This window comes from Anser anser, assembly GCF_964211835.1.
Source record: "Anser anser genome assembly, chromosome: 16".
NCBI lineage: Eukaryota > Metazoa > Chordata > Aves > Anseriformes > Anatidae > Anser > Anser anser.
This window is the reverse complement of record NC_139737.1, coordinates 13,222,882-13,294,970: the sequence shown is the minus strand read 5'-3', so window position 1 is coordinate 13,294,970 and position 72,089 is coordinate 13,222,882. Positions and strand designations below refer to the sequence as shown.

Here is a 72,089-nt window from a genome sequence, read left to right as displayed (position 1 = left end):
GAGATCTGCAGGGGGCCTTGTTGCAAAGCATTGCTGGAGTGCCTGGGGGCACGATCAGTGCAGGGAACATTGCTTTAGCCAACTGAGGCAGAAAGGAGTCAAAGAGAAACATTTGCTGCCTGAGAGTCCTTCCCTTCATCCCTCCTTTTCACAAACAGCAAAATCAAATTATAGAGCAATATAAGGCACAGTGGAGACACTTGGAGGTGTTTGCTCAGGAGAATGGCAGAGAATATCCCTAAATGAGCCCCAAACCCAGCTCTTAGGAAGAACCTGAGGAAGATGCCCTTGCCACAGCCCCGTGGTGCGGCTGCACGCCGTGCATCACTGGATCCTGCGCCTGAGCATGCTCATCCAGCCTTTGGGACAGCATCGCCCTGGGGAGCAAAGGTGGCTGAAACCAATCTCTGTGCTCTGTACAAAGTCACTCGGGGTCTCCCATAAAGCAGACTTATTGCCCCTGTGAAGGAAACAACAGGCCTAATAAAATACGTATATCCAGGCCAACACCTCTGCCCAGCTCAGCCAGCCCCGAGGGGCAGCGAGGGGGCCGGGCAGGACTCACACTGCGTCCCCCCAACCCTGCAGCCCCACGGGGCAGGATCCGACCCACAGCACATGCAACCACTGTCCCTGGAGGCCATCACGAGGGGACGATCCTCACAGCACACGGTGAGGAGGCTGGCACTGCTGGGGCTGCCACGATTTGGGACAAGCCAGCCTGCCTTGTCCTGCCCCAAGCACACCACTGCCCCCGGTCAGCAGCATGTGAACCCCTGCTCTGTGGCTTTATGATGAGGCCGTGTCCTTGAAACATAAGTACAGCTATTTCCCTCCTGAAGTTCCCCAAACCAAGTAACTAAGACAATAGTTTTCTAAATTAAAAAAAAAATAATAAAAAATCCTAAGGCATTGAGTGAAATAATTTCTCAGATGCTCAATCTAGTCTTTGAAAACAACTCGGAAATGACATTCTCATTAATTACACACCATGTGTCTGGAAAATGACAGCACTACTGAGCTGACAGCAACAAGAAAACAGAAAACAGCTTGTGCAGGTGGATACGAAGCACAGCCATGGACAAATGCTCACCTTCACGTGGGCAGGGATGGCCGGAGCCCAGTGAAGAGCAGCAGCAGCACTGATGCTAACAGACCTTTTCTGCAGCAGAGCCACAGCGAGCAGTGGGTAAAGGCACCCTCCTGGCACACACAGAGGGAGCTCTGAGCAGTGTTTCCCCTTTTAAAGCCAAGACAAGCTCAGTCTGGACAAGTCATTTATCTTTGCTCACTCCTTGAGCAGCTATCAATGCAGCGTGATTGATTGCTGGAGCTGGGGGCTTCCCAATCGTGTTACGGACCAAGAGGAAAGTCAGAGGTCTTCCCCTTGCTGACACCTGTGCAAGTCAATGGGAAGTAAATGTAAACCATAAACACCGAAATAAGCGGAAAAAATCTTTGGCTTTCACAGCAACAGAAGTCTTTGCAAATTCATAAAATGGAGAACATGAAGAGCAGCAAATCCTCTTTAAGCCAGGAAGCAAAACAGCTAGGGTGAGTGGGAAAAACAGCCCCGTAGTTAACATGCTAATGTGGGACCGGGGAAACCTGAGTTTGCAGGTCTGCAACAGACCCATAAACTTCCCCGCACTATCGGTGAAACCGGAGAACAGCACCTACCCCAGAGCTCAGGAACCACTTACAAGAACTCTAGGAGTCGGGTTAAATCTCACCACAACTGCAACCACGCTCGCTTCCTGGAAGCCAACTGCGAACAGCAGAAAAGCACACCGGCACCTGAAACCATGGCACGTGAGCCCGCATGGGACCCAAGCTGCTCGGGACAGCCTGGCCAGGCATTGCTGGAGCACGGGCACTGTCTGCTCGAGAACAGCAGCCAGCGAGGGGCTCCAAGTCCACGGCTCGTGCCTTGCAGGCTGCCGGCTGGGATAGTCGGTGCCAAGCAAGCCACCAATCTCCTGCTGCCGGATTGGTGTACTAGAAAGCAAGACCCTCACCTTTAGTAACAGCTGAAGTTGCATTAAGGAACAAAAGGGACTTGAGATCCATTCCTTCTGCTCCCTGCAATAGTTCACAAACAACTTTTTGTGCCCACACAGAGGGTGCAGGCGGGCACCCAGGCTGGCAGCAGGAGCCAAACCACGCAGCCAGCTGCACCCGCACACTGCTGGTTGTTCTTGGCAGGGACGTGTCGACTTCCACCGTGTACGGGGAGTGACCTGGTTTCGTTCAGGAGCTGTTTGGTTTAGGAACGTGCACCTCTGCAGGTTGGATGTGGGCAGACAGACGGCTTTCATGAGAGAGCATGAAAACTGAGCAAAGTTTCAGAAAGAAAGTTTATTTTAAAGTATTTCCTACAGTCTGGACAGAGTATACTTTTAAAAGTTCAATTATCTTCTGATAAACTCACCGGCCAAATTAGGAAACTAAATACAATTATTAAAGCATAAGAGAACAATTTCAAATTTGCTTCAAGTGCCAATCTAAATTTTACAAGCCCACAGATCCCAGTGAGTAACTCCAGAAAGATCACTCAGCTTCATTTCCAACTAGAAGACCAGATGAATGCCTGGGATATGATTTACATTTATTCTCATGTTTTTAATCAAAACTTACACAGTCCTTTTAGCTGGCCAAACCCAGAACCAGGATTTTGTAAAAACGGATTCAATTTCTCCGTGGAATTGGGGGATTTGGGCAGCTCTGTGCTGAGCTATTGAAACACTGCACAAAAGTTACCTCCAGCATACAACGCAAAGTCTGAAAACTTGGAAAAAAAATTCCATGTACTGCAGCATTTTGCAGAGCAATCTTTTATCCAGATGCTACCCCAGCAGCTAGACTGATCTGCCCAAGAGCTTTAGTACCAAAACATTTTTTTCTAAAGAAACTTTCCCCTAAACTCACTTCATGTCAGCCAAGAGTGTGGAATCCCCATTTACAGAACAGCCTTGCCCTGAGGAGCCAAACCCGCCACGTGCCCTATAGCCACGCTCCCAAATGGCCACCCTCGTGGCTGATTTCCCACAGCACACACATCTTCATCACAAGGTACTCACTCACGTCTGAAGTTATCAAGAGTGGCAACATCAGCATGCCATGATGCTGCTGGTGCAACTGTGTGAGACGTGCTTCCCCTTACTGCTCTTTGCACGTTCTCTTTGTAGGCGCCTGGGGCTCCTCGATGTTGCACACCGATGGCATTACTGAGGAGCAGTGCCATTGCTGACCACCAGTCAAGAGACACTAATACCTAACGCAGGGGGCTAGCTCACAAACCCAGCTTACGGATTCTTGATGCCACCACGTTTAAATGGCAAAGCTCCCAAAAGCATGAGCGTAGCCTTTGACAGTGCTAACTGATACACCCAAAACATACACATTTAGATACACGTTTTTAAGCTGCCAGCATTTATAAATTATTGAGTCCCATATTCCAAGGAAAGGGAAAACCTTCAAAGCTGACAACTCATTCCCAGCGAGTTACAGAAAAGACGTATTTAGAGGAGAACACGAACTCCAATTCCTGACGGAAAAACACTCCTCTCGCAGCGATTTCTGTTGTTGTATTTTTGTATGGGGGTTCAAAAAGGTTTGATTTTGCAGTTTAGCATGTTGAGGCCTCTCAGTGCTCGCTGTCGGAGGGTGCCGATTACCCAGCTTCATTCATCAAAGTGTCACTTTTCTGACAGCCATTAATAAATATACTGCCAGAGCCCCTCACACCTGGCAGCCATGGCACACTGCAACACGCCGCTAACCTAATTTGCTAATTGCTGCTTTCCCCATTAATTTTAGTCCTGTCTTGTTTGGTGTTGACATGGAGGGAAAAAGAAATAAGAGTGGGGAAAAAAGCAGGCAAGAAAGCCTTGAATGATTTCTGGCTATTTATTCATTTATTATTCCCCCTCTATCACCATTTACTTGGGGATATCAGCTTCCTCTTTACATTTACCCTTTCCGAGAGGACACGGAGCAATCCCAGTTTTGGCACTGCTGTGTGACGGGTTAATAATCTGCACCCCCTGCTTTTATCCAAATACAAGCCCAGATTATGGCACCCCCTGTTCTGCCAGCTGCCCTCAGGCCAGTGGCTGCACCCCACTGAGGCTCAGGGTGCTCTGTCTCCCCAGACGTCAGTCTCGGCTTTGCCAGCACTTCACACCTGCCAAAATCCCTGCTCTGTTAATTCAGTTCCTGGCCACTCTCAAGCGGACATCGCTCGGTTCCATTAATCATGTGATTTCCTGATAAATATCCTCTTTAAGGCCCAAGTACAGCCCAAGTCCTTTGTGACTAAGCTGGACTGAAACGCAGGTCTCCAGCCGAGGTCAATTAAGACGAGGAGCACCAGACCCATCAAACCTTCAGGCAGTGATGAATTGTTGTTGCAGCGCTAGTAAAAGTCTCCCTGCAGGACACTCACCAAGCTGTTGTACTTGGACCACACATTGGGGTCCATATGCTCCAAAGCTTTTCCTTGCCTGATTAGGTCTAGCAACGACTTCCTGCACCCACTGCTCCTGCTGTGGTGGGAGGCTCTGCCTCCTCCTCTCAGAACAGGGCACAAACGCCCAGGAGCACAGAGGATCCGAGCTGTACACAGTCATCGCTTGGCCACGAACTCTTGGCTAAGGAAGCAGCAACACCTGGGTTCCGCAGAGGTTTCCAGATCAATCATCCTTTTCTGTAATTAATGCAAGAAAAGAGCACACCTACCCCACAAGTAAGATCTGCGGGCACTCTCCTGTCCCCTCAGCTGGCCAGCTTGGGTCCATCTTTTCTCTGGGTGAGCAGAGCCTCCCATTACTGAGGCTCTCAGACCTCAACCACACAACGCATGGGATCTGAGAAATGGTCCTCTCGGTCCAGGACAGCTTCCACTGCCAGCCTGTGCCAAATATGAGATTTTCTGATATTTCCTTAAAACCTGGAGGAGAAGAATGTGGATGCTAAAGGCAGCCAAATTCTACCTTTAACAGGGACTTGCAGTCTGCCATGCTCCCACTCAATATCCCAGTCTCAGACACAGTTCAATCACGGCACATGTTTTTAAAGCGTTTACAGTGAGATGCTACTAGATATAAGCAAGAAAGGTTTTGCTTCTTCTGAAGGGACTTCAGTGCAAAACACATTTTTCCCTGAAAGAAAGAGGGTGTAAACAGATTTAAATTAGATCTTACTAGTGGAAACATCAAAACCAATAGTTCAGGTTGTTCCAAAGTATAGGAAAACTCTTCTTCGAATCAGCATTATTATGATGATGCTAGGGCACCAGCTCAGGTCTGGAAGCAGGATTCAACCAAACACGCTAATTCAGGACTTTGCACTTTGTTTTTTCTGCCTTTCAACCCTTTAGCTATACTGGCACTCAGAACTGTACCAGTGTTTAATTCTGCAATGGCACAGCACCCTCCCAGCAGCAGTTTATCCCACGACTCTCCTTGGGGGAGATCCAGGTGGGATCTCTTTGTGCTTCCCCTTTGCCCAGAAGATCTGGGCTGGCTCCCATGACACAGACTGCTGCTCCACTGGGCTCAGCTGCCAGGAGCCTGCCCTGCAGGCAGAGCCTTCAACTTCCAGGGGCCTTCGAGCTAAAATATACTGTCCTGTTCCAAGTGAAGTTAAAAGGGCCCAGTAAAGAGTAACAGTACTTCAACTTTTAGCCAAAAGCTTCAATTCATGGTCCTTTAAAGTTAAATTTACTGCCTCCATTTAGCCATGTCCCTGTAAAAATCCCTTCTGGCACAGAAAAACCCGTGTGCAGTTCAGCTGTGCTATGGCAAACAAAACATTTCATCTTAGGGATCTAGCTACGCTTCTATCTGCCTTTATTTAGGTCTTTGTGTCTTTTTATTCCCTTTGGTGCTCAACAGCTTCAAGCAAAAAGGTAGCACAGGTTATCGTGCTCCCCACTCCTCAGCTCAGCACCTCCTGCTATTGCTGCAGAACTGAGGACAACGAGGAAAGCCACTGACGTGTCACTTACTGCTGGGATGGAGAAGGATACAGCTTTATACAGCTCCATGGGCTGCTTCTCCCACTGCAGACAGATCAAGAAAAACTAGACAAGGCAGAAAATACGTAAAATGATCAATGCCCTACCCAGTAGCATGATAACTCCTATTTTTCAGGAGTCAAGGTTAGCTCAGGCTTTAACTGCTCCAGAAGATCATCCCTGCCCTTTGAAAATCCCATTCATTTTCTTGCACAAGCCTTGGCATGTCCTGACCCATCACCACTGCACACGCTGTATCTGTTTTCTGCACACAGGGGCAGCCTTCATGCTGAAGCTGAGAAGCTTTTCCCAGGGAAAGTTTTAGCAGAGTAGGTACATTTGCTGTTTAAAAAAAAAAAAATAAAATATTTTAGTTTAGAGCATTTCCTAACAAAAGAGAAAATAAAGGAAAACATTCTGATGAAAAATACCAGGTCACTTGGAGAGGGAGCCCTTTCATCTTCCATGCTCTGGGTTGGTTTTATTACACTGTGAAGCCATTTTACTGAATTAGTATCGTAATCATGGCAGTATAATGGGGGTATCGAGCACTGCAGCACAAGCCAGATCCCTCAGCTGGTACAAACCAGCATGGCTCCATTAACTTCAGTGGAGCCAATTTATATCAGCTGAGGATCTGCCCTTTAGTTTTTACTACGGGAAAACCAGACTACAAACGGGAGAAACCTATATTAAAAACAAATATCTTCAATCACAGCAGCAGGAATGCAGAAAAATATTGGCCGAGTCAACTTTTATAGCAATGTTTTCTTTCTCTCCCGAGTGCTCAATTTTGAACACTCTCCTAATAAAATTTTCCAAGCCTGGAGCAACTTTCCTCCTTTCTCTGGTTAAAACCCACCTCACCTGATGGAGGCAACAAGGCTCAGGAGATGCTTGAGCCCTTTCCAGAGCAAAGGAGGTCTTGGGGAGCTGGCAGCATCCCTGCACTGAGCCAGCTCAGACCTGCAGCCAGCCAATGGGACAGTTGTGAAAATGGAGATCAGGCCACAAACATCTGCTCTTCCCAGGAAGCATGACCCTTCCCACAAGGAGAAGATTGCTCCACCAGCCCCCCCTTCGGAAGGCTACCGTGTCCCTCAAATGGAAGCACACTGAAGAGCTCAGGTTCCCCCAGCAGCCTTGCAGTAAGCACCTTTTTTTTCAAAGCCCAGAGCTGTTAATTAAAGACTGGTGATTAATGATTAAACTCCACGTGGTTCCTATCTCAGGCTTAAAAAGTCCTCAGGATGCTGACTTTGCTGAAGGCTTCAGCAAGAGGTTCTGGGACGTGAGTAGCTATTTATAGAGAAGTCTATCAGAGCACTGAAAGGAAATGTTCCTTCCACGTAATTAAGAGGAAAAAATACCATTTCCAAAAAGTATAAAGGTCAAATATTCAGATTAAGTAAACAAGCTACCTGCCTGTATGAGCTGCAGCCAGAAGTGAGAGGCTGTTTTTATATGTGCTTTCCCCAAGCATATGTGCTTTTCCCCCATCTTCAGCTCCTGGACTCAGGTTTCTATAGGAAATACTCTCTCCTGGAGAGCTCAGAATTCAACGCCCATAAGGATCACAGATCCTCATGCCATACTGCATTCAAGAATAATGAACACAAAGGATTTCTACATGCAGGTTCTGACACACTGATCAGGGCAGTGTTTACTCAGTGCCAGGGGCTGCTTTTAACAGGCTTTCCAGCTGCATTTGCTGGGCAGTACATATGTGGGGACATGTTACCAGCTCAAAAAAGCTGCCCCACCTGTAGATGCAGTCTGAGAATAACACAGAAGAACAAATCATTTGATAGTACAAGTTTGGTTTAACCTGCTCCTACTCTACAAGTTTCTTGAAAAAGTTTAAAACAAAACAAAAGCAGTCCAGGCGTATTGGAGAATTGGTCCACTTGGAGCCAGCTGCACACATCGGTGCTTCCTGAAATAAAACCTGAAATCCTCAGTGTAGGACCTGGGCCTCCTAGCATCAACCCCTTACACTGGAGAAGTGATGTATGGCTTCATCCGTTTGCTGGGAACATCGCACGTCAGGGCCGCACACAGCGCGCTCGGAGCAGGCCCAGCCTCCCGGCCTGAAGAAAGGAGGGCTCCGAACTCAGCCTGCCCAAGCGGCACAGGCCAGGGAAATTAAAATCAGGGATCTTTGAGATCTACGTTGCTGTGGATGAATGCTGTTGGAAATTCTGAAACCTGACTTAAGTTTTAATTATTTTAAGACATTGGTAATATAAATAATTTAGGTCCCCATGTTTTGGACATTGCTGACCCATTATAGGCCAGGTTTCTTTCCTGATTATAAACTCCCTAACCACACTCAGTTAAGAAGGTTAATTGTTCCTCTGAATGTTGGGAGAAAACCTCTGTTCTTATAAAAATGTATATACAAGGTCTTTCCCAAAAGCTAATAGCTCCTCATGGCACTGAACATCTGAGCACTGTAGCATAGAATATCCTGAGTTGGAAAGGACCCACAAGGATCATCAAGCCCACCTCCTGGTTCCACACAGGACCACCCAAAAATCAAGCCATACAAATGTTTTCACTACTCCTCATTTGCTTCAGTCCAGCATATGATTTACTGCAATCCACAAAATCATAGAAATGATGGTTGGAAGAGCCCTCTGGAGGTCTCTGATCCTACCTCCTGCTATTGCCAGCACTAGGCCAGGTCAGCCATGGCTTTGGTTCCACAGACATGTTGGGCCACTTCGTCCTGTGCTCAACCCATACAAGCAGTTATTTCTTAATCAAAGGCAGTCGTGCTGCTCAAACATGATTTGCCCTTCATAAATCCATGCTGATTTTTCTGATTGTCACCTTCTCCTTTCAAACCCACACTGGAAAAAGTGTTGCAAGAAGATATGTTCCTTGGCACATAGGCTGACTGGCTTGTCTAGGGTCCTGCTCCTTGCCTTTCTACCAGACTGGAGTACCATCAGCCTTTCTGCAGTCATCAGGGACCTCCCCCAGATCACAATGATGTGTCATAAATGATAGACAGCAGCCTCACTATCACATTGGCTGACATTTTCAGCACCTTTGGGTGAATTCCATTTGACCCCATAAATTAAAATATATCCAACTTCTCTGAGAGGTCCCTAAATAGTTGTTCCTCTGCTGCTGGCTGCCCCTTTCCTTCCCGTGACAATTGTGACAAGAACATCACGTACCTTTTCCTTGGTTTCACAACACTGCTGTAACATATGCTCCCACTGAAATGATCTATTCTCAAAATTAGATTAAAACAAATGAACATCGCCTTAGATAAACACTGTAAAGCCGGAGTCCCACTGCCACTGTTTTACATTTTCAGGTCTCCCTGTGGAACAAAAAGTTTTTATTGGGGTTTTGGGGGGTTATGCCTCCCTGGTCTTCAATCATACTTATGGGATGCAAGTTAGACATATTTATGTCGAAAACTTTGATAGAAGTTCTCATAGCTTAATTATTCCCTATCACAGCATCATAAATCCTATATAGCTTGCATAGATTTCAAAAGATTGTAGATTATTATCCCCTTTTGACCTCGGTAGTTAGCCAAAAATTTGGGTACTTGCATGTTTTTTTCTAGCATAAAGGGGAAAGAACTGAAGATGGAGTCAACAAGCAGATCCTGTTTGTTTACAAAGGACGTAAAAAGCCCCTTGCTCCCTTCCATGGCATAAATTGTGAGAAAAGATTGCTCTGCAGAACTGCTCACACCATGGCCTTTCTGACCAGCACTCAAGCCAAAATCCTCTCTCTAGGTTTTCTTGATGAAATCATTTTCACAGTGTATTTTGTACTGCTCTCTCACATTTCATGGTCTTTCTACAAATATGGTTTACAAAACAATCCACAGCTTTTACATTCCACATGTGCCTGTTTCATACACAGACACATGTTTGGGTTTTGGCTGGTGGCTGCTATCACTTAAGCTATGTGGTTTCAGAAACGTCTTCTTACAACTATCCTAGTAAAGGAGTGGCACTTCTACTTAGCCCATAATGTTACATGACTGGAATTCATTATATGGTTTTCTCTGCTTTGTTTTAGCCTGTGAAAGAATGCATTTGCAACACAGTGCCCCAGGCAGTTCATCAGAACCAGGGCTCAAGCCCAGCATGACAGACATTACAGAGTCATGGAATATTCAGAGATTATATTAAGGTTACAAATGCTATGTGTATATCCTTATCCATCCTAGTGATAGTTCTCCTGGCTCCATGAGTAAGATATAAAGTGCTTCCTGGAAAAAAAAAAAAAAAAGAAAGAATAGAAAAAAAAAAAGCCATTAGTGGGTAATTAATGCAAGCCTTGAATGCTAAAATGGTATGAGTAATGTGTCTTTTGAAGTTTGGCCCCATGGAGGGGGGAATCTTGCATATCAATTTGACCTGACTCAAAGCTTTAACCAACAAGAGACCTAAAAAAGACATTAAATAAAAGTCCTAGCCCAGAAAAAAAATGGTCATTTGTGTTTAATCTTAGATCTCATAGGCACAGAACTAGGCAGGGGAGAACTCCCTCTCTCTTCCAAGTCCACCAGGACATATGCAGATCCAAAGGTCCTCGCTGTATGGTAGAAAACAGAAGAATGAAAAAGGAATTAAGCTGCCTCTTTTTAAAGATACGTGTGCCTTGAAGCACTTTTGTTCCCAACAAATAGCTCTCCATTGTCCAACTACAGGGCGATCCATGTTGACCCCTTCAATGGACCCTGTAAAACTAAAACATCAACCTTTGGTCTATGAAAGGACAGCAAGATTCAGGAGCTTGAGGACGAAGTCCTGACTCTAAACTTCGGTTTCACCTAGAGATTTTGTCTTTGAGCAGGGTCACAAAGTGTCGAAAGAACAGTGAGGTTGGTCTGGTGACCCACAAGACCACAGCATTTGGACGAGCAAGTCCCTAACACTCTGAGAGAGGAAACTATCTGCCACTACTAGTACAAAGATTCAGAGCTCTGCATGCTCCACAGAGCCAGAGAAAGCAAGCATGGGTTACACCACAGCTTTCAAACAATGTAAAAAAGGATAAAACTTCAACTCAGATATAATCCTATGGTCTGCTAAAGTAAACCCAGCAACTCTTTGGAAATCAGTGGGTTACTCCTTTTTTAACTGAAAGAGTTCTGCCTGATGCTCTTAACAGTTGCAGCAGAACAGAAACATCTGGGTCCAATTCCCTACTGATCTGAGCCCTTAGTTACCACAACTGTAAAATACCTATTTCACAAGAAAGTTAGAAAACCAGCATGAAATGCCTTTTTTTGCTGACAAATGCCATTACAATGAAGTATCACCTAAATTCAAGACTAGCCAATTCCCTTTGTTTCCAATTTTCACACACACCAAAGACTTATCCTCACTTAAGCAAAACAAGTCAGTAGTGTGACAATGGAAGATAAATGTATAATGCATGAACACCAGAGGAAAAGAGTTAGAAAGCGGTTGCAAGTACAACAAATAGGTCCATTCCAGAGTGGGAATAATTAGCCCTTTAATTAAACTTATCTTGCTGCTAGACAAGAGCAATGCTCAGCAACACCTGGCCTGGAACGTTCCCGTCTCTGCAGGCAGCAGATGGAGCGCACAGACACCATCCACATCCCTCCTACCAGGTCCACAGTTGCCTGTGCCAGCAATTAAGGTCTGGGACAATGTCTGACTTATTGTGAACATTGCCGGATATTTCCTTATCAGATTCGTTCTCGGCAGGTAAAGCAGGAATTCTCTTTTTGCTGATTTTCCCCTCTTCCTTCCCTTCCTTTCTGTCATTCTAATGGCACACTCCTCATTTCATCCTTGCCCAGGGTAAGGCAGAAACAAACCCAGATTTTGCAGCATCTTGCATGCAAGTATTTCTGAGAGATTTCAGCAGGGCTTTGCTGCAAACAAATTCATCCAAGTGGCAGCCTTCAGGCCTGAAGGTGTTAGCCTCCAAGTTAACTGCTTCTTTGACCCCATTTTGGTACCCTGATGGGGAAATCATTGAGATGTCAGGCCTTTGGGGTCCTTTTTATACCCCTCCCGAAATCATTACAGCCTTATGAGAGAACCAGGGCAAGGTAAAAGTCTGGCTGCTCCTGTAACCCTCCTCCAACAGCAGCAATTCTGGGAAAAGCAAAATTTCGGAGACAGTCAAGTAGCCTTAGCAGTGCAAGATATATAACAATATATTTAATATCCTAATCCATGGGAAAAATGTAATCACTAGTATCTGAATCCAACTCTCACATCTCATTGTTGCACAGCAAGCAGCTCCATAGTGTACCCAGGTGTCATATGAAAAAAGTATCATTTTTTGTTTATATTCAACCTGCAACCTGACAAATGATTATGATATTCTTTATTTTCTCTTGTGAGAAACACAGTGATCAATTGCTCCCTACATGCTTTCTCCTGGTAGCTCAGGCTGTTATTCACCTCTATCACAGCAGGGATTCCTTTTCCAAGCTGAAGAATCCAAAGTTAACATCTCCATACAGAGTGACTAATTATTTCATATGTTTAATCACCTTTTTTGTCCTTTGCTGTGCCTGTTCTATTCCCGCTATGCACTCGAGATAAGAGAACAAAAATGTCACAGACTTTTCAAACTGTGGGCACACCATAGATTTCTACATTGAGTCGATAGGAGAGAGTTCTATGAAATGCCTCCCAGATCTCTTTCCAGAGTACTAATACCTTGTTCAAAGCCCATGACTGAGCATACAAACTTACGACTGATTTTCCCCATTTCCTTTCCTTTGCGTTTCGTAACTTGAAATTTTAACCACCTCTTTATCATCCACTCAATATCATGAAGTTTCCTAATTCTTTGTCCAACGTAATGCAATAGTTAATCTCAGCTCTTTCCATCTCAGTCCTCTCACTGGGAGCTGGCAGGACTAACCGCTGACAAAACAGCTTTCACAAAACAAAACCCTCACCTAGTCAAAAACAGAAGGTCACACTTTAACTTAAAACTTCTTAACGATTTTAACTTAATTGGCCTGGAGTTCATCGTGGGAGAAGCTCAGCAAGCTGTAGAGCATACTGAAGTGTGATAGTGTGTGAATTTTAACCTAAAATCACTTGAATTCTAGGCCATGGCTTACCTTGTAGCAGGCAAAACCAATGCATTTTTCTCCCCCTAACACATGGAACTCGTGAAGGCTTCCGAGTTGGTCTGCAGTGAAAGTTTGCATGAATTATCCATCCAGTGGTTTCCATTTTGATAAGTCATGTTTTTGTCTGAACATCTAGGCACAAACACAATCAGGAGCCGGATAAAAGAGAGATGTCCAATACTCTTGGTATAGTAGTTTTGCCTATCCCACATGTCCAAAGCATCTATCAGAGTGGGACTTAGCAAGTTTAAATGGCACAAGGAAAGCAGTATCTGTGATTTCCATCGTACCATCAGCACAGAGGGCACTCTTAAAATCTCAAAAAGCCAAAACCTACTGTCCTTAAAATTTGGACTGCAAAGCCAATGACAAGAAAAAATTAAAAATAAAAATAAAAATCCTATAAGGACACAGAAGCTGGGAAATACAAGGCTTATACCAAGGCATTAGAATTGGTTGAATAATAATAAAACTAGACTCATTAATATGTTCACAAATAAGCATGCCAGATTTCTGGGGTGACATTAATCATGGCTTGCAATTATTCACTTGAAAAATCAGCATGAGAAAATGAAGCATGATGTTTCATCCATTTTAGTACACATTCTTTTTGTGAAAATTCATACCAGAATTTGGTGATTATTATTCTCTTGTTAGGAAAGGTTCTCTCATTCTGTGGAGCAACATAGATTTGGAGTTTATTGGAACTAACCCAAAGAGAAAAATAATTTTCTCAGGTGAGCTGGCCCGATTCCCAGAAAAATAAAAAAGACAAAAAATAAGGGCATTTTAATAAATTAGAATATTTTTGACTAAGCAGGAAAAAAGAGACTGTGTGTGTAAGTGATTCTTTACAAGGAGCATTTAATTTTGTCTCACACATGAAAAATATATACGAGTCTACCATCAACTATAACAAAAGCATAATGGTTAGTGAAGTAAATTATAAGTTAAATGTCTGTCCGTTTGTTGTAATATTCTGCTGTGTTTTCTCCATCATTTAAGAGAAGGAAAAGACAGATAAGGTATAAGTACAGAACGGTTCTGTTGAGATTATCACATTTATTTTTCAGCAGACGTGAGAAGTGAGGCCTTACTGTATATTGCATCTAGGCAAGACTTTCAGATATAAGGGAGTAAAAGGACACTGTGAAGCAAGAAGTTAAGGTAAGCATTACCTAGCACTAAATTAGGCCCCAGTTTCTAACATGGGGTGCAAGAGCAGTAGCACAGGAGGAATCTAAAAGAACTGTAAGCAGAAGTAGCATCTAGAGGATCAGTGGATGTGTTTGGATGGGAGGGAGAGAGAGAGAGAGAGAGCTTGTGTCCCTGCATAGAAATGCTAAAAAAAAATGGATTATATATATATATATATAAAGGATGAGAATGGCATTCAGCCCAATAAAAGGTACAGGGTAGAGTTAGGTGATATTCTCTTCTACTTTGCAGCTCAGCTCCTTTTGGGTTTGCACGGGACAAGCTGATCTGTAGGCCGCCCAAAGATGGCTGATGTACACAAACCGGGCAGCCAGAGGGGTAACAGGCCTCACTTGCATACACAAAGCGATCTGAGTTGATCCTTGCTAAAATCTGACTTGTACAACTAAATGCAATTATAATTTTCAGCAGTCACCCTTACCAGAATCCTTGTAGAGGTACCTGTCCAGGAGAACAGAAGCAGATGGGGGTGTGCTCTGTGTGTCCCCCACCGGTATGGTAATAGCACTGGAGTGTCCCCCACTGGGTTACAAAAGGCTGGGACTATTTGTAGCATCCCATCTCCTTAGCTGCAGATGTTTTTTACAATAAGCTAAATTCACAGATTTGCTACTGGGATAGGGACATTTGCAGTTTAGTTAATATTTGTGCATCACTAACTGATAGCATTTGTACCCCAAAGCCAGTGAACCCCAACATTTTCAGTTCTCCAGCACTGACATCTGCAAATGCAGTGCAGCTGGGGGTCAGAAGATGTTGGGCTTTAAGAGAGAAATATATGTTTTAAGGAATTAGCCAAATGAAACTTTATTTACAAATAAGGAGTAAAAACTTAAACCCTAAATCTTTCTTCTAAATATTTCTGACAATTTGCTTGAACCATGATCCCTGGCAGTGCTGCATGACCGATGTTCCCCAGGACACAAAGGGAGAGCTGGGTCCACACTCTAGGAGTATTATGTCCAAATACCAGTTCTGGGTCTGAGAAGCCAAGGGAAAAAGGCTAAGACTGAACACCAAGAAATAAGGGGTGAAGGTGAGAAGATGGTTGTGTGAGAGCAGAGCGCAGCTCCCACAAAAGTCTCTTGGATTTTGGATCCTTTCCCAGTTCAGACTCAGCCTCCAGCCTCAGTCTCCTTGCAGTGATCCAGACCTGCCATGAGAACAGCCATGCCTAAAGCACAGCAGAGAAAGAGTGTACCTAAAGCATACGGGACCAGACGTGGAGCTGATGTGAATACGAGCACAAGATCTCTGGCTTCAGCGAAAGTCAGTTTGACAGCACCAATGGGTTTGCCCCTCTCCCTTGGGTGAAACAGGGCTTGTCCCCTCTCCGTGCCACATCTCCCTACCTTGGCTTTTGCTGCAAGAACTCTTTGTTTCCTGCAGCTTTCAGCAGAACTCAGCAGCCCAAGGAGACACTCTGCCCATAGCATCCACAATCTGGGCACAATTAGAAACACAAATTGACCATTACGTCCTTTATTAATCTACTCTAATTTTTATGCTGTGAGAACACCTAATTCCACTGCTTTGGCTACTGGCCCCTAACATAACAAGTTACATGGGACTTGTCTCATCAAAATATCATCATGTCTAAATAGAGGATCTGTCTGAACCACAGTGAAAATGAGTAATGATCACAATTATGGGCCGTATAACAGTCCAATAAAATCTAATTAAAATGATCCACATCCCATCTGCCAACAGCACATAAGCAACACCAGCCATGGGGGGGCAGTGGGGGAAGTAAATAACACTGTCTTAATTTTTAAAATACCAAATATTTCACAGTGGAAAAGCTATGTATATTTTATAACTAGCTCCAAACTGTGCTGCCCACGAACTTCTGTGATGACTGGTGATTCTTCACCCTTAACTGAGATATTTTAGGGGCTGCTCCTTGAGAGAACATCCCAGGAAGAAGTTCTCTCAAAACAAACTTTTCTAAAAAGTCTGCACGGTTGGGGTTCCTGGGCCTATTTTCAAAAGGATTTAAGCACTGAGAAGCCTGGGTTTCTGTGATTTTTAATGACGTAAGCACATCAGTAAAAAAAAAATGAGTTTTAGGCATCATTCCATTGGTTGTTCCTCCCACAGGACAGCAGCCAAATCAAAATAGCATCATGTCTTACTTTCCATACTTAGTGCATCTCCAAACCTGGACCCTTCTGGGCTTTCTACAGCTAGCAACAAATACAGTTCAAGGGACTTCTATCTCCTGTTCTCAGTGACCTGTTCACATTTTTGAGCCTGTGAAGCTAATACTCTGCTTTCTAATTATATTACTGTGAGATTACCAACAAGAAAAGTTGCCAACAGGCAGAACATTGCCACCTCACTCACCTGAGCACAGAAAACATTGGCACGAACACCACGCACCCCTCATCTTGCTGAATGTTTAAGGAAACCAAAAATCAAAGGACAAGGTACAAAAGGTTAGGAAATAAGGTGCTGAAGTCTGGTTTGTGATGGGAACTAGAATGTTTTCTCACCTGAAGGTACTATGGAGTTCATTACAAAGCCATGACTGGAGAGAAACTAAGATGAGAGTTAGGAGAAGCAAGCTGGAGACCAGGAAGAGTAGGTACGTCAGCGTGCTTGAGATGGCCTTATGGATGTTGAAGATGATCCTCAAGGCAACACCCAGGGTTTTAATAGTTCTATGCATGTTGAATAGAAGGGAAGTGAAACTAGAGACAGTCCATCCTAAACTGCAGGCAGCAAAAGCTCATATTAGGTTTCAGCCTGCTTGTCTGGCTGTAGCTTGAGCTCTGTTATGAAAAACCAACCGTGATTTCAGAGGGAGAGTTCAGCTTTGGATCCAATGTCTGTCTGGAAGCCACCCAGCAACAAACCTAGGAAACAGCAGCAAATGTGCGCTGCTTTAGCTGAGCTATTCACTGATGCAAAAAGCTAGGATCACTCTCTTAATACTTGACTTAATTGTCTGCGTGTTCTATAACTGATAGGTTGGCTAAAGGATGAACTTCTCCATTTCTCCATAATGTGGCTATTTTTTACAGTTGGATTAAGCCTCGCAGGAGAGATGGTTCCTGGTGGTTTGAACTGCATCCTTGCCCTGTTTCTGGTACCAGCTTTCAACCAAGCATGGATAACAGTCTGCGGCACTGGTTGCTTGAATTTAAACCAGTCCGAACAGTTCTTCCTGCACTTACAAAAACAGACGTAAAGGAATGGATGTGATCCTCCCTCCCAGTCTAGAAGCTGTGGGACTATTTCTTACTGAATGGGAACTCAGCTTTCACCCCATCTCTGGTGCATCCATTCAGAAGGAAAATTGGTCCACATTACCCATAAAATCTTCCTAAACATACCTTGTAACCTCAGCCTGTTATCCCCTGATTTGAGAGCTACACCCCTGGCAAGCTCCGTGACTGCACACCTCCCAGGCAGTCCCTCTCCCAAGGGACACACATGTTGGTCCCGATCCGCCGTTCTTCCTTCACGTCAACCACAACCGCATGCTAGCTGCCAAGTCGAAAATACTGATTTTTAATTGAAGAATGTTACCTCTTGAAATCTTATTCAGTGATCAATTTTTCTATAAATTCTTGTGAACATTTCAAAGCCAAGGTACCAAACCCATCCAAAATTTTACATTTCCTGAACAGGAAGGGACCCTAAATGGAAACTAATTTTCTTCTAGCAGAATACACCTGAGATAGAGTCTATTTTGGCATGTTCTGCAATTAGTCTCCATCCGTCTACAAAATGATTGTCATAGTTTTATTGTCAGCTGCCCCAGTACTGCAGACTTTTAATACCATACTGCTTATTTATGATACGGGTATGGCCCATTTTCATACTGTTGGACCGAGCTAAAGCAGTGCATTTTTTAAAGGATGCAGAAGGCTTCACAGCTTTGCTTTGACTGTGGTTGCTCAAATCTCTCTAACCTTTGACTGATGAAGAAGTTGAGGAATACAGAGACACAACAATAGTCTCCAGCATAAGTGTTATGATAAAATGAAAGAGGGAAAATACATATTATACACATCACCTCTGGGAAACAGTAATCACAAAAGTTATTAAACATTCTGTCAAAGGCTCTGCAGACTCCTTTTCTCTCCTGCCCAGTTTTGTTAGCAATAAAGGCAGGTTGCTAATATTTGTCACTTTCAAATTCATAATTTACTACTCAAAAGGCAGCAAAGATAAATTATATTTTCATAAAAGACTATGAAGTTGTCCAATTTTCCAGAGCTGCAGGAGGACTGAAACCCTGTGCTATGGCATAGGTCCTTTCATGCATTATGGATATGGTGATTTTACAATTCAAAGCAACAGTTCTCACCTTTCCCACTGCCTGGCATCGTTGGATTATGCTTTAGGAGATGCTGCATCTTTCAGGATTGCCAAACACACACCCCTTATGAAGGCAAAGAGACCAATGAGAGACTGGTCGAGGCACCCCAAATGCTATTGCTATATTTGGGGAAGGGATTTGGTCTTCTTGTTCAAGAATCACTTCTAGTATTTCAACAGTCTGAAAAAAATATGTTGGAAATCACCGGGATCCAGTTTTCCACTGCAAAATCTGAGTCGGTAGCCTACTAGAGATGCAGGTAAATTTTAGAAACCCTGTTGGTATAAATTGACAGTGAGGACAGGACTTCGGCTACCCCGACTCCCATAGCCACAGCATCCTGTCTTCAAAACAAGTTGTTCCACAAAGTACCATACCTCACATCTTTGGATCTCCCCCACTATAACAGTCTCTGATTGGCTTCTGGTAGGAATTGGCTTGGTCTCATGGAGTCTCTGGAGTCAAATAAGGTGTTGCATTTATAATACAGCTTCTTTCTGCAGCTAGGCACCTTTTCTATCACTAGGCACCCTATTTTATTGAAACTTGTAGAAACTTACTATCTTTCCGACCCACACAGAGTATATGCTAAAAACAAGCTAAAACGGATTGCCAGTTTGCCTACCGTCTGTAATCAAGCTTCAGTATATTCCAGTTCTCAAAACAAAACCTTGCCTCTGCACATTCACTGAAGCCAGCTTTGCCTGACACATTAGAGCAGAGAGCAGAATTTCATTTTTTCCAAGTTCAATATAGACATAGAGCACAGTTTCTTACTATACAGTTAACTCCGATTGGCTTGAGAAAGGTTTATTTAAATTCTTCTAGGGAAATTAGAGCCCAAAGACACCAAGCTTGCATATCCATATACATGCCAAGAGACATGACAAGCCTCATCACATCCAGCAAAAGAACTCCCATTTGAAAATTAAAGACAGGTTCCAAAAGCTCTTTCTTCCTGAAGCATAGATTTTGCTATGTAGTTAATTCTGCAGGATTTGAAATTTTATTCTTTTCTCTAATAGCCTCCATTTTCTAATGTATTGAAAATGTCCATTGACAACAATTAGTGATGCTCCTTTTCACTTGAAATTAAATCTTATTCCCCATTCTCTTTCCTCCCTCAAAATTTTCAGCTTATCTCCAAAACTATACTTCATAAAATAAAAAAATGAAATAATTCCAGACCTTAAATCTGCTTAAAATACTTCTTGATGACAAAATTCACTGGAAATAGGTCCAACTGTAGAGAATAACAGCAAGCAAACAACATACCTATAGAATGGGCCATATAACATACATGCATAAGGGGAGGGGAAGAAGAAGGGGTTATTTTTGCAAAACAAAAATCTGCATTTCCAGTGGAGCATGAAGGTCTCCACATCGCCTTATAAAGAGGGCAGTGCATTATGTGTCCCTCTATGGCCAACACTATGGGGGAGCTACCACCGCCTGAAAAGGACTGGGAAGACTGAGCAGGCAAGGGAGAAGAGAGGTTTATTAAATCAAATGAGATTCAATACTAACACAGCTCACTGCTATAGATCCTGAATCCAATATCCTACATGAGACGGATAATGATATAGTCAGTGGGAGGTCCTTCCAAGGGGGAAAAAATACAGCTCTATTTTTATACCTTTTTTTTTTCATCCCTTTCTATCTTGAGCCTTTGCAGAAGGGAGGGGTTGTTTGTCTCGTCTCTACTTTCATCATGCACACATACAAGAGACCAAAGCCAGAAATCCACATGAAAGCAGTATCTATCAGGAAATTTGACCAGGAAGAGGAGGAGATGAAGTGTCCTGTGCCGTAGAGCCTTCCGAATTAACTCACTGAAACCCAGTATTCAGGTGAAAAGGGCCAAGTTCCCAGCTTGTGCCAATGAAACTAAAATAACTGAAGCCAAATTAATTCCACTGATCCTAAATCCCCTGGCTTATTGCTGACCCGTTCACAACCAGCATTGCTGCCTTTGCTCTGAGCGTGCACCTTGACATATGAATAACAAATTCCCATTTTTAAGAATCCTGATAGCACAGAGAAGATATCCTCGGGTCCTAAAAAGCAGTGTTAAGATTACATGGGTGATTTTTGATAGCATTAAAACAAGTCCAACCAGTACCATGCTCACTCACTATGCACAGAGCAAAGGAAAGTAAGGTGGCATTGCGCTGCTCAGCACTGCAAGCTCAACCACAGAAAGACTCAGTCACCTTCTAGCACAGATCCAGTAGTACAGTAAGTAATAACATGTGGTATAAATAATATAGCCATTTCCTTGATTTATCCAAGCAGGCTAATATTATGGACTGGTACAAGAACAAAGAAGATATTTAAGTCCTAAAGCTAACAATCCCAGGTGTGTTATACAAAAATACTACAACAAATATAGAATAACTGACAGAAGCCTGCAGAAATCTTCTGAACACCCAAAATCCAGTAAATAAGTGTATCTAGCAGGTCATCAAAGAAACCAACCAGAACGCAAGGCTTGTATACAAGTTACTCCTTGAGAATCTGAATGTGGGAAGGGGCCCATTAACTCCAGAAAAGTGACCCTTTCAGAGGTGTTTCCAGGTGCAGACAGTAAGATTTCTGTAAACTATACTGAACGTTTTTCCCTTCCTCGCAAACAAGGGGTAAACACCCTGGAAGTATTTTCAGTGCTGGATTTTTAGCTTTAGACCTCAGACAGACACAAGCTGTCTGGCCCCCCACAAGCAGGAATTGCTCTTAAGCATTTTAAAAGGGGACGAGCACAGGCCAGAAGAGCCAGGCTACCATTGCTGCCTGTTACAGGGGAGCTGGGGCTTTTTGGCCTGCCCCCTTCCTCTCCTCCCCACCCCACACAGGTTCTGGCACCGCTGGTGCAGGAGCCCTGGGGCTGAACGCGCAGCTTGTGGTTTAAGCCCAGGGACGGACCTGCAGAGCTGCTGAAACGGGCAGAGGAGGAACGAGCAGCCTAGCTTCACTGGGGTGATGGTGTGAGCCTCCCAACCATTTGCCTTATTTAATGGGTCATTTCTGTATACAGCCATCTTTGTAAATTAACTAAAACAGTGATTTAACATGTAGTTTGCAGGACGTGTGAATATATATGTATGTATGAGGAGATAACTTATCTCTGTTCTTTTCACTACATAAAAATAACCAGCTCTAATAGCTAAGTCTCGTAAGACAACAGAGAAATTAATCATTTTTAAAAACCCCATAAGATAAACTATGTCATAGTAAAGAATGTGCATATTAACTGACCTGTAGCCAAATGCAAGTTGAAACCCCTCCTATTGCATCAGAGCAGGCTTGTTTTTAATATAACATCCTCACTGTTTCTAATAATGTCTGTTTACATTTGGTATTCCCAAAAAGCTGTATTGGGATTGCTATTGCAGTAGGTTATATCAGCACAAACATGTCTGTCCAATGTCACATCAATACTAATAGGACTTTTAATGCTGGCTGCTGCTTTATGGGAATCTGCAGACACTATTGTGTATAGAGTATAAATATTTATATGTGACGTGTTTGTGAATACATGTACGTACACAGGACCAGCCAGACCTAGTTAATCAGCCAGTTTGAAAACTTCATTGCTTTCAGATGAAAAAGAAAATTATATTAACATATCAATAGCATATACATGCTGAGAGAGTGATTACCCCTTACATCTTCAGGATATCCAAGCACCCAGACGGGCCCAGCTCCATTAACGCCCTATCTTAAATATTCTGTCTTGGCATCTCTCATTTCTCTCCCACTTTCTTCAGACTTTCTTCTCTCTTATCTGCCGTTCCTCTTTACCCTTTTCCATCCGTCTCATTTCTCTCCTTCCATTTCCCTTGTCCATCCATCTTTCCATTTCCCTTCCGCCATTCATCACTCCCTTGTCCTTTTTTTTTTTCCCTTCCCCCTTTCCCTTTTCCCCTCTTCCCCTCCTGTTCTCCCTCTCCCACCCCTGTTTCTCGCAGCCTGTTTTGCTTGAAGTTTCCACCTTGTGGTTGCGTACTGCTGACTTCACATTTGCTGTGGTGTGAACTTCACATCTGTGAGTGGATGACAGGAAAGATTAATAACCCCGCGTTCCCCTTCTCCTTGACTGTGGGCCCATCTAATGAATAAATATATAAATAAATAACAGAGCTTAAAATCACCTAAATAGAGACCCAGAGCCTGGGAGAAAACATTTTGCTGAATCTAGTCTTTAAAAAAAAATAAAAACAGCAACAAAAAACCCTGCAACCTCTAATGATCTCTAGTTTACATACTCGGCAATTTTTTTTCCCTAAATACTTTATGGGGAAAAAAGAAAAGTTAGAGGCAAAGGAATGAGTCCTTTCTCCTGAGCCAATTAAAGGAAGAATGGCTTAAAAGCAGTAATAGGGAAGATGTAGGAAACATGCGGTAAAAAAGTTCAGATGCCCTGCAAAAACCAAGCTGTCAGATGTGGCATCAGCACGGGACCCCGTCAGTAACAGTGCACGGTGCTCAGCCGTGGTGGGAAATGAGGCGGGCATCTCCGCCGAATCCCAGCTTCACCATGCAAGATAAAATCTCTGGCTTTGCCTCCAGACCAGGTTACATCACAGATAGCAAGTTCTCCAAATAGCTGTTTCCCATCCCAGTTTAGGTTCAACTGCATTTTGGCCAGTTCTTCATTTGTAAGTCAGTCACTCGACTTTGTTAAGGCTTAAGTGAAACCAGAGGTGAACAGGGCAGGGAGCTCTCCCTACGGCACTTCTGCAGAAGTGCTGAAGGAAACAGAGGGGAGCTCTGCACCTAACTCCTTCCTACTTCAAGCTCTCACCCCTCTTTCAGTGTGCAGAAGGTCTTAACAGGATCTCTTACTGCTGCAGGAAGAGGCAACCCATCAGTGGCTAGTTTGGGGGGAGATGTTTCACCTGGTGCACGCAGCCCGCCTGCCCAATCTGGGGCTGCTCCCACCTGACAGAGGCCATAACAGAAACATTTCTTGCGATTGCAAGCCATTAGCCCCAGGAAACTGCATGCAAAATGCCAGTACAAATATTGTGATTTGATCCAAAGGCATGCAGGGGAAAAAAAAAAAAAAAGAAAAAAAAAAAGAAAAAAAAAAAAGTGATGCACAAAACCAGAAGCAACCAGGGGAAGAGGGGAGAAATAACCAAGCCAGGAACACTGCTCCACTTTCTGCCCTTAGGCAAAAGTCTCACCAACTTTGCTGAGTCCTTTGCAGGAGCAAGAAGGAGCCCCCTGTGTGCTCACCAACACCCACTTCCACATCTCCTGCAGCTGTGGCGAGAACAGGTCGGATCCTATCCACGGAAGCAAGGGCAGGGTTTGCACTGGGTTGGAGGTGGGCTAGGGCGGCCAGCCGACGGCTTGGGAGCAAACTGAGCTGCTTTCCCTTCATCAGCATCCCCACCCCAACCACCACCCTCCAGGGAGCCCCCACAGATGTTTGCACTGATGAGGCTGGGCTTTGACGTGCCCTCAGACAGGCAGAAGCAACTTTCTCCATCCCAACGTACTCATTACAACTCAAATTCCTCTCTCGACAGCTTTCGTTCTAAACATACACAACCTGTCTTCTCTAAGTGAAAAAAGATCCCTTCGCCCATAGTCAAGTATAAGCCACTGTTAAATCTTGTTTCTCATTAACAATAAAGAAGAATCAAGGAAGTCATTCTGGTCAAATGCTAGACAAGCTCTCTGAGAAAAAATTGCCCAACTCCCATCAGCTGCTGCCCTGAACCCCAAGCGCAGGCTGCGGGTATCCCCTCATGAACACCCCTTGACCGTGTTTGGTTTTTTTTTGAGATTGTTTTTTTCACAAGTGCAGGGGAAGGAGACCAAAGATAAGAATCACTATGTCTACATATGGCCTCAACACTGGGACAAAACCTGCTTGCTCTTTCTGAGGTCATCTAAGCATCTAACTCGCTTATTGCAATAAAGGGCTTTTAAATCTTCCTTAAAAAATAACTTTTTTAAAAAAATAAAAAAATAAAATCAATGTGGCAAACATAAGCCACCCTAAATCATTTTGCTGCGTAAAGGAGGTCTGCAGCTGCGCCTAACATTTGGCCTTTAAAAAAGCAAAGCAGAGAAAAACGGACACAAAGCACATCCCTGCTGCCACTTGTACCCGTGAGGGCTTTTACTCATGTGACTTTACCTGATAAGGCCCATAAAGTCTTGTGGGAAAACTCAGAAAGAAGATAGCTATCCTGTCATTATTTCATAAATATGTATGGATCATACGTACATGTAGCTTAAATGGTAGATTTGAAATTATTGTTGTTAATGAGGAAAAATACTAAGACCTAACCCCGCAGCTTTTATTTAGTAAAACAGCTACCACAGTGTGCTGCAGGATCAGGCCTGATGCAGTTCATTTTACAATTCTTTTCTTGCCTTCTAATTTTAAAATAAAGCAATTTTTCTCCCTGGAAATTCTGCAATATCCATGAATAATAAACTGCTCTAAAATGATATTGACCTTCAGGTTTTAAATTTGAAAAGAATTCTAGATGGAAGAAATAAATGCAGTGTAAATAACCAGTGGGTAATTAAATTTATTTTTAAACAGCATCAAAGTTCTGAAGAAAGAGAATAACAAAGAATATCTCATAGAGACATGCACAAAGGCTGTGTCTGTATAATTAGTTATCTAGCAGTAACCAAAGTCTTTTTTATACGGATTGATTATTTTTGAGATTGCATCTTGCGAATCTGAACTAGAAATGCTTTTTGTGCAGCGTTCAAACATGAAGATGCCTTTGGTAACACTACAGGCTGAGGATCCCAAATAGATATTTAATTTAGATTGAACAGGACACTTATGCCACGGTAAATAAATCAGTTTATTAATGAAAGTCTTTTCACTGATGTTTAATGGCTGTGATATCTATGGAATTGCTGTTAATCCAAAATAAATGTGTTTAATAATCAATTGATATTTGTTTATCATGCAATAATTGTCTTATTAAATCAGAATTAAATGCCTATTAGGAAATGTTAACTTAAAGCCTCAGTTAGACTTCTGAATAAGGGTATAATTAATAATTCTCTTAATTCTTGAAAAGGAGTAACAAATTAATTGTCAAAATATTGTAATCTATGTTGTGAAACCCCATAAATGAGAAGTTTGAATTGTTAAGTACAAAGAAGAGATAAATGTTCCTAAGAGCAGATACAAAATTCAACATTATAATTATTACATTTAGTAGGTTTTCTTTTACTGTATTTTAATAATTCTAAACTTTTTTTTTTTTAATCAAATTGTTTGAAGATTATGAGAAGAAAAGGAGGGAGGAATATCTTAATTTTCTTAGAGTTACTTGCAAAATAGCTATTCTCCGTTTGTCAGAATTTTTTTCCTTCCAAAAGCAATTCAGTGCTATTGAAAATTCCAAAGATTTTTTTTTTTGATTCCTTTTAAACTCATGTTTTCTTTTAAAAGAGAGAAAAAATGATACAGTTAACTCATTGGCTTTAATTGCAAACATATCCCTTCCCATAAGCATGGCACTTGATCAAAACGCCAGAAATAAATATATTAAGATGTCCATCAGTTTCATGTCCCCACTGTCTCTCTTTTTTTTTGTTTTAACAGAAGTTACAAAAAGCCTGTTGTCACCATCCTAAGGGCTGAGTCGTGCCGGGGTTTCTGCCGCTTTGTGAGGGCCATGGGGTTATTTTTTTGGGGGGAGCAGAGTGCGGGGGCAGCTGTGCACAAGCAGGAGCAGCAGCTGCAGGAGCACCACAAGATCGCCCAGCAGCAGCTGCCCGCCGCTGGCAGCAGCAGCCGGGGAGCAAGGCGCTGGGGACAGGTTCCTGAGGCACTGCAGGGACCGAGAAGAGAGCAAAAGTCTCCTTTCCTTGCAGTAACAGGCGAGCAAAAGATGCCTGTAAATCATTACTTTGAGGACAATCGGATGGTCCTAAAGTGATGTTGTTTAAGAGAAGAACTCGTGTACCACCAATGATGCTCTGGGCAATAATTCCTGAACTGCCCCTGCTGCACTCGGTGCATGTGGCCACAGTGCTGCTCTTTATAGATAGCTTCCAGGGGAAAGAGAGGAGGCTGTCAGAGCCATTCATTTCTACTTAAAAAGCAGTTGTGCTTTATACAGGAACTGGAAAGGCTACAGCAAGTGACACCTCGTTTTTCTTGAGTCACTGCTCACGAAGCTATAGCTTTGGCCACTTGTGACGATTATCTCTGTTAGCTACCCCAAGCAGTCAGACCCTGAAACTGTTCTTTTCCTTAACAGAAAAAGAAAAAGAAAAAGAAAAAGAAAAAGAAAAAGAAAAAGAAAAAGAAAAAGAAAAAGAAAAAGAAAAAGAAAAAGAAAAAGAAAAAGAAAAAGAAAAAGAAAAAGAAAAAGAAAAAGAAAAAGAAAAAGAAAAAGAAAAAGAAAAAGAAAAAGAAAAAGAAAAAGAAAAAGAAAAAGAAAAAGAAAAAGAAAAAGAAAAAGAAAGAAAAAAGAAAAAAGAATCTGATATGTGTTTCTAAATCCTTTTGGACAGCTATTGGAGTTATGAGAAATAATGCCTACCACTAAGTGCCCATTAAAAATAAAAAAAAAATCAAATATTTCCTTGAATTAGAAAACCAAAATGAAACAAGCAGTGTTCTTGCTCTTTGCTATTGCTGTTTGTGACAACTTTTAGCATAGGAGTCTCCTGGCACAAACGTTTATAGGAATCCCCAGCTCGGGGAATCCTGAGCTTACAATACAACTCCAAGTTGGGACAGAAAACAACACTGGGTGGCCTCTCCCCCGCTTAGACTAGAGGAACAGGTCTAAATTTCACCTTCCACTCGAGCAAATGCAACTCCCCATAAAGTTCATAGTATTTTTAGCAGCAGGTTTACTGCAGCACTCATCAGCGCGCTCCGTAGCTGTTAGACCAGGGACTGACTTCTCCGGAAGCCTCTGTCGAGTGGTTCAAATTTCTAATAAAAATGTTAACTTCCATAAATGAGGAACATACATTTTCGGTAACCGATATTGCACACCCTGTCCTAGAAGTGTTTCCTAAAGCTTTTATAAAATGTTTGCTTGTGTTAGTTAAGTAATTAGCAAGTAATATTCCAGGAGACCATCAGCTACCAGAATCTCATTGTCTTCTCTGTGTGCAGGCTGGAGTGTATAAATAGGAAAAAAATATAAAAATAAAAATGCTTGTCACTCGAAGCTACATGTGTGCACAGCTATTACAACCGAACTCCAGCGAGTCAGACGCATCGCCTCATCTATGCGATACAATCGTAATTAAACACTCACGCCCTGTTATAACAGCAGTCAGAGCTGAACAGCTCTGACACGCTTAGCACCAGTTCACGGGGAAAAGCAGCACGTAGCAGGAGAGAGCTCACCCCCTCTGAAGAGGGAAAGAAATAGAAAGAAGGACGGAGAGAAAAAGAAGGACAGAATGAAGGAGGAAAAGCTCTTATTTTCCACAGCAGAATATTAAATTTCTCGTTTCATTATAGACATACAATTTGGGATTTTAAATACTTTTATTCTAATTGAAGAATCCACTTTTTCAAATGCACCGCACTGGTTTAAATTTTACCAGCTGAGTGTTCACTGAGAACCAGGAACAAGGAGCACTCCAAAACATCATTTATTCTCTCACACGTGCAGCAAGGCCGGTGCTTAATATTTGCATATAGAGGCCTGAGAGCTTCCCCAACATAGTCAGGGTGTCATTTGGAAGAATTATATGGTCTAACGCTGTCTCTGGGATGCCAGCCTCTCAGGAGATTGAAAAATGTTACCCCGTTACAGTCGTAAAAATAAAAATAAAAGTTCCAATCTTAAGAAAGCAAAAGTAAATACCTTCAGCTAGCAACCACAAATTACATTTCACAATTATAATGTCTAGAACATTTACCATTTTAAAATGAATGTAAAAATTAAACTGAGTGAAAAATTAATAAAAACCGTAATTTCAAGGTCTCCAAACAGCTTTTTACGCGTGAATCCCGGCAGGCCCCGACAGAAGCCCCAGAGCTCCATCGTGTGGCCCTTCTGCTTTGAAGCAGGCAAAGGAATTAGAAATAAAAGTCATTTTTTCATTAAATCACTCCAAAATGCAATCCTTTTGCTGGCATCACACACAGAAGCAAGGCAGAAAATGGCCAACAAACTATTCTTTGCTCTGTTTTTTTCTGTGCAATGTCATCTCCTTTTTGCTTAAGGAAAAATTCTCTACTTTTTCCTAACCCACAGCCCATTGCAAAACCATTGCCAATGGTAGGACCTAAATTAAATAAAGCTGTGGTCTGGAAGAGAAAGCTGCTGGACCGGAGGAGGGCATATCGCAGAGCAAGGAGGCCACGGTTCCCCGTGGAAGCCAATTTGGGGTTGTTCAATGTGATTGCTTCGCAAGCAGCACCAAGCACCCTCCTTAATTCCGAAAGGAAAGGGCGATCCGGGCCAGCCCCAGGCTCTGATTACTTCTGCTGCTTGCTATTTTATGACCTTCGCAGCACGCTGACTGAGAGTCTCCGAACCCGATGTTCTGGCCACGTACAGCAGCCCTGGGGACGGCCCCAGCCCTACTCTTGTCCTCCAACCTGTCATTTCTGCAGCGCGGGTGGCCATGCTCTGCCGCCAACGGGAAGCACAAGGATTCGAGTGAGATGCTATGGGGAGAAGAGAGAGAAAACCCCAAAATTAAGAAGGCACAGCTCGTCCATCTGACAGAGAAAAGCTTCAGCCACATTTTATGACAGTTTCAATATTGTGACAGAGTTTTGCTGCCTTTGGAGATCCTGCTTTGAATTCACCCAAACATGGGTAATGCAGACAAGTCTACTCCTGTACACTTCTGTAATGTGATTTTTTGTTTCTGTTATCCTGAATCAGTAACAGATAAATGCCAGCTTAATTGTTGTTTTCCCACTCCGAAACAAGATCCTCCTTATGAGGCTATCGATCTGTTTCTGACAGGAAGCCATGCTGAAAATTCAGATCTCCACTCTGCCTTCAGTGCAATCAAGGGGCACCCCTGAAGAAACAGTTTTTGGAGGCTGATAAATCTTTGAGCCTGATTAATTTAAAATCAAGCCAAGAGCAAAAAAAACCCCATAATTCTTTCAGAAACATCTCCATTACACAGCCGAAGGTGTAGTACCAGGCCTATCTTATCAAAACACCCCCCACAGAGAAACAAATGGATCTATGAATTTGCAATGAAGCAAAGTGTCTTTGGGCTCCAGGTGATGAGTTTGGCCCGGTGGCTACCAGGCATGGCTAAGTCAGGCTCCAGGATGCAGCCCTCCCGTGCAACTCCATCACATTCATCCCAACCATCACCCGGCCCCGAGAGCCACCAGCCCTGGTCCCGAGGAGGGCCGAGCAGGAACAGGCAGACACCTCCGCTGTCCTTGGGAGGGCTGAAGGTTGTCCCAGGAACAGCTGGCTCACCCACAGCTAGAAGTAATTGGCGTCTTTCTACATGTGATAAGAATCTTAGGAAACACATTGCCAAGTTCACGGAAGGGCTAATGGCCATTTCCCCAAAAACATTGATCTTCTGGCACGAGGGCATGCAAACTTTACTCATCCTGGGAGAGGAACTTGCTTCTTCACGGCTTCCACTGGAAAAAAAATATATACATGTTATAGATATACACATAATATATATGCGTTGTATATATATGTGAATATTATATATATATGTGAATATATATCTATAATATATGTATTATAGATATATATATATATGAAAAGGAGCAGGGAGGAGCAGAAGCATGGGAGCAGCTCCAGAGATGTAGAGGACATCTGCAGAATAGCCCAGGCCATATTGCCAGCAACTTGAAGTCCTCAGCTGAGGAGGATAAAAGAACAGACAAGGAAAGGGAGAGTGCAGTATAGGTCTAAGGGAAAAAGACAGTAGCTCTCAAAGAGGTGGGTGTTTAGAGGAAACATTTCAGAGCTAAGAAGAGGAGCCGAGGCAAGGGGCAGGCAGGCAGCCAGGTGGCACTGGGATGATGTGTCAAGGTCTGGCAGGGTCTGGCAGGGTTACAGGGGGGGACGGGAAGCCCACCAAGGGACTCGAGATCAGAGCAGCAGTAGAGGCTATTTCCTAACCAAATCTTAACTTTTCAGCTATTGTTGTGGAGTACTAAACGAAAATAAAAAATCATATGCTGGGCAGATGCAAATTTAGGGTAAATATGCAAGCAGGATAGCTGGACCATGAATGCATTTGTATCTCTCTCTTTCCTGGATCCATTTGTACAAAGGACTGCATTTATATTTCAAAATACTTTCCATCAAAACAAACAAATAAACAACAACAAAAACACCAGGAGGATACAGGAGTTGACTGACATCTTATTTCTCTGTGTTTGCATTTTTTTGCCGTGCAGGGCATAATCTGGTTCTTAGGGAGTTAATGCACCTGCCATTCCGGTGCTGACAAGCAGTTTTTCAGAGGGACATGGAATTTTTTTATTTATTTATTTATCTAAGGAGCCCTGAAGATTGTACTCAGGAGGCTTCTTGAGTCCTGCCAATAACGCGCAGGTACCAACACATGTACATTTTTTGACTGCACTATGATTGATGGTGCTTATTTGCGGCTTGCAGCCTAACCCTTTCCTTTTCCTTTGCTTTGTGTCTGTCTGCCTCGCTAGGGCTTCTCTTGTGTGTGTTGTTTCGTGTTTTATTTTGTTTTTTAATAATAAAGACACTTCAGCCATTTGGGCTGGGGGGAGAAGCAGGGGAGGAATGATTAATCTCGTGCCTCTGTTGTCTTTGAACCGCTCGACTCCATGGGGAGTGATTTCAGAGCAGTGGGCGGTCAGCGGGGAGAACAGGCGGCCTGGCAGTGAGGGCTTTGGGACGACGACCCGGAGCTGAGGGCAGGACCAACAAAACCCACACTCGGAACTGGCCCCACACAGACCTGAGGGACACAGAGCACCTTGCTGATTCCCCCCACTACTTCCCTCTCCAATGAGACCTGAGCAAAATCCAGCCTGTGTTTCCTCAGTCCTGCTTCCCTGCCTTCACCTTCTCAAAGCGATGAGTCTGGGGATGAGAAGCCCATGCAGAAGGCAAGCCTCCAGAAAACAGCAAAAGCCCATAAAATCCACCTATTACGGACATTTGGTCATCTGTCTATCTCTTGCAAGCCTCCATCCAGCCACTGAGCCATTCTCAATATTTCAAAGGCTTACAGTGAGCACAGCCGGACCCCTGAGCTGCTTTCACCATGCTCCCCAAGCCCCTCCACGCCTGCACAGCACCATGGGGAGAGGCAGGTAAGCGCTTTCCACTGCCCCACACACAAGTTAACAAGACTCTTTTCTTTCAAAGGGAGAAAATTGATCTGATGAAAGCTTGAAGTGCTTGGCAATGAGACGGAGATAGTGATGGATACACCAGGAGAACGCCTTGACTCTGTGCGCTGTCGTATGGGACCTGTTGGTGCTCTGACAGCACCGCAAATGAGCCCCAGCCAAAGGAGATGTGGCACAGTGCTGAGCTGCAAACAGGGGCCCGAGCCTCATGACGAGGAGTTCAAAGCTACTGACACCTCATCCACATGGCAAGCCTGTAAGAGAATCAAAAGCCAAATGAGTTTCAGCCAGATACAGGGGCGCCTACTTCTGGTGCTTTTTACACAGACATCTCAGCACAAACGTGCACATGCAGGACACGTGTCTCACACATCATGCTGCCAACACTTGCTGCAGCAGGGCTTGAACACAGGGCAAAACAGCTGTACTTGGTGCCGCACTGCTGTTTGCATCTGGTTTCGTTTCGCCCGCAGCAGCAAATGGAGGTGGGGGCTCTCCAGCACTGCAGGGATCAGCTGCACAGCAGGACCAGAAAAGACAAACCCCTTCTTGTCTACACTGCAGCTGAACCCAGCCTTAGGGAGCTGCCCTCTCCGTGGGGGCTGGAGTAACACCATGGGCAGGTCCAAACAGAAAAGGTGGAGGGGAGCTGATTTCCCACTTTGTAGGCTTTAAGGGGACACTGGGTCTTCAGGACTGAAGTGCAGGTGCATGCAGAGGAAAGGGAGGACACAACCGAGCATCCTCCTGCAAGGGGCTGAGCACCTGTAACTGCAGAGCATCATTCCCAAAGTAGAGGAAAACTGCAAAGGGTGGAGCAGAACCACTGGCACGGATATACAAGTATTTAAGGTCAGGAAAGATGAAAGGTTCTTCCCATCCCTTTGCAAGTCAGGAGCAACTCCTGGGCTAGCACAGTACCTATAAAGCTTGCTGGTGGACAAGCAAAACACCACGTTACCTATCACACAAACCTAACCAGAAGCATGCAATGTGTGTATACAAGGTGCCCGTCGCCCTCTCTCAGCCTCCTGCTCTGTGCACCAGCTCCCCAGAAGAAATCAGTCAACAGCCAGAGTCCCCAGAGCCCTACCCTGCTCTTCTCCAGCTCAGCAGCCCAGAAGGAGCTGATTAAATCACACAAACTCTGGCAATCCGCCCTTGAAAAGATGTCGAATTCCCAAGGGGAAAAGTTATTGCCCGTTGCTCCAAGCTGCCTACATTACGGATTAAAGCTGCTGCTCTGATACACGCACAAACCCCTCCTGCCCCGCAGGCTGGCACTGTCTCAGGAGAGCTGTGGGTGACCCACATGGGTGCACCGGGTGTCCCAGGGACAGGGCACGCCTTTGGTCCTTGCACCCCTGGGGAGCAGCGGATAGAGCCCAGCTCCGTGCCTGCAGCTGCGCCCAGGTGCGCTGGTAAAGCTCACCCGAAAAGCTGCAGCTCCTTGCCTTAGAGGGCTGCAAAGCGGTCGAACAGTACCACCTGCAGGGCAGAGGGAGAGCTGCACTGCGTGCCTGGTGGCCGGGGGAGCTGTGACCAGCCGCAGTGAGCTCCGGTGGGCTTCAGCTCCCGCAGCCGAATCACCAGCTGGCTTGACAACACGTTAATGAGAAAGGCTTTTGTTCTTCTTCTTAATACAAATGGCAAAACAAACTTTAAAACGTGCAAACGCATCCTGAGTATAGGAAATGCAGGTGCGCATGGGCAAGAAGTGCTGCAAGCCTCTCCCAGCTCACGCAGAGGACCCAGCACCCTCGTGGGAGACGAGGTTTCGCACGGGTGAGAGCAAAGCTGTGCAGGCTCTTAGCAAAGGAAGCTCAGAGCCAGAAGGACTGACCGTGAGCACAGGATCAAGTGTCTGCTTCCCCAGCTGACTGCCAGAAAAGGAAGTTTTCAGAAGCACTCAGACGTCTGCTGTAACCCGTTCACCTGGGCTGCAACTGGTGGCAAAGGACTCCTAGACGTGTTTACATTCACATGCTTCTTAGTAAATCTCCTGGATTTACAGAATCTCTCTGTAATATGGAAACAGGCATAGCCAACTAGTCCATTGCAAAGTACGAGACTTATTCCATTAATTAAACACTTTCAAAACCCTGAATGTAAGATATCTGTAAACTGCACACCTTAAGACATCACTCTATCATCAACCTGGTGTGCAGCAGGGTGCTCGCAGGTCCCCCAGAAGATGAATCACTTGCTCATCTGATTTATTTTCTCCCATGAAGTAGCAGAAAGTGAGCACAGCCAGACCTGTTGTCAGCCAGGTCAGCTCACCAGGAGTCCTAACGGGACAGGATGAGACCCACCCACAGCTGTTGGTAACCTCCGGAGACCCAGCTCTGAAGCCCCACTGATGGGGTGTACACAGCCAGGGACCAGCAGCACAGGCAGGGTGACAGCCTTTGTAAGCCCACAGCCACTTTGCTCCATGCGACACATACAGGTGAGCTGGAAAAGTTAATTCCAGGAGAAGGAAAGCTGTGCTTCATCAGCATTTTGATATTTTAGCAAAACAGACCATCTTTAATTAATATTTGAATAGCGGGGACATTTACTGAACTGACAGGCATCCAGGGAGCCCAGGTTGTTTATCCTGAATCCTACTTGGGGTACAGTGGTGTCTGGCACACTAAGAAACATCTCCAAGAGTGATGGGGAAACAGCCCTGCAACGGCTCCATATGCCAAGTCCTGTAGTCTTTGTGCATCTCAGTCCCTGATCTGAAAAACAAAATAAACACGTTTTGGGTTGTCCTGCTGATTTAAACCATGCAGTTTGCCGAGCTGGGACATGCTCTCTTGCTGTGCTGGATAACCCTGCGTCCTGACCTCACGTGGGGTCTGCGGTCCAGGCTGGGTGCAGTTTAAGAGCAACCAGAGCCTGTGATCCTAACCTCAAGAATGGGTGTATTTTCACTGTCCTTTGTGCTAGAAAGTATTAGCATGCTAATGGGAAAGTCAGAGCAAACACTGATCCTCTTCCTGGTAAATCTGCAAAAGTGGGAAAGGACACATGCTTCATTTCAAAAGGTGAGAAGAAATAGGCACAGATACAGTGGTGATAACTTGCAGCCAGTGAAGTGTTGTTTAAGGATCAGGCAATTCAAGAAAAAGGGACATGTTTCTTTAGCTGTTAATTTGTGGTGCTTCCCCTAAAACCACCACCACAGTAATCCTAAATAGCTGCAGCCACAGCATTTACTGCGCATTATGGCATCTGAAAAAGTGCTGACAGGGACAGCTGACAACCGCTCTGCGATGTAATTCACACCATAACATCATCTCCCAGGCTCTTGGATTTTTCATTGAAAAATTATGTGATGCATTTCTGCAAATCCAGTGCCAGTTTATTGATACAGAGGCTGCACCAACTAATGAGGCCTCCAACAAATTAGCTTAAATTTTAAAAAAAAAAAAGTCTGTCTCAACTCCTTCAGTCACCGTGTTAAATGTCAGTTAACTCTTCAGCTATAAGAAATGTGTTTATTTCAATATTTGCCTCTATCTACCCATGTGAGTAACTCTCTCTCTGTAACAATCCCATGACCCCCGCTTGCTCAAATTCTGATTACTGCCCTGAACATTTTTCTTTGCTAAACACCGCCCTGAGCCATAGCAAAGACAGATTCTAACTCCCAACAAACTCTTTTTCGTTTCTTTCACAATGAAAAATGCATCTACAGGTCAGAGCCTAGCAGAGATTCACCTCTTTACTTAACAGATAAACCTGAGATATTCTTTACATCTAATCTACAGTCTCTTTGAGTCAGGGACCATTCAATTGTAAAACGCAGCCTTTATTCCTGACCTAAGATCCTAAGCACCGCTAATTTCTCAATATCAAGCCCCATACGGGATTTGCCACATCAAATCAGACTTTTGTGTCATTTGGTTTTAAGTCCTATACAGGTGATATGATGTTGCAGACAAAAAAATTCCACAATATGAGACCTTCAAGGAGGATTCATAGGCTCTGCCAGCAGCTAGCCAAGGCTGCATTAATCCCAGCTGCAGCTGGCACCTTCCGTCAAGGAGGCAGAGTGAAGCCCAGGTGCTATAAAGCCACCAGACAGTACAGAAAGCCAGGAACGAGGGCCCTCCTTGTCCAGCAGGAAATCTAGTGCTGGGATCAATCCTACTCCAGTGCATCAAACTATAAACATGATGGTTATGAAGTTATTGAAGTCACTCCATTAAAAAACAAAACAAAACAAACAAACAAAAAGCTTACGTTCGTACCACAGGCACATTTCTCTATGTTGCTTAAATTCTGTGGCACAGGAAAACAAAGCACAGGGTCACATATTTTGCCTCTGCCACTGCTCATACGCAGAGCAGTACGAAAGAGGCACTGTGATGCTTGTGCTTTGCTAACTTACCTGTCCTGTGTGTTGGGTTTCTGCATGCAGTAAGCCACCAGAAACCTTGGGAATGATTTAGCCTTTGGCTTGCTGCTCTGCTCCTGCTGGGCTCCCCTCTCCAAGGCTGTTCCTTAGGTCTGTAAACTGGAAGGGACAACACAGAGACCATGCACTCGGGGCTTGCTGGGAAGAGCAGGAGTGAGGACGTGTTGGGGATGGTTCAAAATCCGTCCATTGGGCCAGAAGCTCAGGCTTACTAAATGTGGGTATGGAGATGGGCTGTAAGGGGAAGAGAAAAGAAGGTTAATCCTGGGATTCAGAAAAACCTGCTCAAATAGTGACCCAGCTTTTCTATTTCCTCTTTGTGCCTACAAACTGACTGGGAACTTGAACAGCAGGGCCCCTGTTAGACCCAAACCAGCTGACATTTCCCTTTAACGAACCTCATGGAACAGCAAAGAGCTTCCCTCAAAGAGTGCCTTGCCAGAGCTCACAGGAGCCCTCCCCATTTACTTGTCACAGGAGCCATCTCCTCGGGCCCACTGGGAAATCATGCAGCCAGGGTCAGGACACAAATTAAAACAAACGTTTAGTTCATCCACAAATGAAAACCTCTCCTTCCACAGCTTTGTACCAAAATCTACTTCAGTGCCAAACTGGTAGAGTTTTCATGTAGTTAATCTCAGCCATTCCTGTTAAAGGTACATTTTTAATAATGGTAAGAAAGGAGTTTTCTTAAAACGGTATCAGATACAATGCACTCAGCTGCAACTTCAAGTTCTGTCCATAAAAGTAAAGCTTTACAAAAGCAGATGGAAGCTTATTTTAAAGCTGGAAATCAAACCTGAATGTATTTTGTAGAAGCACCTTCAAAACCCTGGGACTTACCGCGATCAGCTGAAGTGAACCAGCTGAACAAGGCAGCCCCATGCTCCTGGCCCTGCGCATCGCTCACCTCCAGTAGTGGCGTGGCAGTGAGCCCCAGCAGCTCAGTGCTGGCGGCAAAGCCTCAAGCGGCTTTCGTTGTTTGTTTGTTTGTTTCTAACTTCGTCGGGTCTCTTTCCAGCATCGCCCAAGTCCCGGTGCAGCTGCTCGCGCTGGTGGGAGGCTGCAGCCAGCAGGTAGCACCCCTTAGCCTGTGTCTGCACCCTGTTGTGGAACTGCATTTTTTGGAGGTTTTAAAGTCCGTGGCAAATTGCAAAGCAGGTGAAAATGATGATGCAAAATGGACAAAGAACGTTTAATGCCTTAAACAAGAAAACCGAGGCATGGGCATTTCTCTACGAAAGCTGGAGCAGAATCGGCGCCTAGGAAGGAGCATCTGCTCCACGCTGACTTTTGTGGGTTTTCTCCAATCAATTTGTACTATTTTGACACAGTTTCTTTTTGCTGCTGAACACGATCGCTCCATATATTGACACTGTATAGTGTATTTATTCTAGTTTAGCACAATTGCTGGACCACAGCATTTAAAGCTACAGCCCATGTTCAGCCTGTATCGGTTTAACATGCCAGCACCATATGGCATCCTATAATCAGCTGCAGCATTGTACTTCAAACCCACTGCTGCATTTATAATATTATTGTATGCTGCACAAACACCAATATTTAAAAAGAAAAATGTCCTTTTTATTGGACTCCTGCTGATATCCCAGCTGTTAGCCAATGCACGCAAAGAGTTTCTCTTTTTTGCATTCAAGAAAGAGCCCGAAGCATTTTTAAAAAATCTTACATCTGAAAGGTACATTTTGTCCTGCCCCAGTAGGTCTATGTGACTGAGTTAAAATGTGTTTTTTTATTAGATGAATTGCATCATTAAATTACATTATAAAAACTAAAAATGCACCATTAATTTTCAAAAACAATAGTAAATACATCTCATTTCTGATACATGATTCTGCATTTAATTTTTGCCCTGGGCCACATTTTTCTAACAGGCTCACTGTCTTCCATTATGCAGACTATACAAATGGAGCTAAATTGACGAAGTTGGGGGGGATCTGTTTGTTGGGGGAGGGAGGTATTGGCCAAACGTCTAATGTGAAAATAAATGAATTTCTAATCGGCTGTTGCAAAAAGAAAAATTACTTTTTGATCTCGGCTCAGCCAAGCAAGAATCTACCTAGCTCGGGTAATAAGATACAACGGCATTGTATAGGATGCAGGGAGAGACAAAAGGCTAGACAGAGAGACAGACAGACATGCCAGTAAATTAGGTTCGTGTATTCAGTTCTGTTTGAGTAGCATTTCTTAATTAAATGGACAGAAGTTGCACTGAGCTCGAGCCTCATTGCTGCAGGGTCTTCCCCGCTAATGTGGCTCGGGCTCTGAGCATCCATAGATCACTCTCGTTTGGAAGGGAAAGTGAGAATTAGAGGCAGTGCCTCCGCCCGCCCGCCTGCCAGCAGCCGAGCAAGGGGACAGAAGCAGAAGAGAAACAACAGTCTCAAAACTTTTAGATGTGCCAACAAACAGGTAAGCCAAGCCTTGCAAAAAGTCTCAAAAGCCTGACAAAGGCCAAGGACTTGCCGACGCGTTCAGTTGCTGTATTCTGCTGTAATGCCGTGCATGTGGCTGTTTGCTGAGACACTGCTTGCCAAATACTGCTTCTGCTTTCCAACCCAGCCCACAGCAGAAAGCTATAAAAGTCCTCTGGTTAAAACCATCCTTCCAAATGGAGGCTTGTGCCTTAAAATGCACCAAGTCAGGGCATAAGCAACTCCCAAAGTCAAGGCTTGGAACTGCTTGTATAACTGAGGGCATTCTTTTTTTCTTCCCCCTTTAAAAAAAAATAGGGCAAGCCAAACTGCAGTGTTTTCTCTGCCTCCTTGTCTTGTCACCATCCCATTGCCTTGCTTCCACTGCCTTTACCTCCCTGCAGCTGCCTTCCCAACACCCCCCTGTACCCCACCGGTCCCACCGCTGGTGCCCTGCAGCCCCTCACAGCACCATGGCCTTACAGCAGTGGCTCTCCTGCTGGGACAGGCTCTGATCCACGGCCCAGCAGCAGGGATAAGTCCGTGCTTTGCTGCACATTACCTCTGAGGCTGGTGGTCCCCATGGGTGAGTTTGAACCGCACCAAGCAGGGCCTGGCTGGCCCCATCACACCCCCCAGCTGGGTCCAACTCAGCAGGCAATGTCCCTCATCCCACAGGGACACGTCTGTACAGCCAGGGAAGGCAGACCAAGAGAAGAGGAGCTGCAGAGGCAAAATCCTGAGGACTCACATCGACACTAGCCACAGTTCAGAGGGGTTTTTGCTCCAGACTAGTCCCAGCTTGGTTCCAGACTAAATGCCCCTTGGTGGCTGCAGTCATCAGCCATGTTCTTGAAGAGCATTTCCCATTTCAGCTGTTTTTAAAGGAACTTCAGTCAAGCACCTTGAGATGAGAAAGCCTCCAGTAAGTGAAGACAACCAAGAGGTGCGTTTCACAAGTGCCTTCCTGATCCAAATTGTACCCCAGCTAGAGGTGCACTTGGAAAGCCCCAGACTGCCAGCATCCCTGAGTTCCTAAACACAAAGGAGAAATCACTGAGAGTCCTGAGGGATGACAACTTAGCATCCTGCAGGGGACAAACAGGGAAGACTCAGGCCCCAGGCTTAGAAAGCCAAGTCTATCAGAAGTGCTTTATGAGTCATTTTTTCCTGCTGCCACCTACCCCCATTAAAAATTCCTTTTTTTTTTTATGGTAAGAATGAAACCTACCTAGTAAAATTGACAAAAGCTGTGGTGTTTAGGACTATAACTACAGAATAACGTCGCAACATTATAAGGTAGTTATAGTTCAGTATCATTTTACACATAAAGAGATTGAGTCCTGCTTTTTATAGGAAAAGCACAGAAAAACTGCACAGAAATATATCACTGTATTTATCACTACAGTAAATGGTTTACGATTTATATTATTAATTTTTTTTTTATTACAGTAATGATGAGGGGTCAGTGCAGAATGAAGTCCCATGCAAAGAAAAATCCTTTCCACTCTCAGCAGCCAGGTCAGAGCACTTGTGAGGAGGGCAGGGAGCGCACGGACCACATGCTGGTGCAGACCAAGACACAGCTAACACCTTGTGCTGGTTTTATGGGCATGAAAAGAAAAAATTTAAGGAAAAACCTCATGAAGAGAGAATGGAAATCAGAAACAAAACCAGGAAAGAAAAAAGAAAAGGGCTAAATATGGAAGCAGATAGGAAAAAAAAGAAAAAAAAGAAATCTGCTGGTTTTTTTGATCAGGATAGTTATTTTAACACAAACACGCATTCACGCACACGTGAGATGTTCCTGCACGCCCTGCCTCCTGGATCCATCAGATGACTGATGGCTTCTTACCTCTTAAGTTAACGACTGTGCTCCTGCCCTCCACCCCCCACCCCCCCCCCATGCCAAGCAGTAGTGTGATGCACCGCTTTTATAATCCGCTAATGGATGAAAAATATTTACCACATTACCCTCCAATAACCTTGTCAAACTGCGACAGGAGCCGCTTCGCTCCACACATCCCGATTTGAAAACTTTTGTGCCAAATAAATTATCATGCAACAATTTGACACAAGCCAATAAGACGGGGAGAATGGTGTGGAAATGGGTACGCTTACCTTGTGGAAGGGTTCAAGGTTACAAGAAGAAAATCTGTTCAGCATCTAGGTGGGAGATCTTTGAAAAGAAAGAAAGAAGAAATCTAATGTAATAAAACATTTAACTAAAACCTTCCATGCAAAGGTATCACTCGGACAGGGAGAAATCCCTGTTACAAATTACCAGTGTTTTTCCCCAGAACAGTTCAGACTAAAATCTTTCTGACTAGCACTAGATGTGAGGGAGGCCGATGGGATGCCAAAGGTGGCAGTGGGTGGTCAAGCAGCATTACCAGCTGGGGCAAATATAGCAAAGAGATCTGTAGGCAACCTGGAAATTGGTGGCCGAGGCCTTCTCTTTCTACTGCATGTCACAGCAGTGAGGCTGGGCTGAGCTGCTCCAGTGCTAGAGCAAACCCAGTTCCTCAGCTCACTGTAGAGAGGCACCTTAAACACTACATCTAAGCCAAATGCAGATGAAAAGCAGCTTCTCTGCTTTGGAAAGTGGCTGCGAAACCATCTCAACCCTTCTGTGTGTACAAGCTGCTCCAGCAAATCACTCCCCAAAATGTGTAATTTAAAATCAACGGCACATATTCATTAGTCATTAGCATGGCAGCATATGTTCTACCCCTCCAATTTAGCAAGTGTGGAAGAATATTAAAAACGTGGAAAAATAGTTTTTTAAAGTAAAGAAAACCAATTCCACTTGTAAGGCGCCCTACGAGCAGGAAAAGCCCCGTAGCAGCTAGACGTGGGCGGCTGCAGCACCGTGACCCACTGGCAAGCCGTGGCATCTGGAACTCACTGACACCCCCCTGTCCTCCTAGAAATAATTCTACTGCGATGATAAAAACACCCACAACTCCTCCAACAGGGCCAGTCTAATACACATGATTATTTACATCGTTTTAACAGCTTACAGCCAGCAAACCAGGACCAGCAGGATGGGCGCGGGCAGTACAAGCACCGGCCGAGGCAGGCTGCCTGCACGTTCAGGCTGAATAACCGGGAGAGAAATGGGGACACTGGGGTGCAATCGCAGAGGCATGTGCTGAATTTTCTCTTCAGCTGAGGAATGTTTTCTCTTTTTCCTCAGAACCACAACAGCTGGAAAACAAAAGGAAAAAAAAAACAAAGGGGTGGCACTGAATTTGGCCACACTGCGAAGCCATGCAGCTGCCCAGGCCAGGCCCTGTTGAGATGGTCCGCAGAGCAGCTGCTCCCTCTCTGCAGGCCACAAACAATCGCCCACACCTCCTAATAAGCCTAATGAGCTCCCACACAAAGCCAAGCCCATGTAAATGGCACTAAGAACCCGCCACTGCTGCTGAGCGCCCTGTGCTGTGCTTCCTCCCCAGCTTAACTTGGAGGAGGAAGCAAGATCAAGCAAGCATCTCAGTTTTGATGCCAGCTGAAGCACCAGAATATGCCGCCAGGCTCCCAGTTCTATTAGCTATCACTATCCAAATACCGAGAGCTAGATTTCCACCAGCTATTTCAACTAGCCATGACCAATTTTCTACATCTGTCTGCGGAGGAGGCTGAGGGCAGGGAAGAAGTCTCACCCAACACTAAAAATGACCAGTGGGAGATCAAAGTGAGGGGATAACCCAGCACAGCAGAAGACACCTCTCCATCCAGTGGTTCTTCACACAGCCCCCGCAGTGATGGTAACAACGTGGATACCCAGAAGTTCACGCCACTTGTCCAGTCCTCCAGTTCCTGTCATAAGATATCGAGGGCCCTCTTAGCATTAATATAAAGGCCCTCTATCTCAAAGCCCTTTCTTAAAAGGCATCCCAAAGTTTTACCTTTACATAACTTCCCACCAAAATTTATGATCAAGCTGTATATTTTTGATCCTGATTGTTTTTATTTTGGCTTTAAGAAGATCCTTACCCATTCATGATACGCATGGCTTTTCCTTCCTCAAGGGGAACAAATAAAGGGCCACCAACAAACAACTTTTGTTCTGCAACTGTCACTTACACAAGATTTACCAATATATCTTTTGACATATGGGACTTTATTCTTCTCACCTTCCAGGTGGTTTTCCATATATTTGAATTTTTTTTTTTTTTAACACAGGTAAACAAATATTTCCATTTCTCTTTATCCAAGCTGACAATAGGGATAACTGGGGCTAGACTCCTTATGAAGCAAAAAGCCTTTTTTTCCTGCTCAGTCACCCAGGCTTCATAAAAACTTCCCACAAGCAGCACGCTAGCAGTAAAAGCTTCTCCGTAAACCCCGTCCAGGGGGGAACAGATACAGGGCTGTGACAAAAGCAGCGATGGATGTAAAATGACCATAAAACCAGCCAGCTTTCCACCCACCCAGCTCCAAGCACAGGAGGGCTCGCAACAGTAGCACAGCAGCAGCAGAGCAGCTCCGAGCCCTTCCAGTCGGTGTCTGAATGCAGCCCTCTCTGGATTCACTGCAGCATCACTGCGTTTTAGGATTTTTGTTAATGCAATGCTAATATCCACATACAGCTAATTCTACATCCACTTCCTGATCAGCAGCCCCTAGATCACTGAATGGATTTTTTATAAGCAGACTCTCTATTTTTAGAGTGCATTTTAATTACTCTTAAGCAGGTGCAAAATCAACCTGTTTATTATTATTTCTTCAAATCCTTAACGGCAGTTGCAAGCAAATAAATCCAGTTAATGCAATAAAAGGATTTATTGTCACCCAAATTTACTCCAACAGTTTAATCATAACACCTTTCCATCTGACAGACTTTCTCGAGAACAATTTGCCCCTCAATTTGTCAGCAAGAAAATGGCCTTGTATAAATGCTGGGAGAAAATAAATGCTAATACGTGGCACAGTCTTTCATTCTTCTAATTGCCCAGGGAATTTAAGGGAGACAGACTTATTTACTCACAGTAGGAAGTGTGCTGTAATAAATTATCACTATTACAGGCCTAAATAAGTCCCTGACAGTGACAGAACCAAAGGCGGAAGGGAAGTGAGGGAGACGATGGCATCCTGAAAATTTACATGCTGGTAAGTGGGTGTGCGAGGGCACGTGGAGCAATAACCGCACCGAGGGATTAATATTCAGGATCCATACGGGAGCCCTGGAAGATATTCCCTGAATTTTAAAGGGCATGCCAGGGTTAAGTCTCTTATAAAGAGGGGCCATAATGTGAGCATCCTCCTCCCTGCACTGCACGCCAGCTGCAGTATGCTGACCTGCACCTCATGCCCGCATCCTGCCACCTCCTTCAGCTGCAGGACCACACCTGGGAGCTCACTGCCTTCAGGGACAAGGTGAATGTTACCCTCTGCCCCAGGTCACTTGCACCAGTGCAGCATCCTCCTACTGACTGCTGGAGCAGAAATAAAGAAATAATAATGGGGGGGGCAGGAGCGGGGAGCTGGAGCAGAGAAGCTCAGGCTGCAGCTGGAGCTCCCTGTGCTGGTCCAGAGCGTGGTACCGCCAGCTTTTAGAGACGAGCAGCCCTGTCGCGTGGATCCAGACGTGCCTATGAACTTCTCCACTACCCAGCTTAAGTGAGCAGCTTGAAAAGTTTATCTGCTGCCTGTACCCAGTGCGGTCATTTGTTAGCTCTTTCAGAAGACACCTAGACACCATGAATAATAGGAGGTGCTAGGGGCGAGACAGCGCAGAGCCGAGCGGAGCAGCAGAAAGGAGCAAACAGAAACGCAGTGTTCCCAGCCCCAGACACCTCCTCCTGGGGGCCCTCTCTGGATGCAAGGCACAGACGTGAGCCAAGGACCCCCAAGTCCGTCCTTGAAATGAGATTTGCTTATTGCCATAACAACAGGCAAGTGTTGCCACAATAAAGACAAGCTTTGGGAAGTTCCCCCCTCCACTCCCCCCCATTATTATTTCTTTATTTTTGCTCCTTTTTTCCTTCTTCTCCTTGTGCCCCTCTCTACAAAGAACCCCTCATTTCTCTGAAACAAATTGCCCACAGCTTGCTTTCCCATACATCACAGGGTGAGGACCAGGCCTTATCAACATTGCTCTGCTTTTCCCATCTATTACCCGGTTTGTTTGCACTTTTATCCCATCGTCCTTGCACAAGGGAGAAAACATCCATCATCTGTACATCTGCCAGCTGTCATGGGGCTGTCAGCGCCGTGACAGCCAACATGACAAAACTGTTGTAACACTGCACCAGCTCTGGGGCTCTGAGTTGAGATTAAACAGCATGGAAGAAAAAAAAAAAGAAAAAGAAAAGAAAAGGGGGAAAAAAGAAGTAGATTTAGCTATAGACAGTAAAAATAAAAACAAAAGAATTGCACTTTATGCAAAGAGAAGAAGGGAGAAAACAGAGAGCAGCAAGGAGTGAGCTGAGGGGTGGTGCAATGGGTTTTATTTTGAAAGAGGATGTGGCAGAGAGCTGATAAAACAGAGAGCAACTGTGATGTGAATTTGTTGTCTGGCTCAGCTGGCCGCTGCTGAAGCAAACAGAGCACCACGGAGCTCGACCCCGTGTCACCTCCCCCAGATGCCGGTGGCGTCTGGCAGCAGTGCCAGCACCTGCCCTGGCAGCTCGGCTGGGTCGCGGTGCCTCTGGCTGCACCAGCTACAACAACGCCTTTGTGGATTATTTTTCCTGCTGCCCCCTTTTCTCTCCACTGCCCTGTCAATAGAGCCGTACACCCCATCTTTCACATCCTGCAAAACTCTTCCTTGCAGCCAGCCCAAACAATGCACGTTCCTCCTCCAAAGACCTGAGAGCCAGACAGCAGCACGACTGCAAGCCAAACCCCAAAAAGTATTTTCTAAGCGTAGAATTTGATACCACCAACGTGGCTACAGCCTCAGTGACATGAAGTTGCTTTGAACAGCTCAGGTTAACTCCATTTCCACCTTTTGGCCCACTACAGCTACATCCCAAATTTCACAACTATCACACATCCATGTCCTGTTTTTAAACAAGCCTTCGTGAAGGGGACAGACATACTGAACACATCGACTCACTGCACCTCGTGCTCTTCTCTGCTTTTCTGCCTAGCCATTTAAATTAAGCAGTGTTTCACCTCTATTACCCATTTGACCACTACTGGACTAGAAACCATTTATAAGGCTTCAAGATGGAAGACGCTCTCAGGATGGAGGCAGGAGAAAAATCACCATACAGGAACCAGAATATTACAGCCAGATCCTCAGGTCATTAAAGACCTTTTCCTGAAGCACCCAAACATCAGTGGCAGGTCAGAGGGAAGGCAGCACTGCTGCCCTGCTCCAAACAGACAAAATGCACAGAGGTTCCTGAATCCAGGACTGCAAACACCAGCCATCAGGCAGGCATCCACACTCAGTTTGCTTCCAAACCCATGGGCCTTTCTTTTCAGGTAATATGAAAACAGAGCTTGAAAACTAGCCCATGCTTATTTACTGATTTATTCAGCACGCATAGGCTGAAGGTTGTAGTCTGTGAATATCAAGACCTAGAGATTTTAGACTGTATGTACTTTTCAGAAATTTTCATTTTGCAATCACATGAGCATCTACTCAGGCAAGTATCTTTACTGGTTTCATTTCTTTAGGACTTTTAAGAGGACAGCATGCATCAGCCCAGGGTTGATTTTTAGCCAACATACAATGGTTGCTGTTACAGCCTCCCAAATCTGCAGCATGTAAATCAAGCCCCCCTTTGGGATCAGCACCTCCATTCCCTCAGGAAGTTATCTGTCCAACAAATAGAAGCATACCTCAGACTGGAAGAAATGAGACCAGGGCAGACTCGGGCAGAAATCTTTCATATCCTGGGCATCCAAGGGCAGGTCAGGCATCAGGTCAACAGGCAGACAAGCAGCAAGCAAAAAGTATGAAAACAGAGACATTTTTCCATCACGCAACATGTTAAACAGTGGAAGTCATTCCTACATTATACTGTGGAAGTCATGAGCATACATATGTTCAACTCAATAAATTCACAGAGGAAAAATCCATCAAGGGCCATTAACAAATGTGTTCCCTTTGGCTCATAAGTTCCTACATAATAGATTGCTGGAAGGATATACCAAAAGAAATATTATACGCATATGCACTTATACTGTTCTGCTTCTGGCCACAGTGGACCACAGGTCTGAGAAAAAGTAGCCATTTTTATATTATTTTCAAATTTCTAATTTGTTATTTTTTTTAATTGCTTAGAAATAAAATTGATTCAATTTGCTCTAAAAGCAATGTTTCATTCAATTCACAAAACAAATATTTAACCTAACTCTGTTGAGAAACTTAAATACATTAAGATGCTATTATAAAAGAAAAAGTGAAAAAGGGTAGCTCATTTCTAACTGCAAAGACCATGTCAGAACTGGATGGAGCTCGTCCATTTGCACCCACCAGGTTTACTGTTAACAAAGTTCTTCTTTAATGTTTCCACCTAGGCAAGACCATCCCACCTACTTTTACTTTTTTATATTCAGAGATAGCAAAGCACATCAAGCAGTCCATCCAGAACAAAAATGTTACTTACAAACAAAATAAATCATACCATGACTGATCTTTGATGTAAGCTTTGGAAATCATAATCCTTTGCTCCTCAGCAAAGCCCAACACCAGGATGACTGCAAACAGGGTGGCTCTGCAGATAGGGGTCTCCTATTTGCTGTCTGAAATTTTGTGCAACTTCTCAAAAATATCTACAGCAGGATTAGTGATGAAAAATATTAGCAAAACTTACGGGCAAGAGAGAAGAACATATCCGAGACCTTTCCAAAATACCCAAGTGCCAACACTTCCTCAGCATCTTGAGGACCAAATTCAGACAAGTGCTACATGCACACAGATTAGAACCAGGGTTTTGGGACTACAATTAACTGCAATTTAGCCAAGGTGGTGCCTGACACAGTGGCTCTGTAGGAAATAAGGACTGTTATGGTTAAGAAAGCATGGAAAAGCTTGTGTGTTCCTTTCCCCAACTACTTTAGTGTTTCTGCTAAATAAAAATCCATTTTTATTTTTAAGGGAGCTGAGCAGAGAGATGTTGTTTTACGTCCTGGCTTTTGCCAGTGATGATGTATGCCCCTTTTACAAACTTATCTCTGGGTTTTTGCTCAGTTTATAAGCTAGGAGCAATCTTTCTTTCCTAAAGCTTCCTTCTCTCACAGTCTGGAGGAACCTTGAGATTTCCTGCCGGTGATTTAAAGGGCTATAATACTTGCAGGCTAGATTTGTTTTAGTGTCCATAAAACTCAAAAATTTCATAAAACAATTGGTGAAAATAAAATTACCAAAAAATGATGTACTGCCAGCAGACTGTATAATAGTTACGGGGGAAATGGAGAATATGATTCACTGGGGTATAAAAATGACAATGTATTTATTGCAGCGCAGTGACAAGAAACTAATTTGTCCCTTTTACTTTTCAGACAGGGCTTGAATTCCTATTTTTCTCCTCTGTCTCCACGGCGGCCGGGTAGCGATGTGCACACTACAACCACTTGGCTGGAGGGGCAGCGGCAGCTGCACTGCAAACCTCTGCCTTGCTGCAAGAAGAAATAGCAGTAATAGCTGACACTCTGCAGAGCTAGAGACTTGCAAAAGCTGCAGAATACTAACTATAAACAAATAACTTTGGCTAAAATATGTAGGCATTCAAATATTAATCCAGAACTCAAATCATCCTATTAGGGTGAGATAAAAAGAGTTCAGTTTACTCTCTTCAACCCATTTTTCTTTTCCTTTTCAAGTCTAACCCAGCTCTTCCATGGCCCAGATGTTTTCCTTCTCAGGCTTCTCCAGAAGCTCATGGGGAAACAGAACAGCCTTCAGAAAAACCAAATATCCAGAGAAAGGACTCAAGCAGCAAGCACAGGATCTCTCTGGAGGAGACGTGCTTTCTTTCACCTTGAAGCATGCAATACTCGGCTCTTCCCACCCCTCAGCCTGCAAACTTTTGCCTACTAATTGGCTGGGAGCTGGGCACGGTGAGCTGAAAACCAGTTAAAACTCAAATTTAGAATGAAATCTAGAAACAGGTTGTTTTATTCACTGAAAAATGAAGTTATGTTACTCAAAATATTGCAGCTATAAAGATGCATTTTGATATTTTCCAATGAAGCATTTTGGATTATTTTTTTTTAATAGATACACAATAAAATTCAAACACCAATGAAAACTCAAGACTGGAGAATGGCCACCCTTGCATGATCAAGTCAACTGTACAGGAAACTCCAACTTCAAATTCTTTCTTTGGGGGTATTTTTAGGTGCCACTCTTGCTCTAGTTGTCCTATCAAGTGCGAATGAATTCAGAAGATCAGGTCCTGGAGAACAGATAAGTACCTTCATACCTTGGGCTGCACTGAAAGGTTCTCCTTGGCCTGCAACAAGTATTAGTTATCTAAGTATCTGCTTCCTATCAAACAGAGGTGAACGCAATAGCTCTGGTCTATGTACCTTTGACGCATTAGTCCCATATCATAAAGTGCTTCCACTGGCAGACCCTGCTCTGGAAAACCCCAGAACAGAACAGGATTGATTCCAGGACTATATAAACTGGGTTTTATGAGGTAAGTGAAGTGGATAAACACATTGCCCAAGTCCTTGTCCTAAAATGTACTATAAAAATGCTCTAAATTCTCTGTGTTTTGGAGATGGAATGAAAAGCTTTTTTTTTTTTTTTCCCAACTTGCCCAGGTCTCTGAAGTTAATAAGTTCCTGTAGATTATAAAACCCCAGAATTGGATTTCAGCACAATTTCAATTTGTTGTTTCATTCCATGCTCTTAAATATATTTATTTTTATGAGTCCCCTTACTCTCTTCAGTCCCCCAAATATAGGGCACATCCTGCCATTAGGTCCTGGCCCATAATACTGTAAGTCCTCCTGGGCCCCCCCAAAGCTTGCTAAGAGCTGCTGCATAACACGAGGCACTGGACCAGCTCTGTGTGGGCTGACTTGCAGGCTGATGTTCTGAGGATAGCTCTAAATGCATGACCATAAGCTAAGGAAATATGATAACTGTCCTACAACATTCAGAAGAGGCCCTGTACACCAGCCTGGTGGGCAGTTTTAAAGTACTTACCCCAACAACCTGGTGTTTGACATCGCTCACGAGTCTCTGCTTCTGTGCTTGTTCAGGCTCAGCAGCTAAGTGCTCCTTTCCTCCCCTGTATTTCTCCTCACGTGAGAGATGCCAGATTTTCCTGTTAGAAAATTGCTTAGCAGACATGTTTATTCAGTCATTGTCCTTGAGATTTTATTCATTTATCTGCTAATTTTGATTATATTTTCCACCCATAGTCCTCCGAGAGAAAAACTTAATTCGTGTTGCTGCATAGGCTGTAACCTGATCAGAGAGCAGCTCACATTTGACATAGGTTGCTGTTGCCAAAATTGACTTATAAACTGTAGGGGAAAGGCCAACAGTATTACTGGAACTATGCAGAGTTTGTGTATTATCTGCCACCCACATTGCTAATTGACGCTTGGTCTAAAATCTGTGGAGGAAAGGACCCAGTTTTTAAAATTAATGAATTTGGCTACAATACACAGAAGAAAAGAGTCAAGATTTTGAATATTACCCTCAGAAAACATGCACCGGTGAAGCTGCTGTCCTCGCATGTATTCTGCAAACACTACATGGCAATTACTAAGACCATCTACTCTGTCTTCAATAAACCCTGTTTCTAGCACTTTAAGTTTTCAATACTACTGAGGCAATCTCCTTATCCACCTGGCAGAATTACAGGAACTGTTCTGTGACTGTCTCCAAGCAAAGGAAAGATTTAGGCAAACACTGTTTTGCTCTTTCCCATGTATATCATTATTTGATTTGATTTAGGCTTCAGCATTTTTATTTTATCTTATTTTTTAACAAGTGCTAAATGATAGCTGCATCCTGGTCAAGCCCCTCAAGCAGATCAAGTATTCAAGTAAAAAACATTTTCCTGAGACAAATGTGTTAAATCCAGAGCATTTTAGAGGTAAATTCACTATTTCCCATCACTAAAAACAAGTTGGCCTGTACTACCAGTGCATATAACTTGCTCTCCAGAGCAATCAGTGTTGAAGCCTGAAGTCATTTTCATGATTCTCAGCAAAATCAAGAGAGCTGGCTTTAAACCTCCAGTTAATGCTGGAAGCTGGAGAGGAGCTCTGGCAGGGGCAGCAGTGCTGCTCACCTCACCCTGCGAGCCCCAGATCGCTCAGCTCCCTGCAACTCTCGCCATTCTCCTGCAGTTCCAAGCTCATTTACAGGACTTGCAACAATTTTTAGGGGGGAAAAAAAATTAAAAATATAAAAATAAAGCCAACTTAAAACAGGGCTACTTCAAAACTGCATTCTTTTTCTATGCTGGACAAGATGAGAGAGTCAGGTATAATCAGATCAGTACCAAGCACGGGGTGCAGTGCCAAAAATGTCAGGCAGCCCCTGGCAAAGATAAAGCAGCACAAGGACCAGTCACAGCCTGGGGACAGCACACGCACGTACAGGAAGTTCGGTTTTGGCAGAGAGATCTAGTCACCCTCGATACCGCAGCCACCTCCTCCACTGTGGCTGGTATCTAGGGCAAGGCTGAGATTAGGATTGGGATTAGGACTAGGGTGAGAGATGGTTTATGTCTTGATATTCCTCAGCCTTCCAGAGCCCAGCTTCCTCCAAGAGAAGATGATGGATGAAGGATTTAAACTCATCCTGTTCTGCTTTGCTAGGTCCATCCACACAGGCAGGCAATGCACAATAACACGCAATAACAGAAACAACAGCAGCAGCAGCATGCAAGGAGTGTGCACAAAGGAAAAAAACAAAACTGTGGAAACACTCATGCAGCTGAAGCTTTCCTTAAGGGCATAAAGGTTCAGGAGGAGAGTGGAAAAGCAGGGGGTGTCAGAGGCTCATGAACACGAAGAGGTCCAGGATCCCACAGGTCTACAACTGGGTTTCTGGGAGCTCTAGCATTTCCCTGCACAGATTTGCAAGAAATATTTTTCCACTGAAATGGGATTTGGGATGAGTTCACACAATCCAAACATGCCTGCAGGTAGCTCCCTGCAAAGTCAATCATCCGGTGAGACCCATGGCAGTGGAATAACTGAGCACGCATCCACGCAGTTACTGCAGCGCATCCAACACGAGTGACCCACTAAGCCCAGGTTACTTGGTCGCTTTAACTGATGTGAGCAGACAAACTGATTCAGAAAGGCATAGTAACCATTGCTTGTGTCCTGCTATCTCAAACACACTCCTCACAGTTCTATTTCACAGAACTGACACAAAAATACAAGCTGTGTGTGGTGAATAGATGGTGGGTGCCCTCTCTGCATGAAGGGCCGCGATGATGAAGTTGTCCCTGTTCTCTCGCACTCGGCTGCCCTTTCTTCTACCCGTCTTCCCCCCAGGAAGTTTATTCTCAAACGTTATTGTATTATTTGCATCATTAATGTCACCATCCAAGTTCCTCAACCTGCTTACAATAGCCCTTAGATCGCGATTTATTATCCAAATGCCAAGAGTCTTGTTATCACAAATGAACTTTGGGAAGCAGGAGAACTCATACATGATAGCCTAGGTTTATTTACTCAGCTGACGTCTTTTAACTACTGAAAAATGTTACCTCTTTCAATCATGTAGCCCCAGATATATGTATCTGCTTACAATCTGGTAACTCTGCTGACAAAAGATTTGGTGACCTTCCCCATCATAGCTGATGACCTCTGAAAACAGGATCCATTTTCTCAGGCTTTGTCTGAAATTGCTTTAATGTCCAAAAACTTGAGTTATCCCAGTCTAAGAAAATGAAATCTGTGAAGATGAATTTCCTAAAATTCCAGGAATATATGCATGTGGATATCAAGTTAAGCAAGCTGTTGCACCTGCCTAATTTTGCTCAAAAAAGAAAAAAGAAGGAACTATATCTTTTGATTAGCTAATCATTTACACAAATTACTTAATTTAATGCATGCTACTGTACAGATTGTAAATCTATGACATATGATGCAATTTTGTGAATAAACAGGTAAGTAGTAGCATATTGGTTGTATCACATAATAAATATTGGTTTGGGTCAAAATCTGTGAACTTAATACTTTGATTCACACATGTAAACTATTAGTTTGGGATATGGAGTATTGCTGCACACAATTTTAAACTTTATAGAAAAAAAAAGCTTTCATACCATCAGGATTTTATAGTCCAAAATTTTCATGGGGAGTACTTGACAAAAAGGCGTGAACACAGCTGAAACAAATTCACTTAAGATGTTACACACTTCCTTAAAACTGCATGTGTTTGAGAGTTCTGCTAGGCTACAGACCAAAACAAAAGTCCCAGAAATCCTTGTTATTCACTCTGAATTTTTGTTTTAGCACTTTTGTTCCATACACACACAGATTGAGTATTCTGACAGAGATCTGAAACATCAAAACTAACAACCATTGCAAAACTCTCATGTTTCATTTACGTGGTCAGACAAGGCCAGCTGCTATCAGATATCAACAAGGTGGTATGGTGTCCCATTTGAACAACACATTTTCAGATTCGGCCTGTTTCTCTTCAGAAATCATAAAAGCCAAAATCTGGTTTCAACATGCTGTTTTGAAGAGCGGACATGCACAGGCAGCTCAGAGTCCTGATGTGGTCTGACAACAGCCCTGATGCTCACAGAACACTGCAGCTTGCTCACCAAGAGGACAACAGCTTTGGCTTGGCCAAATGCGTATACATATATATGGCATTTTTTATCATTTTTTACAACCACAGAGCTAGTCAGGACTTTCCAGATAATGATAGACATCTTTCCCTTTTTTTTGACCTGATAAATACCCACCACCATCCAAACCTCCCAGTGTCACATCACCTCCTGTCCATCCCTTTAGCACCTGAAGTGCATTTCCTTGGTTCCAGCTGCAGAAGTTCCTACAGCTACTGCCAGCTTTTCAAAGTGGAAATAAATTCACCATGAAAAGCCATTTCCACAGCCCAGGGTTCTTTCTGTTGCTTTGGCTTGCATTGGGTTTGCAGCAAGTGAAGCAACGCTAGAGAAGGAGAGTAGAGCTTCAGATATTTCTATTGCAGCTGATGGCAGCTGTTTGCCAATGCCTTACTTAAATGTGACTTTCAGAATAATAAAAATACAAGTGAACATCTCAGGATAAATAGCTGACAGATGCCTAGATATGTATCATAAGTACAACACCCCCTGAAAAAAAAAAAGCACACAAGTAAAAAAAATACAGTATTTTTTAGCTAACTGAAGTTTTTATTTGCCTTCTAGTTCCTGAGTCTTTACTGTGAAGCCAGGTCACGTTTTAAAGCTATTCTCTCAAACCACAATTACTAGAAATGCTTTAAAACAAAAGCCAAGATTCTCCTGCAGCCTTTTGCTTCCAGGAGCTGGGACTATAAACACAAGCCCAAATATCTCAGGACTCAGAAAAAGCACAAAAGCAGGCAATGTTGCCACCATCCCAAAGCATTAAAAGGTATTAAAAGCCCTGGTCACTAGAGGATATAAACCAAATACTAAAGGATCTGTGACTAGAGATCTTATTACACAAATTGATTTGCTCGGCTCTAATTTTATAGATAAAGCTCAAAAAATAAATATGCCATGTAAAAGGTTATTGATCAGCTCACCTAGGGCAAGTAATCCTTGCATGGCTGGGCACAGGCGTAGGCGGTGCACGAGCAGCGTGCCAGCTCAGCGTGAGCTCGGGCTGGGCGTTGTGGCTGTGAGATCCAGGCAGGTCCCGTGTTTGACTTCAGTGGCCAAATTCAAGAAATCTGCCAGGTTTTCCTCTACGTGCTCCAATAGCGGTCTTTTCCGACCTGAACGATTCTGTGATTCTGTAGGAAGAAATAAATAAATAAATAAAAGGGGAAGGTGGAGAGGAAAGGGGAAGGTGAAGAGGGAAAAGTAAAAGTGGGGGGATTTAGGACAACATGGGTATCTGAGCAGGGTGTAAGGGCTTCAGCTGGGAGCTGGCACACTCAGGTTTTAGTGCCAACTGTACATTCCCATAAGATGTTACAGCAGCAGGCAGCCCCATGTGCCTCTCCTGCTGCAGGCACCTTTGGGCGACCGGCCAGCTGCCCATGCCTCCCACTGCAACTGATTATTTACCTAATGCGAAACAAACTAAATCTTCACAACAGCTTCCTGCAAATGGAGAGAAAGAGGTGGTGGGGATTGGGACACATCTCATCAAGTGCTGATTGCCCCTTTTGGTACAGGCTATAGGGCTAATTGCTGAGCCCTGGAATGATGGATAACAGCCCCGATGTGTTATCCCCGTCAGGGATGTGCCAAGGCCAGCCCCACTCAGATAAACACAGATTCAGGTCAACCAAAGTACTTTGTGAATGGATAATTGTTTCAAATTGTTGAATTGTAAAGATAAGTGTTTCAAAAATCCTACCAATAAATTCATGGGGGAAAAAGTAGGGAAGTTTCATCTTGACAGTTGCAGAATTTTACCATATTTTCACGTGAAATGAGAAAACATTTTGAAGTTGACTTTAAATGGTTTGGGTCTAAAATGGTCAAGAATAAATGGTTCTTCTGCCCTGTTTGCCAAGATTGTTGATTTATGACCAATCCAAAATTCTTTAACACCCTGTAGTGTCACAGGAAGCTTTACAGTTAATTTGCAGCTCCTCACCCAGCCTTCACCCTGACTCTGACACCTCATGCACTCAGCAGAGGAGGAGAGAGCTCTTCTTGCAGCTCTGGTGTACTTTGAGGAAAAATACTTCAGAAGACTGAAGGGTCCGGGGCAAGATGAAGGAGGACAGAGCTGGAGGCACGCAGGGGCACCATGGGCTGTGTGAGGTAGAAGGGTCCTGTCCCAGAGCCCTGCAGTCTTTACGATGAGGTAGATCAAGAAACACGTTGCACAAGTGCAGAGGCCTTTCTTCTCACTGCTTTCTGCATTTAAACAGTATGCTGCTTAAATTTATCCCGTAAAGACAGAGCAACAAGACGAGCAATGAAACACGGAGATAGGTCCTGTAGGAAGTTCTCTTATCGCAGGTAAATGCAGAGTGAAGTCCTCTTATCTCAGTATTTCAAAGACGCGTCCAGAAGGTTTCATCCTTGGCCTCTCGAGTACAAACCTCCCCTCTCTGTAGTCCCAAATCAACAGTGCTGTACAGAGGTCCCTTCCTCACCTGATAGACAGAAATCTTTCACCTAATTTCTTGAATACTTGAACTCAAACCATCTAATTACAGAAGTTTGGGAAATCAGGCGACACTTCCAGCGTGCCGTACTGCTGTTCTGCTACGTGTGCTGAGAACTGGAGCAGGGTGAAGTCATTGCCTAGTGAAATCCTAACTGCCTTTCCTTTCACACAGATGGCACACTCAGTAGCATTAATCACATCCTGATTAATGACTGACTTCAAAGCAGCATGCATACTTCACTAGAGGATCTCGTAAAGCCCTGCCACCATTAATGGATTTTACATGATTTCTCCACTCGGTTTTAAAAAGAGCAAAATCAAGCTAAGGAGATGCTAGCACTGGAGGATTGTATGAGTGAAAGAGCCTCAGCTCCCATGTCCATATTGCATGTCAGAACTTCTAAAGCTTGGCTCGTGGCACTGGGAATAAGCAACCAACCATTGGCTTGGGTTACCCCTGTATAAACTCAGAGTGCTAAAAATAAATCTGCAAAATAAAAGCTCCCGCCTGGCGCACCAAAACACAATGGGCATCAAATTGCATTAGAATGTTTATATTGAGGAAAATTGCATCCTGCAAACTTAAATTATCTCTCTCCTCCCTCTCCCCTCCCACCTGCCATGGCCCATTTCCTATTATATTTTTCTAACAAACCAATAGATGCTTGAAATCACAGAAAGCCATAAAGAATTGGAATCAAATTAAGTCTACATTCTAACTGCATTAGGTGCTGTCAAGCATAGTTTACTCACTTTTCACAGTTCTATCTAGAGGCTAAACAATTTTGTACCCTTTCTCTACTAATCAAAACTGATTACTCTGATAATGGACCCCTGACGCTGAACACTTTATGAAGGTAAATTATGCCATATCGAACAGGAAGGGGAATGGAAAAATCACCCAGAGATAAATAGGTCTAAAGATGCATATATTGATCTCACACTCATTCTTTTTCTCTCTTTCAATGCCTGCAATGGCTAAAGGTTCAATCAATACTTTCAGTGCTGTAATGCCATCTTTTATAATACCATCATAATTGGCCGTTACCACAGCTTGCCCTCGGATTGGCTTGTGCTGGGGCCTTTTAGAGCTGAGGTCTTTTGTTTCTCCCCTTCCAGGGCACACAACTGGTGGGCAGGTTGAATGTGGCCCCAGCACTCCCCAGATTAGACCATCCTTGTGCACCACGGCAAGGGAAGAAAAGAGATGCTCAGCCATCAGCTGATGCTGCTGAGTAATTCAGCCAACAAGCACCTTCTAATTCATCTACCAAGCAACATTCAAGCACAAGCAGATCTTATGGTCAAACACATTGATTTTTGATTGCTAGAGACAATATATCTTTTCTGCTCTGGAGCTTCAAAATTCTTCCCAGCACCAAAAGCAAGGATAGCTTTGGTTTATAAGACCTTTAGCAGCTGACAGAACAGGCAGTGCAAGGGAAAGAAATCCTGATTAGGTGCCTATGTAGGTTGAATTTCAATAATTTTGGGCGATTCTGTCAAAGGGCAAAAACTAAAACTGTTTCCCATCCCCATCCCAGCAAATCCCAGTTTAGGTCCCAGCATGGTGCCTCGGTGGCCTTCCCTGTGATGCATTTATGGCCCTGAGAGATGAGGGTGTTATGGGGAACATAATGTACAAATCCAGAAGATGGGAAAGCAGGAAAAGGTCTTTGATGGGCTTTGTTGTTACTGTGGAAAAACTGTATTTGACTGTCAAAGCACAAGCTTCATGTTGGGTTTTGGCTGCACTGGTTTACAAACACCCTCCGGAGTGCCTACATGAGATACCACCAGTACTCTGAGTAGCGGCCCCTCTATTTTTGGTCTGGGCTCAGCATCTTCCTTCTCATACAAGTGAGTATCTGCAAAAAGGAGATACTTACCGCTTTTTAACAGAACCTGAGAGCATGCTGCATAGTAGCACATCAGCTGCGGTTTTCATCCGCTGCCCTCTGTGGAACACAGTAAGAAGTGTTTGATGGCGATGCAAGGGCCTTGGCTTGCTGAGCTTGGCTCTGCACCAGCAGTGGAAGCCTCTGCTATTACAACAGCCCCCCACAGCCACAAAGAGCAATTTAAGCATGAAATTCTCTATAATCACAGGTTAGGGCATGATATGAGCTTGTTCAGAATTCAAGAGACCTCCACTTGGGAATCAGGTGCCAAAAAATAATAATAAAGAAAAATAAAAATAAAACAAATAAGCAGCATCCAGTTTTCTGCATAGCTGCATAAAACTATATGCTCCATGGAATAAAAGTGACCCCTGATAAAAATCCTTCATTGCATCCATAAAATTCCATCATTGCATCTGTAAATACTCCATATTTAACTCACACCCATGAAATAACAAGAGTCAGATAGTACGTAGTTGAACTTTTTTGGTTCTAGATGCTTAGGTATAGCTCAAAATGAGGCGGGCAGGATTTCTTGCATCAAATACAAGATCTGCTAGAGCAGGTACAGGCTGCTCTTTGCTACACGGTTGTGGTGAAGGAAATCCAATGGGCTTGTCAATACAGACATTTAGACTACTCGTTGCAAGTGTGCAGTGTTTAAAGAAATCACAGATGTTTTTTGTAAAACATGAATAAAAATGCTCACTTGACAAAAGCGTATCTGAACAGATATAACCGCTCTTTTGACATATTCGTATTTCTCATTTATGCACCTCTCCACAAAGTAGGAATTAATGACCCTCTCTCCACCCTCACAAAATTTTCATTTCTTTCCCCACCTCTGCAGACCTCCAAGAGGCCACACTTTGCACTCCACCAAAACAGGATAACTGGCTCCAAATTAGACCATAGAAAACCACAAAAATGATCCCTCTGGGAGGTCGACAACACTGTTGCAGGAACATTTTAACCAAGAGAAAAAAAAAAAAAAAGGAAGTAAAACTATCAGAAAGCAGGTAAATACATTCAAAAAAAAATCATCATGGGTCTATTTTCTACCCACCATTATAGCTGGCCTAGACAAGAGCCATAAAATGTCCTGCCCGAACTACTGGGGCAACTGTGCTTTGATGCAGTCACCACCATGCTTGACCAAAGGAAGGCTTGTCATAAAGCTACGCCTTACTTCAGGCAAAACTTTCTGCCCTGAAAAATCTCAAATTACCTTTGGGTGAATAATCTCAAATTACCTTTGGCTCTAGGAAGTAAAATTGACTGTTTAATCTGGTTTGATTCACTGAACTATTATGCTAAGTGGGATATTTTAGTTGTCAAGGATGAGCACAACAGCTTGAATCAAGATCTGAGAAGACTCCAGCGTTTATGGCTCCTTGGGCCTCCTGGAAACGGCTTGCTTTCCAAACAAGTGGCTCATGGCAAGTCTTTAGAAATCCAAACACGGATCCCAGTGGCACTCTATGACCAGAACAAAGCCAGGCATGGCCTCGGTGCTCACCCAGGTGCTGTCTGGCCCATCCAGGAGAAGGGTGGGTGACACCAGGAGAAGGGTGGGTGACACTCATGCGCCTGGGCACCGTGGGCTGACAACCCGGGCTGCTTGCGGAGGCTCAACAAGATAAATGTCCTCCTCTGTGAGATGAGATACCTATCCCACAAATCACCGCTCTCTTCCCCCTGCACCTTCCCTTCCCTCTAACCCGCTTCCATTACTCATCCCCTGGACGAAAATGCAAAGAGTAATAATAATTAGACAAGTACAAATAGCCGGACAGCCTTGCGGATGGCTCGTTCCACTAAATAACGGGCCGTTACCATACCAACGGGTGGGCCGAGAGCAGGCCTGACGGCGCTCGCGGGCGCTCCGGCGGTGGCACCTCATCTGTTATCCCGCTCCTGGCTCCGGCCTCTCCGAGGCCCGTGGCGCTGCCCAGGCCTCGCGCCCCATCCGTTTAAGTCAGGAGGCTCTGCTGCCTCTTCCGAGGGACTGTGCCGAAAGCCTCCATGTCTGCAGGAAATTAAGCAGCAGCGCAGCTTTGCTTCTGGAAGGAGGACAGGGATGGAATAAGCAGGCTGAGCTCTTTCTGGGATGTTAATGCCAAAAAACTTCTAAACTTTGGTAAACTGGGAGGCCAATGTGGAGAGAGCTGGCCAGGGCATAGGCATGGCATCAGCCTGCTTGGCCAGAGCACGTATTGCTACTTCTCCAAGGCTTGAGTTTGCTTTGCTGGGATAAACCTGGGCTTGTCTGGAGCACAGTCTGATAGGGACAGACAAACCAGAATCCTCAGTAGGAGCAAGGCCCTTAGAGAGCTGGGCTGGGCTGGGCTGTAAAATCCACCCCCTCCAGTTAAGGAAGAGATGGACTTCAGGTCCAGAAGGGCAAGTAACAGCTGAACTCTCACCTGCACTTCTTAACAGCCATATACAACCTGGCTAACTGGGGTCTGTCATACAAAAAGCCAGAAGTTGTAAGACCACTGACGAACCAGTATGGAGAAAGATGGGGAGGGATCGATGACTTTGATCCTTGTGACAGCAGGAAACCTGCTGGATTACTCACACTGCCAGTGGTAGGTCCACAAGGGTGATTTTGGCTGAAAACCTAAAATACTTCACTATGTCACAGACACATAAGGGAGATCAACTACAGATTCCTGGTGGAGCTCTGTGCCCTTATCAATAAACACAGTTGTCTGACGTAACAGTATTTATAACACCAACCCAGCTGCATGAAGAGGTGGGTGCTCTGAAGGAGGGAAAGCCTCTTTGTTTTAAGAGTAGACACAACAAGCTCTGTCTGCAATCTTGCTAACACAGTTAACAACAAATCACGTTCAGACATTTTTGGAAGAAGCCTCCTGCAGGGGAGTGATGCTCTTTGAAGGTCAGCAGCACGCACTTCCCTGTAGGTGTGTTGCTGCAGGGCGGTCCTGGCAGGTGTTCCAGCTCCTTCACAATTTTTCCTGTCTAACCAAGTGTCTTGGCTGATGATTTCCTAAGAAGTAAAAGTACCAAACCCAACAGGTCCAACAAATTATAAAACCCAACAGTTTCTGCAAGAAGTACTTGTGCAGTCAGTAGCTGCACACTCAAGACCACTGATCTTTTAAAAATCTTGATAATTGCTCCTAGTTCAGGTGATGAAATCTGGTCAAAACAAAAGGTCTGGAAACACCATCAAAAAGGCACAATAGTCCCTTTCTGAAGGGCCAGAGGTGCAAGAGATTGGGGGGGGGGGGGGGGGACGACTCCTCCATGTGCCACTACCTGTCCAAACCTTCAAACCTGGACAACTAACAGCAAAAGAAAAACCTCTGAAATTCTGGTTGCCAGTTTTTCTATCATGCAAAAAGATGGTCAAATGGAGAGAGGAAGAAGTCAAACATTTTGTTAAATTATTGAAACATCATTTCTTGAACTAACAGTTGTTCCAACTCACACTCTGCAAAGGTAATCGATTTTTTCTCCCAAAGTTTTTATTTAAGATTTTACGATGAGGCTTAGAGATCGCATATTGATTTAATTAAATTAATCTCCTTTTGCTTGCTGATCTATCCTTGCTGCATATAAAATAGTCCGTGTCCCAGCTGAAATTCGCAATATATTTCCAGTGGTAACCCTATCCATCACAACAAACACTATCTTCTTGTTTTAGGGCCTTCAAATATGAATTTAAGGTGCAGCTGTTTCTACTATCACACAGCAACCTCATGAAGACAGTAATTACTTTAACCTCTCTTCCCTATAGCTAAGCTATATAAATTCCCTTCTCTGTCAGCTTCCTTTGCGGTCCCTTCTCTTCCCCCCACAAAACCTCCTCAGGAGGACCTGGCAGTTCCTGTGCTAAAATTATTCATGGTACACATGCTTTTAAGACAGTACATCATCATTACAACAGGGACCCCATGCATACCGTAAGTGAGCAAGTTAGCATTTGCTTCACCTTCCTTTCCTTAGTCTGCAACGGAGGTGGACAAAAGCCAGAGGAAAGACAGGCTGACAGAGCCAGCGGAAGCTATCTATCACAAAAGCCAACAAGAAGGGTGTTTTTTCACTTTTCTTCCTGAGCCAAAAGGACAGCAAGTCCCATGCAACTCTGCTTTCCCAGTATTCACAACCTTAACAACCAGAGTAAAGGCAGGTAAAATAAAGTGTATGAAGGCAACTGTTTGTGTGAACAGATAATGATGCAAATGCTAGGATAATTTTACAATAGCTCAAAATAGCTGAAACGAACCGTTCTCTGCTATTTCTGTCTAGTTCTGGGAACCTCCTGTTCCTAGACACATTGAAAACTGGAATAAAAGGGCATTTTATCGATGAAAAGGTCAAGCAGATCATTTAATTCCTGACTCGCACTATACCTTCTAAAGTATGTGAAACAAAGACGACTTTACTAGAGTATACAAATGTTAAACAGAAGGACTTACTCTAATTTGCTACTTCTTCACAGCCCAGATGAACCTTCCATGAATTATTCATTTAAAATCCACATACCTGTAACTAGTCAGACTGGTGTCCAACCTCATTTCAGTCGCTTCACTGCATTTTTCCCCACACCGTTGCTATTGCAAGTTGAAGCAAAAGATTTCTCCTCTATCTGTTTCTCCTTTCCTCTGTTTCTGGGAGTCGTTTGGTTCCCAGCTCACTTCAGATATTACCAGAATGCAAATATTACCGGAACACAAGCAGTGAACGAACTTAGTGATCTACTTTACCCTGCTGGGCACAGAGATGATCTCCAACGGTACCTTCCAGCCTCAGTCATCCTGTGAGTCTGTGACTGTGGTAATATGTACACAGATGGGGGGTAACAAATGCAAAGCCTTCTGTCTGCTAAGGTGCAAGACAGCTTGACTCTAGGGTGCAGGGAAAGTCTCTGGAGAATCTAGACAGCCACCGTGAGTCTGAACATTTAAACACCCTTCAGCTGTGCAGGGAATGCACAGTGCTTTCCAGCAGCCAAAGGCCTGGAATATCAGAGTTCAAGTTTCCTGCTAGATTTTGTACCAGCAATTTGACTAAAAAACTTGCTCTAGAAAAACCTATAAATTAAACTAGGGAGGTTTGATTTCAGGTGAAGCTGTACTTCAGTCTAATCTGTCAGGGGAAAAATCATCCAGCAGTGCAATTCCTAAATAATTGTTCCAAATTACATCCTTAATATCACAATTCTAAGAAACAAAAATAAAAAAAAACCATGCTCACATATAGTAAATAAAAGTCTCTCCTATACTAGGACAAAATAATTGTGGAGTACGTTGTTCTAAAACAATTGGGTTGATTGCAGAACACAGACTAGGTCGTGTTTAGGCTTTTCTGTTTTCACTTAGCACTGGCACCTCTTGACAGCAGTTTCTGCACATCTGCTCATTGAATTATTGGTCCCCGTTTAAATGCCTGTGCCCTGTGATAGACCTGTCATTACCTGCATCCCTCAGCCACATGTGATTAGAGGAAACTCAGCAATACAAACAGCCCTATCTTCCATATGTAAACTGATTCAAGAGCAGGTTAAGGCTCCAGCTTTGTGGGACATCACTAGCCTAAGGTGAGCAATGGTACCACTGCTACAGTCAGGGAGAGGGAGCACCACAAGAATGCTCTTTTAGTTTCGCAGCTGAATTTTGGGGCATGACTGCAGATTTCTGAGCAGAGCTGGGTCAACTCTTGTGGTGTCCTGGCAGCACTTTCAGGAGCAGCCTGCAGAACTGCTGGCCCTCCCCAGCATCACTAGCTCCTTGCTTCCCTCCAGAAAATAAACCATTTGATTTGCAAAACCCCTCTTAATACCACAACAAACCTTTGTGCATTCCAGTTCCCTGGCTGTGCCTCTCCGTAAAGCTCCTTTGTCCCCTTTGCACTTAACAAGACAAAGAAGATGGTTAACAAGAACTTTTGCAGATACATTTTATTTTTATTTTTAAGACCTTCGCAAGCCAACTCATCTGCTCTCATGGGCTTCTTGCTGATACGTCTCACTTTATTAGTGCCTTTGGCCTTGAGTGTCTCAGCTGTTTGATCAATACTGCAGGGGGTCAGTGATATTTTCTCACTTTTAGTGGCTCGCTGCCTTTAACTTTGTCACCTGATGAACAGCACTACCCCTGGAACGCTTATCTCATATCGATTTTCTCCAGGCTCCTGCTGCATTTCCAGATGTCCCACCATTTCCCCCCCTGTCACCACATGCCCATTTAACGTTAACTTATCCCCCTTTCTCCTGGCTCCTCATTCTTACAGAGGCTTTCCCCCTCCCCCCCCTCCACACTAGCAGATTGTCAAAAAAACAATTTCCTTTTTCCACCTGACTCATTGTTATCCTTCAGCCGTTTGTTGTTTGTCAGCCGGGCGCCCACAGCTCCGCGCTGGGATGGGATGAGGAGAGGGGCTAAGCCAAAGCAGATGTCCAAAAGCCACCTGCAGCCCCATCCAAACCTACCCCTGGTCCTACAGACAGCCTCCTCCTGCACCAGGGCTGCGGTGGGTACGTGCTCAGGCTCGGCCGTAACGCATTAAGCAGGATGCACGTGCTCAGAGTCGTGTGGGGTTGGGAACGATGTGGCCTGGTGACAGGAACCCTCAGCCCCCACCGCTGTCGGGTGCTTCAGCCCAGCCTGGGTCTGAAGCAAGTGACAGCCGCCCGCTGTGAGCCCCGGCAAGCAGCTTGTCATGCGCTGTGCCTCCCGATGCAGGGGAAGGGACTGACGGCTACCAAAAGCTCCATTTGTAACGGAGTGAGGGTTTTAACGCCGTTGTAACTCTGTCATACCTGATACAGACTGCTTTGCTAGCGGAAAGGACCACAAATCGAGGTGTCATCTCATCCCTAGGCTTGCACTGAGCTGCATGGCAGAGCAGAGAGCTGGGTGCTGCAGGTTTACACTAGTAAGCTCTGGTTCTTTGCATGTTTTTTTCCTGCAACTGAAACCATTTAAAAAGATTTCTATGATAACCTTACATATTCTGTCCCCTGGAGTTGCACACCTTCCCTTAGTTGGGCAAAAAGGATCATAACCAGAAAGTTTACCTTCCTCACCAAAAGTGAAACCTTTCCTCCTATCTCAGTAGCACAGAAAGCAAAACAAAATGCATTTCACGTGGTATGGAAAACGGAGCAGCCCTGCCAATGGTTTCCAAATGTCTCTCCCTAAACTGAAGTAGACTTAAGCCAAGTCCAGTGAGGATTTTGGGGAACCCTGCACACACAGGGTATTTAATCACACCACACACACATTGCCCTAAAACAGCTAGAATGTGAAAAAGCCTTTCCAGCCACGTCACTGGCAGTAGATAGGTGGTTATAAAACTAACAAGGTGCTGCCCAAGAAGAATCAGCTCACTCCACGCTCAAGATCTGGGAAATACCCCAGGTACAGTGATACTCCTCCAGCCAGCCTCATTTCCAGAGCTTTGGGGTTCACCCCACACGTGCTTCCCCCAGCAGCTAGTAAGGGCAGAGTACTGCTCACGTCTTTAGCGAAGTATTTTCTGGTCAGAAACAAGTTTTACACACTTTCACTTACAAATGTATCTAAATTTAAAATGAACTAAGAGCAGAGCAAAAAAAAAAAAAATCACCTGGAATAATAAAAATATCCATACCATCCAAAACAGTATTTCTGATTTTGCATTCCAACAGAAAAATGCAAAGCAAAAAGTTTTCACCTGATAGTTAACTTTTAAATTTTCAGCTTATCAAGAAACAAAACAAAACAATAATCCTCTCTCCCTCCCCCAAGTCAATGATTTACACAGCTTTTTCCAGTCCCGTTAGAGATGTATCAGTGGGGGGAGTCTTTTGATTTCACTGGACCAGATCTAACAGGTTTCCCTAGTGTTTTCCTGTGACTCTGTTGTAGACCATGACTTTTAGCCATTAGACGTCCTGAGCTTGTGGATGCAGAGATGGTGAAAAGTGATGGCTTACCTTGTTGTACTTTTACTGTAGGTCACTGGCTTGAATTTCCCTATTTTTAGGCAAATAGTATGGTGAATCTGGGGAAAACCACTATGTTAATAAGAGCAGCAAATGCTGCTGTACTGTACTGCTGTGCAGAACAAAGGGAACTAAACCTAGTCCAAATGGTGCAAAAGGAAGATGCTGCACTGGGCAGTGACTGAGGCCAGATCATCCCCCGCCAGGGAGAAGCCAGAAGGGAGGATGCGCTATTAGACATCCAGGTGAACTCTCACAGAGGAGGCTGGAGGTCATGATGAAAGAGGTGACCACTGCTCTGCAGATGAAGCAGCAAGACTACCCCCAGGGCGTCAAGCAGGAGGGCCAGGGAACAATTTTCACCATTGAAGGGTTTCACAGAAGCTTCAGTTTCCCACTGGGACAAGTGAGAAAGGAATCAGAGGCAAAAAGCCCTCTGCCCAGCAGGAAAGCCAGAGTTCCAGGGGGTGGAAGAAGAGAGAAATGGCAAGTAGTGCTGAGAGGGCACCTCTCCTCTCCTCTACACAAGGATGCTTCACAGATCCTGGCCTCGCAACTTGCCTCTGCTGACGCCACTCAGTCCCAAATGGAGTTATGAACTGGTCTCTCCCACTTCTTTGCTCCTGAAGCAGATTCTACACATTTCTAGGGCTGCTGGGTGGCTTGTTCCTCTCCCGCCTGTGAGAAACTTTGAAAACCTCCAGGTCTTACTGTGCCTCCCTCCAAACCACCCTAGAGGCTGCAGCAACATGGCACAGCCCTTCCCAATGCTCAGCATTTCCCTCCAGCAGCTTTACCCATCCCCTCTCTGTCTCCTGGCGTTAAACTCTGGGATTTAATATATATGTGCTCTTTTATTCATCTAACAAGTTTATTCCTTTGTCAGGTGCAGCCTCATATCAGAGGGCTGTGCCGAGATGGATACACAGGGAATTTATTGCTATAACAGGCTTATTCTTACAGCATCTATTCATTTATGCAGACTTCCCTCTGTTTGGCATCCCTGTGCATAAACAGCAGGGGCAGCGAGCTCCCACGCAGCAGCTGCAGCGCGAGCCTGCATTGCCCTCCTGCGGCCAGCCGCTGGATCCCAGAGCCTGCACATTAATCATAGCAGCAGGAGTGTAAAATTCAATTTTACCTCTCCATTCATTCTGAGATGAGTTGAAGGCCGGCCTTGTACATATAAACCACACTTTACTTCATCAGAGCCCCGGTAACAAATGGAGTGTCTTCTTCGGGGAGTTTAACCATCAAAAAACACCGCGCCATTTAATTCCACGCGTGCCTAGGGTCAAAGAAGTAGCTCTTGGCATCAGCAAATGCTTCAGCCCTCAGCTGCGCAGTAAACTATGTTTTAGAGATTGTTCCTCAATACGAAATGATCAGTCCATTTATCTGCTAAAGCAGCCTGTCTCTTTGTTCAGTCTCCCAATATTTTTTCCGCTGACCTGATCTGGACAATAAACCAGAGTCATCTTAAGATATTCACCATTCAATTTGTTACTTGAGTGCCCCCAAACCCGGCAGTCCCTGCTGCCAGTGTCACAGGCTGCCCAGCCTTCGCCACCAAGCTGAGTGCCCATGCCGGAGTCCCCTGGCCCATGGTGGGGCAAGCATGGGCACACTGCCCGCTGTGCCCGGCATATGGTGATGGGCTCTCTGGCTGCAGTAACCACACAGCCCCAAGCCACTGCCGTGCCCCAAGGCCCCTGCCAAGTGTTCTTCTGTCCACCCTCCCTTACACCAAATACACAAGCAGTACTCGTGCATGGGCTGGGGTCTCTCTGCTCCATGGCTTCTGCTTGAAGAGCTGCATTCACACTCCTTCCCCTAAGCTGATAAAACGTTGGTTACCATCTATAAAAGAGTCTGACCTATACTAGGAGGCCCCCCTTTTCATCCTAAAACTCCTCCTGGAGGTGGTGAGTTTTACCACCTTCTGCTGAAGGAGACTTGGAAGCACTACTGCAGGCTGCTAAGTGAATGCATCAAACACAGAGCCATCACGCAGAGCAGGAATTTACTGGTAGTCTATCTAATCCTATGGACATGACAAGTTTTGTAGCAGAGTGTGGTGCTGAGGTACCAAAAGCTAAATCCAACAAGTCTTCCATGTCCTTAGCAAACATCAATGAAAGGTGTGACTGTGTTCATCTCCCTCGGAAGGGCCTCATAACTCGTGTGCACAACTGTATCCCTGCTGGACATCAGCAGGCCACTGCTGTCTGAGTTCTGTCTTTCCAGTTCTGGAACTGGTTCATCTACGTCTACACCACCTTGCCAGCAGGATTTTAGAAACTCATTTCCAGGAGATTTTTCAGTGTCCCAAAGAGCTGAGCTCCCAGCTGGACTACCAATACAAACTCACTTTTCCCTGGCTATCGTAGGTGGGCTCCCAATAAACAGGCCAAATGTCATGAACATTATCCTTCAGTATCAACAGTCCCTTTGCATTGCACAGAAGATTACACACCTACACAAAGCTGTGGTGTCCACTACTGGAGCCAGATGTCCAGAATTTTGACCGCACAGATCCCTGACTCACCTCCAGAGCCCTTTCATGCGTGTAGCTGTAAATAACTAATGCAAGTTTACACTACAGTGATGGAGGGATTTAATCTTCAAAGACGTAAAAAGAGTATTCAAACCACAGAATCATACTTGCTGCTCAGACAAGAAACTTCCTAGAAAATCTGCTCCTCATAATCATTGTTTTTGATTCATTTGCCGTTCTTCATTATGCATGTGCCACTGTGTTGCCCCACTTCGGAATCCCACATTGCCTATTCAGCACGGCAAGCACCAAGATTTTAACAGCAGCCTGCTGATAGCAGGAGCTTTCTCAACGCTTCTCACCTCAGTTGCATCACACCAGCACTCAGCCAAAACAACAGGGGCACAATGAAGCAAATGAGGAATGCCCGAAGCCTCACACATGGCACTTCCATTTTGTTACAAAGGCCCAGAGGGCTGGAGCATGCACAGCACAGCGTGGGGAGAGGAAGCCTAAATGTCTGCACGGTTGCAGAGGGGGCCATAACCCCAAATTTTCCAAGGAGTCCAGCCTGCTTGCACAGAGATGTACAGATCACCTGCGTCATGGAACTCGCTGGCTTCCACCGGGATGCCTCCTGACAGCGTGATGATCCACGCTGACTCACAAGCTGGTCAGCAGAGAGGATCAGACACAGGTATCTGCTTGGACTGTTTGCTAGCAGTGGCACAACTGCTCTAGGATCGCAGCTGGCTGTACATTCCACAGAAACCCTCCTGGCCCTAAGATCTGTACTAGATGTGAATGTTTTTTTTTGTTTGTTTGTTTTTTTCCTTTCCAGAAAACTTTTCTTAAAAAGGTTTTGACTATTTTCTGTGGAAGATTCTAGAACTTTATCCATATTTTGAATTTTCTCCCTAATTCTATTTTTTTTTTCCCCCCAATGGAAAAGGATGAGGATTAACCCTCACTTGTAAGTCTGCGTCCTTCTGCCATGAGAAAGCATGCAGAAGAGAGATACCTAGCAAGATGCTTTCTCCCACCTAACTACATTAGGAAAAGGGAGAGATGGAAGATTTGCTTTCTCTACTACTTTTCCTCCAGTGCCCACAAAGGAGGAATTAAAGGGTGACAAGGGACATAAATAAACACAAAAAACTAAAATAGAAATTGAAGTGAGGGAAAAAGTGCAACTCAAATCAAGTATAGCGTTTAAAGATCAGTCAGCACTGAAGCACTGAAAAGTATTGGATGTCAGCAATCTGCTAATTCCTATTTTAGAAGGGTTTTCTCTCAAAGTGTTTCAACTAGCCTTGGACAGGAAACTCAAAACACCCAAACCCACTTGCCAAAAACATTTCTGCGTTCCAGAAAGCATCACATTTGTGGGTGTCAGTATATCTGACAGACATTACAGTCTTGTACTGCCGTAGTGAAATAAAATTTCACCCCTATTTACACTTCAGTAAAATGAAATACAAGAGGATTTCTCCAGTGAGACACAAAGTCAAGAGCTAAATTCAGATGTTCTAGTTCTGTTTCCAACTCAAAATTCATTCCAGGAAAAAAAAAAAATGGAGGGAGGAGACTGATACAAAGTGTTTACCCTCTAACTTCTGTAAAAATTCACAAAACATCCCGATCCAAAACAGTTCACAGGACCACTGGCCTCTGTAAAGGTTTGTCTTCCTCGAGAACCATTGGGAAGACCTGCACCCACAGAAGGTGCTTGTGCTGTGGCCGTCTCCACATGCTCCCAAGCGCCATCAAGGTGGCTTTGCCCTGGTCAAAGCTCTGTAATGCTCAGCTCAACTCTTTTTTCCCCACACCTGATGCAGGATTTCTGGTAAAGCCTAAAGTACCTGTCTTGCCAGAAATTATTACTTAGGTACAATGGCTCCTGAAAAGCTTCCCAGCCCTAATGGAAACTTCACTCACATGACTAAGGGCTGGGCAGCTGGTTCACTTATATTGGATCTCTTCTTGCTACACATCTTCCCCCTGCATACCACTCCTCACAGGAGTACGAGCCCTTAAATAGACATAAAAGGACTTGGTGACAAATGGTCTGAAATTAAGAAGCATCTAGAAAAGGCTTTTAGATGGCTATAGGGCAGGAGGCTATAGGGCAGAGTCAGAGCAGAAGTTCTTACCAGCAGTGTATCTGCAGCCCTTCTCTGCCCTCTTCAGTCTTCAGCTAACGATGAACATTTGCCACTCAGACCTCTTCTCTCATCTTTGTACGTCTTCCTTGTGGTGCAGCACATCCTCAGGAGGCCTCCAAATAGGACTTAAATTGAACGGTGTACACGCAACGACGAACAACACGAATGCCCGATGTGCCTACACACATGGAACCTGCACAGTGCACGCTACACACATGCTCACAAACCCTGGTCACCAAAAAGATCCAGTGATGAACTTGGGGTTCCCGAGAGGCCTGAGTGGTACAATTTGCCATTTAAAGACGACTGAGGAGTCACTTTTCCCTAGATGTTTTGTTTACAGGATGAGAGCCTGAACACATTATGAGTGGAAACTCCTCCAGCTCGTCTGCATTCTCAAGGCTGAGGAACGTGGATCTGCTGTGACCACACGGGCTCCCTCAGCTGACAGGAAGGACACCCTGCTTGCTCTCCCTGCAGCTAGAGACACGCTCTGTCCGATCAAGAAGGGCACATGCAGGCTCTAACAGCTGGCCTCCCGCTACATGGCCTGCAGTGAGCCCTGTTGGCTATAACGCACGTCCAAGCCCAGGCACCATCTCTGTGTAGGTGCTCAGCCTGTCAACCAGCCAGTTACAAAAGCAGGTTTTGTTACAGGGCCAGGAGAGGCGACCTCTGGGAGCGCTCCAGCCACAGGCCCCAGGCACGCGGCGGCAGGCCGCCTTCCACTGCTCTGTCTAAAGCAAGAGGCTCCAAGGTTTCTCCGATCGATCCCTTGCCACTGAAGTGCAGCGCTTTCTCCTCAGTGTCTCCCCCTGCAGTGCAAAGGGTTAAACAAGCATCAGCAGATGTTTTCAAGAAACCAAAGTGATTTTGAACAAGACGAAGCCCTCCTCTCCCCTTGCTGGCCCTGACCGCCCTGCCTGCGGCCCCGGGGAGCCACAAAATGCCTGTGTGTGTGTCAGTGTGCTGACCGGCGTCACTGCTCCCCATGGCCACCAGGCCCTCACGCTGCCTCAGCCCACATTTCTGTGTCAGAGCAGCTGCTGTGACTGGCACCATGCACAAAACAAGCCCGGCCTATGCCCACACAGCGGCAGGCTTCATTCTCCTCCTATGCCCTGACATGTCCCCGTTCCTGCAGCGCCCAAAGGCACCTGTGAAGTTCTGTGCCCTGGCGTGCCAGATACCGAGCACCCGGGTGCATAATCACACGCTCAAAAACAGTCCTTGGCCTCCCAAAGCTTTAACAGACATGGGGAAGGAGGAAGGCCTAACTCCACCTTGCAAACAGGTCCTGTTCTTGGGAGCAGACCTGAACGTTAACCCAGCTCTTCCAGGTCCCAGCATGGGGCACCACATCTGACATAAGTCATTTGCTGGTCTCCAGCTTCAGCAAGGCTCGAAATCATAGTTTCTCATCAGGTACTACAAAGAAAAACAGGAGTTCCTCAATATCTGGCCCACGAAGGACGTTTCCTGACACCAAAACACTCCCTGCCTGATG

At 44.5% G+C, this 72,089-nt stretch overlaps 1 long non-coding RNA gene across 2 annotated transcripts; it reads right to left on the bottom strand.

Annotated features, from left to right (window-relative positions):
- Positions 1-26,913: 26,913 nt before the first annotated feature.
- Positions 26,914-54,712, bottom strand: LOC310882434. Of its 2 annotated transcripts, XR_014572961.1 has the most exons (6): positions 54,510-54,712; positions 49,956-50,076; positions 46,634-46,687; positions 40,952-41,009; positions 36,372-37,513; positions 26,914-30,274 (listed from the first exon to the last, which is right to left on the bottom strand). It is a non-coding gene; the product is annotated as an uncharacterized lncRNA (long non-coding RNA). The 2 variants fall into 2 exon arrangements; XR_014572962.1 differs by lacking the exons at positions 26,914-30,274; positions 54,510-54,712 and adding an exon at positions 30,842-32,238 and having other exon boundaries at positions 49,956-51,011.
- Between the last annotated feature and the right edge of the window lie 17,377 nt (positions 54,713-72,089).